This window comes from Erpetoichthys calabaricus, chromosome 13 (assembly GCF_900747795.2).
Source record: "Erpetoichthys calabaricus chromosome 13, fErpCal1.3, whole genome shotgun sequence".
NCBI lineage: Eukaryota > Metazoa > Chordata > Cladistia > Polypteriformes > Polypteridae > Erpetoichthys > Erpetoichthys calabaricus.
Genome location: NC_041406.2, coordinates 76,811,282 through 76,883,370, shown reverse-complemented (window position 1 = coordinate 76,883,370; position 72,089 = coordinate 76,811,282).

Sequence of the window (72,089 nt, the reverse complement as noted above, 5' to 3'; positions counted from 1 at the left end):
ATTGTACTCTTTTTGTAATATAATATTGTTAGTCAGCTCCCATGGAGAATTAGGTTTGTTTACTGTAGTCAACATATAAAATTTTCTTCATTATGTCTGTGTAGTTCCATCTGTGCACTATGCACTTTGTCACTGAAGGGTGAAAATGAAAGGATTTTGCATAAAAATTACAACTTCAAAACTGTTATGCTAACATCAAAGGAATACATTTTTGTATATGAGGTTTATGGTCAATCAAAACAATATTTGATGGACATCCCATACCATCATCTTGCAAGTTCAGACTTCAGATAATGAGAGCAATGTACCAGCCAAGATGAACAAATGAAATAGTAGAAAAAGCAGTATGGGCACAGCTATTCACTTAGCAAACATGAATTGTATATAGAAGGTGTCTGTGTGGTTCAAGTTTAAAACCCACTACATTTACCTTTAGCTGTATTTTGTTTTAGTTTGTCATTTATTGATTGCTATTTCACATAATTTGTATTATGCTTTGAAAGATCTTGTCATGAGTCTTTCAAAATGTTTCTGTGCTTAATAAGAAATTCTATTTATTTTAGAGAAATTTTAAATAAATTACATCTCAATATAGTGTATCTGCTTCTCATTAAACTTATATAAACAGTCTAATAGTTTCCTAACACCTCAAGAAAAAGCAAGTTATGCACTGCTGATTTTACTGTTATTACTTGCTGATCAATGACCATTTCTGAACATTTGTATCATCTCAATGGGGTAAAAAAGTTTCCATATACTGTATTAAGCAAATCCATTGCCGTAAATTTATTTTTGTTTAAGACCACCTTTCCACAAAAATTGCACAAATGTACCTATTCTGTTTCATGGTAACAATAAGGTCAATGGCAGCCTTGTACCAGACTACTGGACTAAGAGCTGCAATGCTGTAGTTTCTCAGTTACCTCAAAAAAATGGCTTGGGAACAGAAAGATGGGAAAATGTCTTGAAGAACACCCTGCATTTTATCATGCTGCTTTGGAATGTGTTTTTTGTTCACTTTGTAAAACAATATGAAATGATTTTCTTGATGAACTCCATCTATCCATCCATTTTCCAACCCGCTGAATCCGAACACAGGGGTCTGCTGGAGCCAATCCCAGCCAACACAGGGCACAAACCAATCCTGGGCAGGGTGCCAACCCACCACAGGACACACACAAACGGGCCAATTTAGAATCACCAATCCACCTAACCTGCATGTCTTTGGACTGTGGGAGGAAACCGGAGTGCCCAGAGGAAACCCACACAGACACGTGGAGAACACGCAAACTCCACACAGGGAGGACCCGAGAAGCAAACCCGGGTCCCCAGGTCTCCCAACTGCGAGGCAGCAGCACTAGCCACTGCTCCACCCCTCTTGATGAACTGCACAATATAAAATGATTATTCGTTGATAGGCGGTCCCAAAACTCTCCAGATGTTAACTTTAATCAACACAGATTCACTGCATGTACTGTGTTTTTCTACCACTTGTTATATGTTAAAATCGGTTTCAAGATGATTTCACCTAATAGCACCCTACTCTATAATCCATTGCACAGTATAAAACTTTTTTAGTCTGTAGTGCCAAAAGAAGTTAGTCTGAAAATGACCAGATGACTTAATGTCTAGCAGATAAATTAAACCTGAAATTATTTATTGCTTTCATTAAACAGTATTTTTATACTGTACTAAAAGAACATTTAAAGACTAGCTTAATTACTAATTTTGAATTGTTTTAAAAAAAAGAGGAGATCTGAAGTTGGTCCAAAGTTTTTTAAAGTTAAAGTATCAGAGTTGGTGTTTAATTAGCATTTTCAAACTAACAGGAAAAATGTTGGTGAACAAAGAACAGTTCACTGTTAATAAGACATCGCAGGACTGGATATTGGAGACGTTCCTAAACCAACGTTGTTAGATTACTGTATATCCATAAGGCATTGAAGAGACTTTCTTTATGTTGCTCTTTTTTGAAAACATCAGCACACTGACTGTTGCTTTCTACATGGAACCCAAAATTATCCCGAACTGCATGTAATCTGCTCATGATGCTCAAATAACTGGAAATGCTTCCATCTTACTGTCTGAATCCAGTTTAAATGCCTTTAATATGCCACGTTGAAGAAAGAGATGAATAACTGCTTTATTTGTGCATTATAACTCTTATTATGACCAATGACATTGTTAATGTCTTCTTACATAGCAATAACTGATTAATAGATTCACTTTTTAGCACCTAGTATAAGGTGTTTTGATTATCTTCAGTGTTTTTATTTTTGAACAAAGTATCGGCAGGACACAAAACATTAAAATACAGCTATTAGAGTTCTGACTTGGATCAAATGCAGTTACAACATTGGAGATCAGCTAACTCAAGTACACTGATCTCCCGTCAGAGACAGAATCATCTATGAAACTCTAAACATTCACTTAGAAATCTATCAACATTAACCCTATCTGTAAGCATTACCCACATTGAGGATTTTTATTCTTCTTACGGCTCCAAACTTTTGCTTTAAAATTATTTATTTACTTCAAAATGATTAAATAAATAAAATGAATGATTTTAATTTTCTGGCTCTTCTCATGAGTTTATGCCTGGCTACAGTACATGCAAACAGGAACTGGTACTTAATAATCAGAAAACAGGCAAAGAAGGAATCGTAATCAAACAACACACACCTAAGTCAAAACTGAACATTGCCATAATTGTAGATACCTAAACCCAATATGTATCCCTAATTCGTGGCCAGAAATGGAGTTGCACTTTCTGTAACCAGTAACCCACCCAACACTAGAATACCACTAAATTTTAATAAATAATGTTGGAAAAAACTATCCACAATCTTGGGTACAGACTTCATCCTGTGCTGGTTCATAAAGGATCACACCCATGGAGTAATAAGAGTGACTAGCGAGGACACACCCCTATTAACAAAAAGGAGACACCGACAAAAAACTGACATGAAGTTACAGTAAACACTGTACATAATGATAATCAACATGAATTGTGTTCCAGACATAATGAATATACCAAATAATAATTCCAATTAATTCCTGGATGTACAAAGCCTCCACACCTGTTAAAAAGCCACATCATTACAATAAAGTTCCATGAATTGGAGCATGTAAATTAAAGAACTGCCTTTTTCTTCAGGCCTTACCTCTTTACCACCATTATCACAAACACAGGCACCCCACAGGGATGCGTCCTGAGCCCCATCCTCTACACCCTGTTCACCCATGACTGTGTCGCCTCCCACAAAGATAACATCATCCTGAAGTTCGCAGATGACACCGCAGTGATTGGACGCATCACTGGTGGGGATGAGGCGGCCAACAGGAGGGAGGTGAACAGTCTGGCATCCTGGTGTGAGGACAACAACCTCACCCTCAACACAGACAAGACGAAGGAGATGATAGTGAACATGAGGAAGCAGAGGAAACCTCACCGGCCACTGTTCATCTGAGGGCTTGAAGTGGAGAGGGTGAGCAGCATTAAATACCTGGGCGTCTACATCAGTGAGGACCTCACTTGGACTCTTAACACCACACAACTGGTCAAGAGGGCTCAACAGTGGCTGTACGTTCTGAGGAGGCTGAGGAAGTTTGGCATGTCGATAAGATCCTCACCAACTTTTATAGCTGCATTGTTAAGAGCATCTTGACTAGCTACATCACCGTGTGGTACGGCAACACTACTGCCATGGACCGCAAATGCCTGCAGATAGTGGTAAAGATTGCTGAGAAGATCACCAGGACCCCACTGCCCTCTCTGCAGAGCATCTACAACTGCAGAGTCCACAGGAGAACTGCCTTGATCCTTAGGGACACCACCCAACCCCAACACAAACTTTTCACACTTCTACCCTCAGGCAGGAGGTATAGAACTATAAAATGCAGGAATTCCAGGCTAAAGAACTCTTTCTTTCCCAAGGCCATTAGACTCCTAAATAACTGACTGGAGTTTATAACCATGGGCCACCTCATTCTATCGACCTCACGCAACTGTAACTGTATTTGACTTGTCCATCACACACCTACCTGCACAATTACACTTTATACTTCTATTCTGTTTTTATACTTTATGCTGCCTCTGTTACTTATTATCTATATGCTACTTATTATTTATGTTTATCTTTATATGTTGGTTTTGTCATTTGCTGTGGACAGCAAAAAAAGAATTTCATTGCACAGGGAAACGTGTTTCCTTACTGTGCACATGACAGTAAACTTTGAACTTGAACTTGAACTTTAAAATGGACTCTTCTATATTTTTAATTTATGTTTACATTGGTTGCTGTTTCCAAAGTGTAGGTTTTCTCTATATATAATAACATGCATTTTCAAAGCTCCTCTTAAAGTACGCTAATAGAATTCTTGTTTGACTTGTATTTTCAGTTGAAATTTTTTATTTTTACAGGGTGATGCAAGAAAATGTAAACCTGCATGCAGTAAGGATCCCCACCCTGGCTTTAGCAGCAACAGGCATATGAGATGAAGTGAATTTAAAGAGAAGTCCCCTATAGAGAAGGCATAACTTATTCTCAGGATCAGCATATTGTGATTGTGGAGCTGTATGTTCAAACAGGCTCCTTTAAGTTGGCATATGAGGCATACAGTATGTCAAAGAATATGAGTGCTGCTGTGAAACATACTATTCAATAATTGCCGAAAAAGTGACACACTTCTGGTTCTGTGGGGCAATGCACCGAAACCAGGAAACCTTTCTGTATGTATCCTACCAATATCCAAATAATAAAGATAAAAGTCCTGATAAGCCAAAGTGATGGTTAGCATAACACAGATATGTCACAAAGGTCATGTCAGCATTTTCTCCATGATTTGCTGGCTATAGTTAGGGGTTGGTTTTTCACGTGTCACCTGGTATAACGGTAGAACAGTATACTACAGTGTTGCATTTTCTGTTTAGTGTTTTATTGTGGTGTGTTCAATATTGAAAGAAAAATGGTTGCTGTTACTTTGAATTAACTACAAAGCAGATACCAGTACCAGTAGATTCAGTCTTTTCTGTTACTGAAGATTTTTTTTAGGTTAAAAACAAACTGTCTGTAACAGGCTCTGAAGTTAATATGGTACCTTTGGTGAATAATTTGATTACAGGTAAAGTTTGTGCTTTGCTGAAAGGGAATAACAGAATGTACACTTAGGACCAAGGTTTTTGCTGATGTCATGGTGTTGTGTGGAACCACCCGTCCTATCACACTTACTGTGTAGCGGGGCTACATAGTTAGTGTTGTTAAGTGTCAGTTCTGAGTGTGTCTTGTTTCCATTGTCCCGTTTTCTGTTTGTGTGTGTATCAGGAAATGCCGTTCCCGTAAAGGGGGACGGATGATGGAAGAAGACCACAGCCTCTAACCTGGAAAACACCTTGTTCTTAATTAATCAATTACAGCCGTCACAAGGACTATTTAAGTAATCAACTTATTTGCTGTTTTTCCACATCGCGCCTTTGCATCAGTTTGTTTTTCATTTTCCCGGACTGTCTTTCAACCTTCATCTGCTGAGACCCCGGGGTCGATTCGCCATCCACCATACGCCGAGGAATCACGTTGAGGTTGTTCCATTTGCCGGGAAAATCAAACGACTCATTTACCACTAGTTCAGTCATCTGTATTCAGGACAGTTTTTATAACCAAACTCAAGTTCACAATCATTCAGTATATTATTCATTTTTGTTATTTGTGTTTTGTGTTATATGTTACAGGGGCAAGGGAGGGTTTTGTTGTATTTATATATGGTGTTGTCTCTTTGTTGATGTGGTGGAGGGATATTTATATTTATATATGTTTCTATTTTTGCATTTGTCTTGTGGTTTCATCTAATACATTTAATCAGTTTATTTTTACATCATCTGCTTTTTGCGTACTTATATTTACACCGTCGATTGTGGGGGAAAAGTGTAATTTGTTAGAGGTACGGCTTGATAGTGAGATTCATCTCAGCAAATTATCCAGGCCACAGGTCTTGGAGGTGTAGTTGCTGGCTGGGTACGGGGTCGGCCGTTACAACTGTACAAACAGGCCCTAGCCTAATGTTACTTGAATGTTTACCTCTTTTGTAAGTTGCTTTGGATAAAAGCGTCTGCTAAGCAAATAAATGTAAATGTTGAACAAGAAAAGAGGAAGTGGAGAGGAAATTGGAGAAATGGTGAAAGGCATTGGAAGACAGAGGATTGAAGATAAATAGGAAGAACACAGAATATTTGAGGTTTAATGATCATCAGTATTCAGAAGTTAGCCTGCAGTGAGGGGCTATCGAAAAGAGGGGATAAATTTAAATATCTGGGATAAGTGGTAGCTCAAGATGGAAAATTAGATGCAGAGATAACCCATAGAGGGCAGTGTGGATGGAACAATTGGAAGAAATGTTAGGAGTATTATGTCATTAAAGAATTAAAATGAAAGTTAAAGATGAGGTTTTTAAGACCTGTGGTAAGACGTATGGAGCTGAGACATGGGTAGTAAAGCGAGCACGTGAAAAGAAGTTGAAAGTGGCAGAAATGAGAATGTTAAGATGGGTGTGTGGAGTTACAACAAAGAACAGAATAAGTAATGACACAATCATAAGTACAACAAAAGTATGCTAAGAAAGTACAGGAAATTAGATTGAAGTGGTACAGACATGTGATGAGTAGAGACAATGAATATATGGGCAAAAGAGTGATGGTAATGGAAGTACAGGGGATGAGAAAGCAGAAGTGGATTGATAAAGTAAAAGAAGATTTGAAGAGAAAAGGCCTAACTGGGGAGGAGATGCAAGACCAAGCTGTATAGAAAAGGTTAGTCAAGCACATTGTCTCCACATAGAAGAGAAAGAGAAAGTGGAAGAAGAAGAAGTACTTGTGTACTAATATTGTACTATACTACTGGCAGACATTTACATTTTTTTTGGATCAATTACTTTCAGAGAAAATGAAATGAGATCACTGGCAATATCTGAGCATCTTTGCATACAGAATTTGAGAGCATAATACCCATTTTTATATTTAAACAGGATATATCAAATAAATGTCAAAAAATACGAATGTACCAAGCCAAATCATCTTATAGACAGATCTTTAAATGCAATTAAGATATCAGTAAATCAATTAAAGGTATCTTTCAAAACCTGACTTAAACATATCTTCACATCACCATAAGATAGCTCTTAATGGCAATTGACTTATCAGATTTTACTGAACGGTTTTATTAAAAGATATGGTACTCTTTCCAGCAGATTCGGCCATTTCAGTTAATTACATATATCTATAAATGACTTCTTATGCATTTATAGATAATTCATGCATATACAGAGTTATCTAAAAGTAATCTATTCAATTATTCAAACTGTACTATTCAAGTAATAAAGACTGCATTTAGTTCATCCAAACACTCCTTCACTGTAAATGTGCATCAAACTGCTATAAAATGCATATAAGGTGAAAGGTGGATACTAAAAAAATTACACACAAAAAAAAACTGTCTCCATCCAGTCGTCTATGTAAAGTCTGTTTTACACAAAAATCCCCACCAACACCTAAACTCACATCCAAGTATCTAAAAAACTGTGTGGTGAGCTTTCTTCTGCCACACAGGAACAAATAAGAAATGGCTTGCATTAAGTTGTCAAAAAATGAAACCATTAAAGATAAAAGCCCACATGGCATGTGCATTCTAAAGTAACAAATGAAACTGAAAGCTTCAGACAAACACATCATTTGCTCATTAAAATGAAACCAATATCAATGTTTGGAAACATTCACAGTAATTGATATATACAGTGGGTATTAGAAGTCTGTAAAATTCTGTTATTTAAATTTCACCTTTAGTTGATGTAACAGCTAAGATCAACATAAATTGTGTCAGACCTTTTTCAAGTTTAATAAAAACTTGCAATGGATAATATTTAAGTGAAAATAAATTGATTGGTTTTGCAAAATAATAAACCTTTAAAATAAAGAGCATTAACATGACCTGTGTTCTTTCATGAATGACTTGAAAAAATTGTTTCAAGCAAGCTCTTCTTGTTAGTGACGGTATACCACATATGCTATAAAAAGTATAATTTAATTTTTCATGCTACTATAGCAGTTATTCTTTTTCTTTGGGAAGAGCAATGAAGTGTGCAGAAAGATGTTGCATACTGTCAGTCTTGTAAATGTTGACTACTTCTTTGATGTTTGCTTTCATGAAAAGCTAGGACAATACTAATTGTGGTGCTAAGGACTGTATACAAAGTAAAAACCAGTCCTGAACAGAATATTCTGACACAGACATAGTTTGCCAGATCACTATATGAACTAAGAGAAGAACCTGGAGATATCAGGATAATTTATGTGCAAATGGAAAGAACGTGCAAAAATTGTACAAATCACCCTGACTGGGTGCTAAAACTGGTCACTTATGAGTTATAAATGATCTACCACGTAATCAGTACTGGATAAAGTTATTTTCATGCTGACTGTTAAATAGTGTGTGTGTCAAACTGGTGTGTATGTGACACCAAATCCTAATCCCCGATAAGAAGGATGAAGCAGACCAGAATTAATATAGAAAGACTCGATTAACTGCTGAACGTTGCAAAGGAAGGATTCATTGCAATGGCTTTGTAGAGCTAAATATTTATTTGCAGAAAAATGTGCGTGTGGTTTATCAAACAGATGCACACAAAGTCAACAAACAACTGAACAAATGTGGCAATGTGCAGACTCCTGGAAGTACAGCATTTCTGTGTATCAGATACAGAAATAACACGTGCACATGCTCATGCATAACCTGTGAATTTAATGATGCAACAGACAGCATGTTCAGACTTTTGTACCCTGACAAATAGTAAGAAAGTTAGGGAAGTTTTGGCTATGTAGCATTTATCAGGTAACTCCCTGAAAGGGAAGAAATAGCAAAGACCAACAGAGTGAAAAGGCATAGGGAACAATGCAAAGGGACTGAAACAGTGAAAAGCCAGAATGTGTGCAAGAGAGCGCTCATTAGAGAAGATAACAGAAGACAGAAAAAGTAAGCCATCATTCAATGTTGGAGAAATTTGTCATCAAAGCTTGGCAGTAAATGTAGCTTTTGTTTTTCTTTGCAAGATGTCTTACTAACCTGGTGAAAAGACACAAACAGCAAATCAAGAAAGCTTTGATAAAAATAATTTAAGCTAGTAACACACAAACCTTTGGTAAACGAGAAGTACCTACTGTATCATGAAGTACCTATCACCTACCATCCACACAGCTCTTTTCCTGACAGATATGTCGCATGTTCACAAGTTCTTCTCTGCTGAGGGCACCACAATCTTTTTCATGACAGAATTGATGTTCATAACTGTTGTCTGACTTGCATGTGTGATGAAAACGATTAGTTGGCCTGTGCAATGCGCTTCACCATCACCAACTTTCTTTTCCTGTCAGCTATGTTGCATAGACACACGATGAATCTTTTCCTGCCAGGTAGGGGGCATGTCCATGTTATTTAAGCCCAATGTCGTGGCCAAGGTAGCCTGCAAGACCATTTTTGTGTATCACTGAATAAGGTTGCGACTGAGACCAAGATCAAGCTTCACAGCCCTACGGTTTGTGAGTTTATGTGTGAGAGACAGACAACTTTTTGCATTTTATATAGATGTTCTGAAGAAGGCTTCATGATATCTTTGATACTGATGGCTTAGACAGGTTCCTTGAAGCAATCTGTAGTATGTGTATCTTATTTACCATTCATATTGTTGGACACTTTCTACAAGAAATACAATAAATACTTTTTTGGACAGAAGAACTTGAAATGGTCATGTTGTTGAAACTGATTTTGAAGGAATCCATTCTATAAATCATAAAAGGGGCAATTCTGGAAACCCAGTTTAGTTTGATTTCACCTGTATAAGATCTCCCTTTTTATGACATTTAAACTATCCATGCTCTCCACAGCCATTGCTCTTTCGTCCCCTTCATTATTCCGCCATGCATGTCTTACTTGCCTAATTCTTATCAAGCACACATCTGATGAAAGCTATAGAGCCAAAATATTATGTTTCTATACTTAATTTGGAATTAAATATTTGCTATTTTGTCCATGTTGCAGATGCTCTTTAATACAACCCTTCTCTAAACCACCTATAATTTAGCCTGTTTGATCTAGAAAAAAAGTCTCTGATTCCTTTGTGTTTAATATAATGTTCTGCTTTAAATAGTTCATTCTATATGCAAGATAACCTTAAATAAAAAGGCATACATTTTTGTTAACAGAATATAACATGACATGCTCAAACCTACTCAACCCCCTTCAGGATCAATGTGAGCCTGCAGCTACAGGGGCAGCATTGGGCAAAATGTAAGAGCTTAAGAATGGCCTGTTGCCAGTCCATTGTATTAAGGCTAGAACACTTAATAATTTTAATATGACATAGTCTTTCACCATCAATATTGGGACATCTGACTTTTATGACACTGGGTTGAAGCGCTTAACTAAAGACTAATTAACATGCAGTCTAAAAATTCTGTAATCACATTTTTCACTGTAATTGCCTATTATGTGATTGCAAAAGCAGCAGCTAATAAGCTGTTTTTGACCAAACAAGGAAAGAAAGCTCTGCAGTTTTCTAAGGAAACCAATTTTCAAATACATCAGTTTCTCTTGAATTAATTCAAGCATCAATCACTTTTAACAACATTTTAATTCAAACATCAATCACTTTTAACAACATCTTTAATGCTATCTTTCATGTTAAGCAGCAATAGTAGATTTACAGAGCAAATATACAGTAACTACAATACAAAGTAGCGCAATGCAACAAAGTAATTTTTTATCCTTTAAACAAGAGAGCATTTTCTTTATTAATACTAATATATTGAAAAGTTGTATCTTGGATTTGTCTTGATTGTGCAATTTTGACAGCTGGCTTTATAACAGTATATACAAAAAAATAATCTACTGTAAGCTTTTCTGGATATACAGGAAAATATATACTCTTGTTTGCTTCTCTGATGAAATATTACTGATTATTCAAAAATATTACTTATAAAAGTTAAAAGTTTTCAAGCCAGTTCAACTGAGTCTAATGAGGTTTGAAAAAGAGCAGTAATCAACAAATGTTTAAAATAAAATATAAAATATTAAAATATTTCATAAAATAATGAAACTGACCCTTAAACCTTTATTATGATGTCAGGCCTACTTTATCTGCCAAAATAAATAAATAAATCAAATAGGATATCCACAATGGCTTCATAAGTGAGCCATACCCAACATGAGTTGACCATATCCATAACAGTAATGTGTGGTGTGAGGTTCTAAAAGTCACAAATGATTTGTAATGGTTAATCTTCTGCATGTTTATATTTAGTGGATGTTTACTGCATTTTATAGATATACTAGGGGGTTCATCCCCTGCTCGCTTTGATCGTCAACTACCCTGGCCTGCGCTATGCGCCAGCCACTTTGCATCTCTGCTGCTTGCGTTGTGAAGAGGGGGGTTGAATGCACCCCAAGGAGACATGGTTGCTCCTCCGAAACCCCCCCTTAAATGGTGATACAATGGAAAACAAATACAGTTTTTTTTACTTCCTCTTTGCTCGATCAGCTGCTGGATTGCTACTACTGCCGTGCTGTGTGATCTGCATCTCGTATGGCAATTGGAACATTTAAAAGCCTGAACAGCAGCTGTCCTACTCTTTGTCTTTTATTTCCAGCCCCGGGTGTGGTTAAATCTGTTGGCACAAAGTCTTGTCTCACGGGATGTGAGTGCTTGATATTTTTTAGTTTATAATTTAAAAATGGAATAAGAATCTGAAAATCTAACAACATCACATTAAAGTTCGATAAATTCTGAAAAGAATAATACCAAACATATATATGTAGGTTTTAAAATAAGCCCGATTTAAAGCGTGACAAAAAACGTGACATACAAACATCACATAAAATCGTTGCACAAAATCGTTGCACTTTAAGGCTTTGGATTTTATATAGTATATATAGAATAGATAGAACTTTATTTGTCCCCAAGGTAAATTTTAGTTTTTCTACAGAACCTCAATGACTAAATAAATAAATAATTGCAATAAATAACAACCAATCAAATAACATCCCTCCTCTGAAATACACACCAAAGTAATTAAAAAAAAAATTCTGACTGGTGTAAAGGTAAAAAGAGCTTTTCCGGTGACAGTACAGTGATCCCTCGCTATATCGCGCTTCGCCTTTCACGGCTTCACTCTATCGCGGATTTTATATGTAAGCATATTTAAATATATATCGCAGATTTTTTGCTGGTTCGCGGATTTCTGAGGACAATGGGTCTTTTAATTTCTGGTACATGCTTCCTCAGTTGGTTTGCCCAGTTGATTTCATACAAGGGACGCTATTGGCAGATGGCTGAGAAGGTACCCAACTTACTTTTCTTTCTCTCTCTCTTGTGCTGACTATCTGTGATCCTGACGTAGGGGGTGTGAGCAGGGGGGCTGTTCGCACACCTAGAAGATACGGACGCTCGTCTAAAAATGCTGAAGGATTATCTTCACGTTGCTACCTTCTGTGTGCAGCTTTTAAGTATGCTGCATGGTGCTTAGCATACTTAAAAGCTCAAAGGGCACGTATTGATTTTTGACTTTGTTTCTCTGTCTCTCTCTCTCTCTCTGCTCCTGACGGAGGGGGTGTGAGCTGCCGCCTTCAACAGCTTTGTACCGGCGGTGCTTCGCATACTTAAGCCAAACAGCCCTATTGATTTGTTTGCTTTACTCTCTGTTTCCTTTGAAGAGGAAGATATGTTTGCATTCTTTTAATTGTGAGACAGAACTGTCATCTCTGTCTTGTCATGGAGCACAGTTTAAACTTTTGAAAAAGAGACAAATGTTTGTTTGCAGTGTTTGAATAACGTTCCTGTCTCTCTACAACCTCCTGTGTTTCTGCGCAAATCTGTGACCCAAGCATGACAATATAAAAATAGCCATATAAACATATGGTTTCTACTTCGCGGATTTTCTTATTTCGCGGGTGGCTCTGGAACGCAACCCCCGCGATGGAGGAGGGATTACTGTATTATAAAGTCATATTTTCATTCTTGTTAAGGAGCCCCTGTAGCATTTCTTTATGCATTTCTTTCACTGAATAATTTGTTGGCTGAAATTACTCAATGTTAGTGTGTCAGAGAAAGAGGATGTGCAGCCTTGTCCATAATGGCACTCAGTTTTGTTTTAATTCTCTCCTTTGCTACTACCTCTAGCAGGTCAAGTGTGCATCTTATAACTGAGCCTGCCTTCTTAATCAGCTTGTTGATTTGGCCTCTCTTAAAGTTATCTTACTGGCCCAGCACACTCCAGCACAGAAAATCACACTGGCTATGACAGAGTTGTAGAAGATGTGAAAGATGCCACTTCTGACTTTAAAGGATCAAAGTCTTCTAAAAAAAAAAAAAAGAGTCTGCTTTCCCCTTCCTTAGATCCACAGTGTTAACAAGATCAGTCTAGCCTGTCATTGATGTAGACCCCCAAGTACTTGTAGCAGTGCAGCACCTCCACACCCTCATCCTGAATAATGACCAGATACAGTTCTCTGGTGCTGCAAAAATCAATAATGAGTTCCTTGGTTTTGTTAACGTTAGTCTTTGTCAAGTCAGTTTATTAGAACATTTCACAAGGGTTCATGAGTTTTTTGCATCAAATAAAAATGTAAAATGTTGCAGGAAGAAATAATTTAAAGTAGGACTCATTTGTGAGTGAGTGCACACAGGTTGCTCAGCTGTTGGCAAGTTGCCTTCCCATCCGCTATTTTTCTACATTTGTTTGCCCGTGTGCGCTTTTTTCTGGGTTAAACTACTATGAATATGTCTCCAAAGAAACTGGAAACTAGAAATCTATTTTAAATTAGATTAACTTTATTAATGTTATGGGGCAATTCAAATTCATTACCATTTTCTTGTCAAATTGTATCCAAGTCTAGGGACAGTCCTTCACAATCTACCATTGGAATATCCAGTGTAAAAAAAATGGTATATCTTCTGTATAGATGCTGAATAAAGTTACCATTGATTGACTCATTCAGTGTTTATTAATAGGCACATGGCGCATTAAGTCACGTTTTCCAGTCATGTCTCATGGACAGCAATTTCAACCTTGCTGTGCTGTCACTAACCTGTCTTCTGACTAGAAATAATAAAATTCTTCTATACAGCACTGAAAGGTCATAAATGTTACCATTTGTTATTTATGGAAAGTTAACATATTGATTTAGGGAGCAGGTTGAAGTAAATTGTATTACTATTAATCAAACAGCATCGAGGGGGGTGGTTTTTGTTCTTGTTAATTAAAAAAAACGTGTTCTAGTTTCTTTTTGCTCAGTTACCTTCACCACTATTTTCAAATAAAGATTTGATTTAAAAAAAATATTAAGCCGATGTTGACTTCATTAAAAAATGAATATGTTGTGTATAAGGTTAGGATTTCGTTTCTTTTTCAAGGAAACAATGATTTCTTCTTGTGCATTACACTTATCCTGTTGACAATTAGAGCCACAGAACTCTGTAACAAAAGGTTGAAAACCACTGCTCTAAACATTTGAAAGCTAAAATTACTGCAGCTAATCGAAAAACTTAGTTATTTTATTAAATAAATAAATACTTTGATAATTTTTGCTTCACTAAAGAAAAGCTCTGAATTATCTTTAATTAAAGTTTTGATATTTTTTAGGTTTTTTTACTCTTGATTTGAGTTTTATTTCCATGTTCACTTTCGTAACCCTTTCTTTTTTTATTTCATGCATATGTTGTCTAGCTACTACAATTTGTATCTGGTACCCCATTCAAATAGATCCAAAAGAGAGATATTGATTAACTAAAGATTTAAAAGTAAAATTCAAAAATGATACAATAGCACAATAATAACACTAAACATTCTAGTAAGACTTTTTTGGTTTTCATTTAGGGTAATATTCAGCATATAGGGCTTTTTTTATATTGCTTTCATTCAGGGTCTACACTTAAATTTTGTGTTTTCTAAATGCTTCATGAAGATTAATGTTGTCTCATATTCCACCTCACATCAAAGTAATTTGTTCAACTCACTAGTTACATATGAATTACTAACTGTAGGAAATCTTTCATTAAAAATGTGCTTGCAAATGCAAACATGGATTTTTCTTGGTACAAACCTTGCTAAAATCTACTTATAAATTAGGTTGGGGGGTTGGAGAGCAGTTTGAAAGTCCTTGAGGATTCACCATGGAAGAATATATAAGTAAAGTGTTGTATTATTAATATTATTATTATTGGAAAGCATTGCCTTAGACTTTAGGGGCCTGACTTATAGCAAGTTTCCTTTCTCATCAGCAATGTTAGGAATTAACTGCCATATTTCCGATTCTATTTCTGATTCCATTTATGAGTCCCTTAAAGTGAAGTTTCAAACTAATCCTCAGACAGATTCTAGCATGACAGGAGGGTTTCTCACAGTGTCCTTATTGACTGCTGTGTTGGCACATACCGCTTCAGACTGCAAGGACCAACTTAAAACTAGAATTGCCACTAACAATAATTTTGTAAATGATTATTCTATCAAAAATTTTATAACTTAATTGATTGGTCTAATAAATAATGTGCCCAAATAATTAAAGTAGGCATTAAATGTTTGCTGTATTTGATTTTCTATTGAATAATTATATATATTGAATTTAAAAGCAAAACAAAGTAAATCATCCAAACAGATTTTTTTATTAAGGAAAAGAAAGGAAAAGCATGAGGACATTATATTATGACTTTTACATGAAGTATATTTTCTGACTTTAATTTTCAATTTAAATAAAATATCATATAAATATGTATATATGTAAATTGACTCTATGACTCTTAATACATCAATTTTTTATAAATAATTTTAGATTGAGATTTTCATAGGTTCTTTTTCATAGATATAGTGAATGCAGCTGTAATGGTATTTGTTCCAAATCCAAAAAGGCTGGCTTGCTTACATATATTCACCATAAAGCAGTTTAATAATGTTTGTGGAGTATAAATGATCCCAACTGAAAGAATATTGCAGGTGACTTCAGCTCATATATCTTGAGGAGAAGACTAGAGTAAAACCAATGTATTGTATGTTTTCCGCTACATTTTATTAAATAATTATAAATTAAACATTTCTATTACTGTTAATTTTGGCACTTCTGCCTTTACTTCAGCTTTGTTCCAAAATGGTCAATGTCTGCACAGTAAGTTTTCTCCCTCATTGTTTGTCATTGCTGTCATCATATGTAAATATTTATTTCTTTGTTGGATCAACTTTTTCTGATATTAGACCAAAGCTGTGCTTGGTAATTCTGACATTTTCTGGTTACGTATTAACTGTAACAACAGTGAGGATTAGGGCTGACAACACACATGTTGATTAATTTGTTCATCTTTAAATCCTTGATATTTGTTGGCAATGTTTTACTTTTTGGAAAGTCAAGGTGCTAAATATCTTAAGAAGGAGGTTATCACATTAGTATAACATGCACATTACCAAACCATCAAAAATTACATTATTTGCTATTGAAGCAGACAGAGGTTCTGTACTACACACAACTGAAAAGATGTAGGAGGGGAAGAAATTAAGTTTTTGAAAACCTTTACACCACACAAGAGTTGATAGACAGCATTCAATATAACTCCTGCAAGGTAGTCCTATCTGTCAGGAAAGTGGGGGGGTTGGCGAGACAGTCTTTAGCCCCATTTGTGATGACTTATGAGAAGGCCAAAAGAGCCCAGAACCATTTCATTTCAGAACTGCTTATTTGTAGACTTTAAAATTTGAGTCCAGTATTTTACTGGGCTATGCAGTCAGCACTGTTGAGCCAATTTGAATTGCAGTAGAAAGTGTTTCTTTTCAAAAAGGCCAGCCTTCTAGCAGTGTCTCTCCTGTGGATGAAGCGCATGTGCTGCTATGTTGCAGACTTTCTTTCAAGTCTGAATCAGTTGTGACAACTGCCCTACATTTAAGATTACATCTTCGTTGAATGTGATTTGTTTACAGTTTATTAACTGGAGATACCTATAAAATACCTATAAATAAGTCATTAAAGCTGTTATACTGTATTAACATGACAGTTAAAAAGCAACAATTTGTAAGCCCTGAGATACATATCTGGCAAAATGTGAATATGCATATTAGCCAAAAATAAAGCTAGAAAGTGCATTGCATTGCAAGCCTGCGCAGTGAAATATTATTTTATTTTGGTGCACTCACGCATGATAAAGATGGCAACTGGCAAATGTATTTTGCAAATTAAATGATGATAATTAAATATCCTATACAAAGAAATACCGTAACTCTTAAATTCGTCACAACAGTAGTCACTAGCAAATAGTACTCAAGGTAATCTACTTCACATCACTTAAAGAACAATTGTCGGATAGCTAAGTGGATTACTTATGGTACCAATGTCTTCTCCGGCCCCATAGTTGCTGGGCATTTTCTTTTTAGGTGTTTGTACCTGGAACTAGTGGTGCTGTGAAACATGATCTGTGTTTTACCTTGTGAACAACAAACCATTTTTCTAGTGAAAGTCTCCCACTCAATGGAGACTTTTAGTTGATATTAAAAAGGATTATCCTCTGCAGAAGGTGGTGCAGCTACCACCATGATTAGCCTACTCAAAAACTGTACAGAGCATTGTGGCGTTCCAGTGCATAATTTGGGGAAGGGACAGGGATGATTAGTTGATTAAGAAAATACAATTGCCTGGATTAATCAATTGCAGCAGCCCTACTTAAAATCATTATCCCCATTCATCCAGCATCTGTAAAATAAATAAAAAAATAAACACTTGAATTTGTTTAGTCCTGCTCCTTCTTCCTCTTATTCATTTCCACCTGCAGCACTAAATTTACATCCTATGAAGTAAGGCTCTTGAGATGAATGATTGGGACAATTTTACTATTAGGTAACTAAACCAAATTGATAGATGGAATTGTTGCCTTTTGTTTGTGGATTTACACAAATAGGAAGTTTTTGTCACAGCAGTATTTATTTAACATATCATTCAGTGGTTGTTTCAGTGTATGTGTTGTAATAAATATTTCATTTTCAAACATATTTGCCCATCAGATAATTTTGTAACTCTCCATACTTTTTTATTTCAGAGAATTAATTTCTGATGTTCTTTTATTTTCTATGAGTCTCCATTGAAAAGTTTGGAATATTTTGACATTATTCCATGATGTTTGGATTTGTTTTACACCATCATTTCAGAGCTATAGTATGCCCATTGCCCGTGATTTGCTAGAAATGTTTTCTGTTTTATTGAGACTCAATTCTAGGGTTTGAAGACAGATTGGTTTTTGTCTTGCTGGTTATGACCCATGTTCTTTTCTCCCAGTCGTTTCTAATAAAACCACTCTGTATCTCATCTCTGTATATATATAAAATCCAACATCGGTCTGTCTGTCTGTCTGTCCGCTTTCACGAGAGAACTACTTAAAGGATTTAGATCAGGTTTTATTTCTATAATTTGCTTGAACATTCCAGTTGATTTTGCAACATCTATCATCACGCTAAGCATCATAGTTCACTTGCTCTACCGATTTATTTGCGCAAATCTGATAGAAACACAGCGGGCCAAGGGGAGGGGGTGTGGGGCCCACCTCACTCACGCGCCAGCCGTGGGGGGTATCTTACATCCACTTAGCTAGTGAACAAAAGAACTACTTAACAGATTTAGATCTGGCTTTTTTCTAGAACTTGCTTGAAAATTCCAGTTGATTTTGCGACTTCTCTCATCGTGCTAAGAATCAAAGTTCACTTGGAGGAGTGATATATTCACGCTAATCCGAGACAGAGGCTGCGGGCTGAGGGGAGGGGGAAGAGTGATGTCAGGAGTAGGGAGCCAGGCAGGGCACTCTTCACTGTCCTGTTTCACTTCTACGCGGGCGGAGCAGCCAGGGGACGGCTAGTTCAAGATATAACACAGTGACTAATATTCGCAAACAACTGACAAGGAGATGCCTTTGTTAGAGTATGCCTCTGGCATCCATACTAGCAGTTAAGTGCTTACTCTGAATCATGTTTACAGGGTTTTAACTACGAAGAAAAAAATATATAAAATGCTAATAGAGAAGAACTTGTCCATTTCTGCATGAATGACTGGGTTTAAACTCCAAAACCCACCATGATGCATATTCTACATCTGAGGTGCATGTTATTTTGAAGTCACTGCAGGAGCAGTGATAACTCTATAGAGCTTGTTCCTTATTAGGGTTCAAAAATATGCTGGACTAAGTTTTCAGTAGTTTTTGGAACCAATACTGAAAGGGGTTGTTATGAATTACCTGCTTTGTCAATATTAACAATGACGATATATTCTCTCCTTCTATTCAAAAACATCTTATGGATGATCTTTCTGAAGAAGTCTTCTAGAAGCAGCAGCAGGTGTGTCACTTTCTTTATCTGCAACTCAGCATCTTGGGGCATGTAGTATCAGGCAGAGGAGTCGAGGTGAACATGAAGAAAGCCAATGCTATCTAGGACAACCTCGCACCCATTGGCTAAAAGGAACTACAATGGTTCCTTGAGTTGGTATGTTGGTATAAAGATTCACCAGCTGTTTAGATCCCCCTCTTCTTCAGATGTTTGACAGATGTCCCATGAGAAGGGATTTTCAAATGCCAGTACGTTGAGCAACTGAAGGTGGCATTAACATCATTGCATGTTCTGCTAAAAAGAAATCCACTTGTTACATTATAGATGCAAACACTACCAAACTGGAAGTCTTGGTGCATGCTTACCCAGAAGAAGGAAAATGAAGAATTTGTAATCGAGTTTGCATTCCAAGCTTTGCACTGAGTTCAGTTACCTAACTTTTGAGAAAAAGTGTCAGTCAGTTGTTTGGCCAATGGAGAATTGGCCTGTTTCCTGTACAAAGAAAACACTCTCCATAATACCTTGACCTTTGTGGTTAGTCACCCTAAGACATCTTCCTGACTAACCAGGTGGGCACAGGACCTTCAGAATTTTTCTTTTAAGGTCTCATGACAGAAGGCTGTGGTGTCATTATCACTGGTGCCTGTCCTTAAAGAATGACACCTACAAGGCTTGTCTGCATGACCTTGTCCCAGGGTCTGTCTTCTAAACTTCCTATTATCACATATCATGTGCAACAGTCCCGTGTGCCAGGGATTTAGAGAAGAGATAGCTATCCAGATGCCAAGAGGCTAACTCAAATTTATTACATCAGGCTTCCAGGGGGTTCTTCACTGATCAATTCCAACTTCACTTAGAATGTCCAAACTTAAACTGTTTGTCCCAGAGGAATTGGGTATAGAGGTTTTTGGCTCATTATCCTTTTAGTGCACACCTGGAATGATTTTGGAAGTGGCTTGATGGACCACCCTCTGTAAGAATTTGTGGCAATATGGGAACATTTTGCTTTTTGTTAGCAGTTCAATACCCACTTGTTAAGACTGTAGGAATGTCAACCATCACAGAAGTAGGCTTGGATTTGTTGGGGCTGTTTCCAGTCATGTCATTACAAAGCAGTACGGATGGTCACTATTGATTACTTTTGTTCAATGTAAAGACACCGTGAAAAATGAAGTGTTCACCTACTTGAGGTCTCAAAGTTCATTGTCCAATGCATCCCAGTTTACAAGTTTGTCTTGGAGGAGATCTACACCATCAATGGTGTAGTCTCTACCCTAGACTAATCTGATGAAATGAGTGAAATTACTTTGAAGACCATGGCACCCTCCTACAATGGTGAATGCCATGAAAACTGGGATAAATTCCTCCTGGAGCTCTGGTTTGTCTTAGACTCTGCTATGCCTGAAACAACTGTTGAAACCCCTGGTTGGCGTTCCAGTTTGCCTTGAACACCACTGCACCTGCAGCTATTGGTGAAACATTTGCTTTTATTGCATTCAGCAGGTAGTTTAAAGGCCCACTAGACATTACCATACCTCCATGTGATGGTGCAGGTCAGCTCCAGTTCCCCTTCCTTTCTGGAAACCTCTCGAACCCGATACTGTCAGTACCATAACTGAGATGAGCTGGGCAAATGAGGACACACTAAGCAAGGAGATGGTGAAAAAGTGCAAACATGCTTTTGATAAAAACCAAGTCGACAACACTGTTCAAAGTGCAGTACTTCCATGTCCATAATAAATAATCCAATAAAATGAAGGTGTCAGTGGAGATTAAAAACTTATGATAAACAAATCCATTAAAAGCAGATGTTAAAAACACACAGTCATTGGATGCTTAGTGTTCTTTTTAGTACAGGATGATCCCAACCTACCTCCTTCTCCTCCCCAACTCACCCATAACTAGTGCAGCCTGGCGGAGACTCAGCAGCCATAACCTTCATCACCCGAGCCCATCTTATTTGCCTCCAAATAGCTCCAGTGAGGTCGATACTCCTTCCATCATTCTTCACATACCTGCAGTTGTACCTCAGATCCCTGAGGAGGTCATCCGCCTTCCTGGCCCCACTCCACAAAAATGATCAGTGTGGTAGAGCGCCAAAACCTATGCTCCTTGCAGAGCCTCTGATCATGCTGCCTTTCCTCCCTAGGTGGCCAGATCATCCTGCCCAAGACTGCTCTTCAGACTCTTTTTAACTTCCGTAGCCATTTCTCTTCTAACACATTTCTTCCCCATTCCATGCATGCTCTTTTTAAAACTGTTAGCCAATTGGGCGCAGGTGTGAAGTGCCACTAATTCTATGGCAGCTTGGAGGCTTCTGATTGATCCGTGCTTCTTTGCACATGAATGCAGCGCGGTGAAACGGTGCCTTCGCTAACCGCAGAGTGAAACACATTTATACACCCTCACTCCCTCTTAGAGCCTGCACCTACACAGGGTGCGATTATTTATATAAATCTCAACACTGTGCCATACCCCAGATTGAAAATTGTGTGCCTCTATTCAACAACTGGCATAGCTATAGAGGAGAATCAATAAGAGGTTCGGGATTTGACATCCAGATGGCCCAAGTATTACAATACCAATCATAAAGAAGCACACAGTCTGGACTGGAGCCCACCACGTCTTTGATGCTGCTCAGAAATTATCCACCATGCTGGTGCCTAAATGGGAAGGACAAGATATAATTATTAATCATAGAAGACCATTGAATTACTAGATACAAAGGGAAAAGGATTAAATACCAAAACAAACATAATTCATGTGGTAAAAGTTCAACAATACTACAATCATCTCTTGACCAAGTATCAGGTGGGGTATGAGACATCACACTAACCAGTCTTGTAATCTTAAACTAATCTGTAACCATCCCCACCAACTCTGCCATATACTGTATATATATATATACACACACACACACATATATCTCTCTATTATAAAAAAAAAATCCTAGGAGAGAATGACTAGGGAGATGTGACGTGATCATCATGGAAGACACTTAAAAGGCCTGCGAGACGAAAGACATTGGCCACGGAGCGTCTCACGGGGACCTTAAACATGAGACTTTGTGCCAAGAGATTGACTCAGGTCCGTTGAACATCAGGGACGTAGAACATTACATTCTTGCAAGACACACCCTACTTACAAGCAATATCAAATAAGACCATAGGCAGCAAAACACAGTCATGTCAAGGCTTTGAGCACTCACAGATCCAGGGCTCTCAGCGCATATAAAGCGTATAAGGACAATATGTTATAGTTAAAACGTTGACGACTAAGCAAAGAAGAAAGAGCAGCGCGGAGAAAAGAGACTCAAAAGCGTTGAAGAGAAACAAATGCAAAAAAGAAAAAGAATAATCGAGGTGCAAATTCAGAAAATAAGGAAAGTAATAATCAGCCCGGAACAAATGAAACTGAAAAAAAGCACGTCCAATCGGGATCAGAATTAAAAGACAAAGAGTAAAAGACAAAGTAGAACATCATAAAGGCGTTCAAAAACGTTGCTGCTTTACACATGCAGAGAAAGTTAAAGAATATGAAAGCAGTAAAATTCGAAAGTATTGCAGCATCCCAGGCAGGTTGAAGCCTTTCTTTTTTGAGTGACTGTTAGGTTCGATTGAGGGAGGGCGGAGTATAGCACGGAAGACTGACAGCGTGGTATTGATTGATGCGGTAAGGGGGGGGGGGGGTCCCGGGGCGGGAGGAGGGGTTGGAGAGTGTGCTAGAAAGTTGTGTTTGGGGTTACGAAGTCACCGTTTTACTTCTTCTCTTTTCGAGCCCGACGCGGAGGTCACTACAGTATCAAAAAAAGATAGTAAAGATCGCATTAGCACAAACAAAAGGAAATTATTACTCAAAAAAATGGAAAATAATCATCACGGACCAGGTGTAATTGAAAAAATAGCAGGACAAGGCAAGGTCAGAAATAAAAGACAAAGTGTATAAAACAAAGTAAAACGTCATAAAGAGGTTAAAAAACAAGGGAGCCAAACTCATGAAGAGCAGGTTAAAGATAATGAAAACAGTGGAATTCAAAAGACATGCAGAGCAAAATACAGAATATGAAAGCAGAAAAAAACGAAAGTGTCAAAACAAAGAAAGTAAACATTGAATTAGCTCAAACAAAGAGAAATTATTACTCGGAAAAATAACGAAAAAGTGAATAGAGATCGAATATATGGACATAGGCGATATGTTTGAAGTATGTAAATATTGTAAGGCTTTGAAGTTTAAGTCAGAGAATTTCAAAAACGGGGTTTACCGTTTATGTTTGCAGACACGTTTATTATACACCCTGACTTTCCACAGTCTGGCTAATATCTTTAATGAATGTGTGGGACATATCTAGTCTTGCTTGATCGGCCAAAAAACCGCAGTGAAAAGGCACAAGGTGAGTCAGACAGTACTGTGCCGCACTGAAGGGGGCGGACGTGAGCCTAACAGGTGCTTGTTGCTGTTGTTCTTCTACGCAAAAGCTGTAGGCGCTAATAAGTTAGCGATATCAGAAAGTCAAGTGCACTGCAGCGGTCCGTTTATTTTTATTATTTGTTCCGACTGACTGCCAAAATGGAAGATTAAGACTTTTAAAACTAAAGGAAAATAAGGAGGACTTTAACAAGAAAGTGACGGAGATTGTTGTGAATGATAGGCACATGGACTTCATTTACAAATAAAGGTAAGACCATAAATGGTTTTCAATTTTATAAAAAGTGGGATCAGACTAATAAAAAAAAATCCAATATTTAAAAACTAAATTTTGACTTTAAATAAAATATTCTTTTGTTTTTCTTGTTATCCTTTTGTTGAACAGAAGACTGTTAAAATTGATTAAAGCATCAGAATTAAAAGCTTTTAAAAACAACTAAATATTTCAATTAAGGTTAAAATTGAAATCCGTGTTTTTTGTACACCACTCTATACTTTCATTTGTACTGAATGAGTTTGAATTGAGGAATTGCAACGGCAAATTTAGAACACATGGAGGGTGCGGAACAAATGCGCTCTCTCCGCGCTCTCTCACCGCTCTAAATGTAACGTTCTTTCTTAGCCAAATATGTACCTTACCTATCTATGTGTGTGTAAAGAATACTGATGAAATCTGAAACATAAACAGTAGTCAATGTGTATGCTGCCAGTTGAATAGTGAATAAGCTACTGTTTTGCGTTCATATATTTGTAAAACTGATTCTGAAGGAGTCCATGCCTCACCAGCTTTAGTACTGGCAGCAGAAATCGTCAACATACAGTCTGCTGGTGCCAGTGGCCGATGACCTTGTCTGTGCACCTGCAGTTCGTTGAGCGAATATTTTCACTGTGTGACTATCTGTGCAACGGATGTCGTTGCAACATTAAGAAATCTCTCAAAATGCCTGCTTGTTTAAAGGTTAACAGTAACATGCTTGCACAGACTGGTTTCTTGGGTTGAAACATCTGATCTTGCTGACTGTACTCATTAGTCCACTTAACCTGTTTGATCATTGATAGTCAAGCTGTGTTTAACGGCATTATGAACTGTGAGTTTATTTTGTTGACTGAAACATAACTGGCATTGAAATATGTGTAGGCCACCATTTGTAGTCTTGCAACAGAAAAAAAAGTAAAATTGTACTAATATTATGTAAAAAGACCAGAACTAAACAAAATAAAAACTAAAATTTTAAACACAGAATGAAATAAAAATAAAAATTAACTTTATAAAATAAAATAAAAACTAAAACTACAATGAATATCAGAACTGAAATATCACTGCAACAGTCCCGAAGAAGGGTTGGGCACCAATCGAACCACTACATTTAATGTACAGAACAAAAATAAATTTAAACAAATAAAATCGGATTGAAGGTGTAACAACTGAAATAGAGTCAATCACTTTGAAAACACAGCCTGGAAATGTCTCTCTTTAAAGGTAAGGTCAGGCTTTTGGGGAATTCCACTTTGGTTGTTGTATTGGTCTAGAAAGTGACACTGCCTTTTGGGGATGTCAGGTTTTTATAGTGTGCAGGCCTGAAAGGGCAGGGCTTCTCTGTCTTAAATACCCTCATTGGGCATCTGTGAGGAAAGCAAAAGGAGACAAGACCGTTAACCTCACACCCCCCCAGTCCCACCTCCAATTCTGGTAAGGTAATCCTTTAATATGCATGCATGACAATAGAGTATAAAGGATCATAAGCTCTGCGTACAAAACAAATTTGATACTCTCTGCTAAAGTGGTAAGTTTTTCTGAAATGTTAACTTATATTACTTTATGACTAAAAAAGTGAGAAACATTTGGGATAGGGCACCTGGTTAACTTGGGTAAACTCAAAAAATGGCTGTTACACTGGTGACCTTGCTGTGATTGCTGGCCAGGCTTGTCTGTTATCGCTCATACTTTTACATATAATAGTGTGAGTTTTTAAAACTGATACTGTTATCTGCTCAAAGTTTTTCACTAAACATTTGTTTTAATGACCCCTTTTAAGAGCTGAGGCTGTCTTAGATTCACATGATTATGATTGATTATGATGACAGACACTTTGTCATTAGACCTTAAAAGCTAGGATTTTCTTTTCTCCTGACATTTATGTAAAACTCAAATGCTACACACTGCTTGAGACAAGTGTAACCTGTTATTTGCATCTGTTTCTAAATTTTTATTGTGAGGAACGAACTGGGGGAGGTAATGCACAGTGAACCTTCTAGCAGTTTTACCATATTTTTGATTTTAATCCCCACTTTGCTTCTGATCTTGCAAAACAAATTGGCTCTTTTCTTTCATTTCTATTCTCATATCTAGATGGAAAACAAATCATACAATGTCGCTAACATTTTTATTATTAGAAAATACATTTGATTCCACTGTGGGTATGAGCTACTTGAAGCAATTACAACACAAGTTGTTTCAGGAACATTTGAGAGTAAGACAACATTTCTGTGGAAAAACAGTTGCGGATAAATTCCAAACTTTATGAAAGTTATATGCACTTATATTTTACATTATCAGATATTAAAATTAATTACAGAAATGTATATGAAGTACCACTTTGATTCTTTTAGCACAGGACATATTGGTCAAATGAGAGACCTAAAAAAATAAATGTTGTCCTGATATATATTATCCATCCATCCATCCATTTTCCAACCCGCTGAATCCGAACACAGGGTCACGGGGGTCTGCTGGAGCCAATCCCAGCTAACACAGGGCACAAGGCAGGAACCAATCCCGGGCAGGGTGCCAACCCACCGCAGGACACACACAAACACACCCACACACTAGGGCCAATTTAGAATCGCCAATCCACCTAACCTGCATGTCTTTGGACTGTGGGAGGAAACCGGAGCGCCCGGAGGAAACCCACGCAGACATGGGGAGAACACGCAAACTCCACGCAGGGAGGACCCGGGAAGCGAACCCAGGTCCCCAGGTCTCCCAACTGCGAGGCAGCAGCGCTACCCACTGCGCCACCGTGCCGCCCGAAATATATTATATTTTGTTAAATAATAAAACCTACTCTGAACAGTGCCTTACAGATTACACTCATAATGCTATTGTCTTTTAATCAACAATGATATATTCACTTGCTCATGGAAAGGCCATTAAGATTTAACAAGTACATAACTATGTTTATAATAAAACATAAGGATACACATTGAATGTAAAATCCACAAAGAAGAAACGAAGCCCTTTAGAAACGTTATGCTAAGTAGTAGGTAAAAAAATTCAAGTTGTATGATTTTTTATTAAGAAAACATTTTCCTTTTAGTTCAGTGCTGTTAGATTATATTGTATTTAATTTAATTTTACATTCTGCGTACAAGTGAAATGCTTTTAGAAATGTGTAACTCTTAAATGCTTATGTTAGTTAATGTTGGTTGTGTTTTTAATACTTATTATTGATCACAATTAAAACGGCATTGATTTAACTGTTCCTTTTAAATACATTATTGAAAATTTGATAGTAAAAGCTGCTGAGAAAAGATTGACTAAACTGCTCAATAGGTTTTTTTAATGTAAAGCCTTAAAGCATTTTCATAATGAAAAACTGCAATACAGTACAACTTATAAATACATAAATAGATTTAAAACAAAACTGACTTTGACTCCATGTGCATATGATAAAGTATAAAGATAAAGAGAACTACCAGTACAATATATATGTTATTTTTCATAAATGTGAAATATATTAGATATAATGATTGAAATAAATTAATATCTATATATTGTAGCTATGTTGTGAAATATTGATCAAAATGGAACACCTCTTAAGGATTGGGATATATTCTTTTAAATGTATGTGCATCTTTATATGATGGCCAATTATGTCAACCAAACTATATACCAGGTTATGATTTTATTTGTTTTACTGTATGAGAAAATCATACCATAATGTAAAGTTACCTGTGAGCACTAAGCCATTAAGTGTTTGTGGCTGAGACAATGTATACTTTGGCTCCCGGGAATGAACATACACCTCAAACTGGCTGACAGTTTGCCTTTCACATTTCTCTCTTGAAATTAGCTTTAGGTTCTCCACTAACCTGAATGGGTGTAAATCAGCTTTAAAAGTAATTAATGGATGTTTAGCAAAAGTCTTTCTCTGTACAGGTGTTAGTATTTGCTCCTGGGAGTCTCCCCTTTATGTATTTGAATGGATAAACTGGTAAGTGTTCATTATGTGATAACAATGAGCAGCTTGCACTGTATTTATTAAAGAACATTCAAAAGGAACAGTCTGTTTTTGTTATAACCAATGTCATCTAAGAAATACAAGGTAAGATTGAAAGTATGGCAGCTACTGAAAGTGGCAAAAGAGCAAAAATGATTCATGTCAACGTTGCATATTTCATAAATTAATGCATTTCAATGTAGAAATATCTCCAGGTTTGTGCACATTGTGATGGAGTAATTTATGTAACTGTAACATCAGTAATATTTTATAGTTCTTTATAGAGAAAAGCCAAGCAAATTGACACCTTTTATTGGCTAACTAAAAAGATTACAATATGCAAGCTTTCGAGGCTACTTAGGCCCCTTCTTCAGGCAAGATGTAATACAGAGACTGGAGTTCCCTATGTTTATATATACACTGTAGGACAAGAAATAACATTGGTAAATCTTTAAATGAGAAATTTTAAATGTAAAAAATTAATAGATTCATTCAGGCAAGGGTTAATTTAACAAGAGAGGGAAGAACAATGTATGGTCAAGATGTCTGGATAAGATAACTGTCCAACAAAGTCTTTTGAAGTTTGTAATGAGTTTTTTCAAAACAATGTGGATCTGTAGACAGGTTGTCTGTCATTCTGAGAGATGTAAACAATCCTCATATCTGACCATAAAACTCTTGTCTCTATTCAATCCATGTTGTAATGTATTAAATTTTAGCATGACTTTAACTTCCCATTCTTTTCTCTCTTGCTGTGTTTTGAAGTGGCCCATAAGCACTGTGACTTTAAAGTCCCTCTCACAGTGTCCATGGCTGTTGAAGTGGGCCATGGACACTGATGCAAAACATGTGCCCACATTTATGATACAGACCATATACTGTAGTTATACCACACTGCCGACTTGAACATCACATAAAGGGATCATTTTCCTGCAGATCATCTAATGTAGTCTACCGAATTTTCTGCATGAAATGTCCTGACACTGCACTCTATGTGGGAGAACCTGGACAAACACTCCGCCAGAGAATGAATTTACACAGGTGCCACATTAAACATGGCAACACAGATGTTCCTGTAGCGGCCCACTTCAACAGCCATGGACACTGTGAGAGGGACTTTAAAGTCACAGTTTGTTGGACAGTTATCTTATCCAGAGATCTTGACCATACACTGTTCTTCTCTCTCTTGTTAAATTAACCCTAGCCTGAATGAATCTATTAATTTTTTACATTTAAAATTTCTCATTTAAAGATTTACCAATGTTGTTTCTTGTCCTAGAGTGTGTATATAAACATAGGGAACTCCAGTCTCTGTATTACATCTTGCCTGAAGAAAGGGCCTGAGTTGCCTCGAAAGCTTGCATATTGTAATCTTTTTAGTTAGCCAATAAAAGGTGTCATTTTGCTTGGCTTTTCTCTACATTCATAATGGCTAACACGGTACAACACCCTAGTACTATACTTCTTTATATAAACTGAAAGGTACATTTTTTGGATTTAAAAGTAGAAAATGTTAATTTGAAATGCCACAAAAAGCTTATTTTCTGATGAGTAAACTCCTAGACCTTTTCATGCTCTAGTCATATTAAAATACGTATCTCAGTAATCAAGATTTTAGGTGTAAAATTCTGCTATTAGTACATTATTAATTTAAGATTAATACTATGGATGTTCTGGAGAGATGTATATTAAAAACTATTTTCCTTTACTGGAATAAATTGACTACACCTATCAAATTCTGTTTGCTTAAATGTACCAGTATATCAAGACAGCACAAAAAAGTGATTTTGAAGGAGAAGTTAACACATTAGCTGGACTTTAAACCATCACACAATGTTTAGATCTTGGTTCGAGTGTTCATTTCTGAGCATTAGTTGATTAGAAAATATTCCTAACTCCTAAATTTATTGAACTACTGAAGCCAAGAGGGGGCGTGCGATATCATTATTTTTTAAAATTATTTCCTCGAGATAACGGATTAATTTTATCGAGATCTCGATAAAACAAAAGATCTTGTTTTCTCGAAATTATGAAATAATTGTATCTAATGTTTAATGTTTAGCTTATTGAAGCCACGTCCTGTTTGAAATGGCAGAAGAGCATAACTGTATTGATCAGTGCGTCACATTTTTGTTCAATCAAAGGCTGACGCAGGCTGAAATATGTTTATACCTTAGTTTAGAAAATAATAATGTTAGTGTCCGTTATTTAAGAAGACAGTTAGCAATCTAAGTTTCATTTTCTTGAGATCGTGATAAAATTATTCGGTTATCTCAAGAAAACTCATTTTCGTTTTCTCGACATCTCGATAAAATGATTCCGTTATCTCGGGAAAACAAAGTTCGTTTCCTTGAGATCGCGATAAAATTAATATGTTATCTCGAGGAGACAATTTAAATAAAATAGCGATATTGCACATCCTCTCTTGGCTTCCATATTGAACAACTCCACATTCCTTAAAATAAAGGTGCCAGAGTGGTTCTTCAGAGTGATGCCATAGGGAAGCCATTTTTGATTCCCAAAAGATCCATTCACATGAAAATACAAGAAAGAACCTTTATTTATTTGGATCTGTAACATGTTCCATACAATAAATAACCATGAATCAATGGTAAGAGATTTGTGAAATACCAGTAAGTCATGATTTGAAAAGGAATCTTGCTGCATACAATAACACAGGGTATGTCCAGGTTTTCTTAATTTATTTGTGTCCCTCTAGGTAGCCTACCATACATTCAAGTTTAGTTTTTTTCTACATATTAGTTTTTCAAAGCCTAAACCGACTTCATATGCAGAGAACCCATCCTAGAATGAAATGATGCTTTGTTAAGCATAGGTTCTTTAAGGAAGGACAAGAGTTCTTATAATGGGAACTACTGGCCTGGTAAAATTAAAAAGTGAATGCAGACATTCCTGCTTTTCAGTTTTACCTCCCTGTACACTCATGCTACATGCTACCTGGATCTGGAGTTGCTGGCTGGCCTGACAGCATGTGTTTAGACTGCTGAACTTCAGGTTCAGTCAGGGATGACTCTTGCCACTGTATGTTATTGTTAAAACCAATGCGCTGTTTTTTTCAGGATTCTTATCCTAATTAAGCCAGTTGGTATTTCCCAGTTTCTACCTTGTTTATGTCAATCCAGATATTAAACACTTTTTTTGCTGAATTTTATAGGAATGTAGTAATAGTAATGGTATACAGTAAGTAATATTACATGAATGGTTATTGATGGTTATTTAAGCCATTGCTTACGTATTTAAGCCAATGCTTACGAGCATAAAAGTAGATATAAACACAAGCTCCCCTTTAGCCACAAAATCATGTCTTGCTTTGTCAATTCTACCATACTAATTTTAAGTTATTAGGCACAATTAAGGGTTGAAACACCACAAAATATTTAATTAAAAAGTAAACAATGACAAACTATTAATTATTCAAAGGTTGGGAGCATTTGCTGATAGCCACCACACGACGAACCACGTAGATTGGGACCCAAATGCAGCCAGTGACTCCTCATCACCTCACTGGAACAGTGTGAAGTTTTTTTTTTGCAGTGGCTGGAGTACCAATCCTGCCACCAACCCCCAAGGTTTCCCTGTAAGTTAGAGGACCTGCTTGCAGGACTAGATGCAGATTAACGTCATACCCAGGACGAAGCAATTGCAGGTTAAGGGCCTTGCTCAAGGGACCCATGAAGTAGAGTCAATTATGACAAATATATAATTCTGTCAAGATACCCTGTAAAAGTATCACGTATGTTGCCATGCCTTAAAGAATGTAAGGCCATGAAAAAGGCAAGCTAAGTGAACAGTTAAACTGATTAAATTTAACACTGACTCAATGATTATAAAACTGTTTGGAACCAAATCCTGGACCCACCAGGTTCAGGTTCATGTTTGTTATAATAAAAAAAATTATATTAAATTCTTAACCTGCAGCTTTCCAGTAACTGGGGAGATGAGCTGCTCATCTTTGCATGTTTTTGCTTTCATTTTTTCACAATGTACATTTTTAGGAAATTAAGAAAATGTTTCAAGATTATATAATCAATACTATGATTTGCTACACATTAAATGAATCAGGATTGGTCCTATCGATCCTTTTCTTTTTATTACAGATAATTTTCTCTGAGGTAATTTTTAGCCTTATGTAGTACAAGTGGATCAAAATTTAGAGGCCTCCGTCTTTTAGTCATTCAGTAATTGCTTTTCTTGCCTGTTTCAAACACTTGATTTTACTGCATGCAATTATTAATTTGCACAACCATTACAGCAGAGTGTTTCTCGGTACATTATAAAGTGAATTTCTCTTTAGTGCTCTATTACAGTGTCCAGTGTGCAAGACACTATATTAAATAAATACTGATATTTCAGTAATATGACACCAAATGCAACATATATAATGTATTTTAGAGATAATTTATGCAGTGTATAACATTAAATAGTAATATATTTAAAATAACAAAGTGTAACTTTTTTGAAAAGTGTTTTAAATTACAGCATATGATACAAAACATTAATAAAACTTTAGAATTATTGAATATATACAGTAAGAATGGTAAATTAGTGTTAGAAAATATCAAATAGCAGCTATTTCTTTTTTCTTGTGTTTTTCTTAGCTAATCTGCACCACAGATTAATTCAAATATTGAATACCCTCTGGCTTTTACTGATTTGCAAATTTGACTTAATTTGTTTTACCTGTACCTAATCTTAATAAGACTGTATAAAATGTACATGTAATTACAAAGAGATGAGGGGTCTGGTAGTGAGATTTTTCTTTTTGAAAGGACTTAACCTCCCTTTATGCATTGTCATGTTGAATATTTTCATTTAGCTTCAGCTCAAAAAATAAATATAATAGGGAATAAGAACTGTGCATGAATTCATTTGTGAAATGGTAAAACAATTGGTGATTCTCCTGTGGCAGTTAATAATTAACATGCCACTATAATCTGTGAGCGTAACTGTTATCATATACATATACCATAAATACATAAACTTTCATTATTGCACATCATCATCAACTGAACCATGGAACCAAAAATTGCTTGGACTGGGTGGCTTTCCTTTTTTTATGATCAATTTATTATTGATAGAATTAAAAGGAAATCAACATGCCAGCCAGATGCTCTGACAGCACACTACTTAAATTGTCTTTTACAACAAGCAAGGAGGATTGTGACATTACTCTAACTACAAGTCATACTGAATGTTGAGTAAAATACAATTCTAAGGAGGGTATGGTCAAACTTTGTAACACACTGATGAAGCCTCATCTGGAGTACTGCATAATGTTGTAGTCTCCAGGCTACAAAAAGGACAGAGCAGTGTTGGAAGAAGTCCAGAGAAGAGCAACTAGGCTGATTGCAGGACTGCAGAGACTGAGTTATGAGGAAAGAGTAAAAGAGCTCAGCCTTTTCAGTTTAAGCAAAAGAAGATTAAGAGGAGACATGACTGAAATGTTTAAAATTATGCAGGGAATTAGTACAGTAGATTGAGACTGTTATTATCAAACAAGTTCATCAAGAACACGGGGACACAGTTGAACACTTGTACATTTCATACAAGCATTAGGAAGTTTTTTTTTTTACACAGAGAACCATAGACACATGAAATAAGTTACCGAGTAGTGTGTTAGACAGTAGGATTTTTGGGACTTTTTGGGACAAAACTCGACTTGATGCTATTTTAGAAGAATTAAGTGGATAGGACTGGCAATCTTTGTTGCACTGAATGGCCTGTTCTCATCTAGATGGTCCTAATGTTCTAATGGTAATGGTGATAGTTAAATGCAAAGGGGCAGGGGACATCGAAGAGGTGGATATAGAGATGTGTCTGTTCATAGTTTGTCAAAAGTATTAAGTGCAGATTGAGGTATTGGCACTGCAATGATAGCAACGGTGAGAGGTACACAATTTTAACATCTACAGTACACGGAGTCTCTCCAGCACTGAAGGGTAAAGTTTATGAAAGCTTTGTGATTATGTATTATGCTCTATGGGAGTGAGATATGGATGATGAAAGTGGAACATGAGGAAATGATGCCAAGATCAGAGGTGAAGAGAGAAGAGAGATAAGAATGATCAGTTGGACATTTGGGCTGTCACTGAATGAGAGGAACATGAATGCTAACTTAAGAAAAACACTTGGCAGGAGGCAATAGATGTTATCCTGAGTAGTTTGGGCATGTGGCATTAAAGTCAGAGCATGATTGGGTGAAGAGGTGCCCCATGATGGAAGTGAAGGCAAACTAGTAAGGCAAAGAAGATGTGGTTGTAGGCAGTATCAAATTATATAAAAAGAATGTGTCTCTCTAACTAAAGGATGACTATAACTGTGCAGAATGGAGAAAAAGGATCTACTTACCTGGGTAAATGTAGAAACGTGGAAAATGGTCATTAAATCAGTAGTAATAATGATATGTTTATTTAAACTATAAAATTCTCTTTGTGTAGCAGAATAAATAAATGCTTCATTGAAAAAAGGCATCCTGTCAGTCGTCTACGTTTAGTGTTCGTCAACAGGTTCTGTTAGTTAGCACCTGTTTTTATCCTTCATGGTGCATGTGTAAATGAGTTTCTTGTGTTGCCAGGCAAAAGCTGGTGAATATTTTCTTGTCTTCCTTTGCTGTAATCTTCTCCATATACTCTATGGAACACACAGGTCCTGATGATTTTTTTTTACTTTCTTGTATACAAAGTGTAGGGAAAGTATTGGAATCCTCCAAAAATTCCATTTCGAGATTTTAATGAATCTTGACGTTTTAGACCTTCCTGAGTCCGAAAATACCATTTTTGGAATTATGTCTGTGCGTGTGTGTGCGTGTGTGTGCGTGCGTGTGTGTGTGTGTAAACACGGTAACCTGAGTATGCTTTCACTTAGGTCAACCAAATTTTGCATACAAGTATTAGATACAAAATGTAGACTTCTATCAACGTTTGGGATATTTCCTTTAACTGGAAGTGGTATTTTACCTTTTATTCATGCAACTGCAGAGTCTAAATTTATTCAAATTTACTTTTATAATAATTGTTCAATATATTAGTAATTTGATTTGATTTATTGTTGATGGTTCTTTAATGTACATAATATAAAAATACAATCATTGTCTTGCGGTTTACTCCTCAAATATCCTTCCTATATATCTGAATATACAAGAAAGTCTAAGGGAGACCACTCCTAATTTTTTAGCAGGTGATGTTTCGATAAAAAGGATAATTTTAACAAAATGAGCTGTGAATATTTATGGAATTGTGGATGAACCATGTACTGTATTTGCTTATGACTCTTTACCAGGAGACTGGTTTTGTAGATTGTCATTGTGGCTTTCACAGCTGACCTAATTTAAGTGTTCATATATTTTGATGATGGTGTGTCTATATTCTTTAGCTTGCATAAGATAGGTATTTTAAGTGAGGCAAGCGTGTGTGTTAGAACATGTTCTTTTTTTAACAGATTAATGTACTACTAATTGTAATGGTTTTGCACAACCTATGTTAATTCAGGAGGTGTGTACATGAATGCATATGCTGGTTTAATTGTTTAATTGACAATTACTGCGATACAGTATGGTAACCAGCAGTTACGGGCTGCTGTTCAACTTGAATAAAAGGAAGCAAATTAATACAGGGAAGGTAAAGTAGTCTTTGTAACAAAAACAAATCTTTGTTTGAAAGAAGAGAACAATCGCTTGTAAGGCAGTTGTCTGGAAAGAGGACTGCAAGAACTGCATTGGCCACGTTAATGGCAAAAAAGAGCAGGACCCAGGGCTATATAGAGGTTCCAGGTTGAAGCGGTGATCACATATGCTGAAAAGTGGAGCAGACAGGATAGAGAGAGATGGAGAGACTATGGGAACTGGCAGAATGTGGATGAGGATGGAGCAAGATATGGCAGCATCCATGAAAGGGCAAGGTGCCCTGGGAGCTGCAGCTACTTAAACTGGTGGCAGTTTGGGTGGAGGACCAGGATGCAATGAGCTACATCATTGCATACTCCCAATATCCTGACTAGAACTGACAGAGGAAAGAAAAAAAAACACATCGTTTTACTTTTCGGCTTTGGGATATTAACTTAATTATTCAGATATTGTACATTTATTTAACGCCCAATGACAGTGGTTTGTTATAAGGCACATTTTTATTAGATTTAATTATGGAGCTATTTATTAATTTTTGTACATATAATGTTTTGCACACTTTTGCTCTTTTAATTCTCCTTGTTTTAATAAAATCTGCCATTTTTTGATTGGAAAGTCTCTCTTGTTTCTTCACTTGGACTTGTCCATTCTCAGTCCATAACTATCACTGACCCAGATAAAGGAAGATGTTTATGATTGTGGCACCATGGCATCACAGCTCATGTAAGATTATCTGGATGCACTGGACCATGTTTGTATTTGTTTGTAATAATAATAATAATGCACTTCATTTATTTGCTCGTGGCACTTCACACAGTCACAAAAAGGAACAGCAGACTATATCTAACATTGTATACAAATATTTTCTGCATAGAACACTAAAAAAGATAAATACAGAATATGGAAAGCAATAAATATATAGAATAAAAACAAGAAAAAAAATAAACCAGAGTAAAATACTAAATTCAATACTAAAAGAAAGCCTGAACAAATAATATTATTTGTGATATAACACACACACACATTATTCTGAGCATCTGAATGGAGAGGTATACTGAAAGAAGGGGCAGAATGTTATGTTAGTTAAACACCTTCCCAAACTGATGAGTTTTCAGTTTGTTTTTTTTAAAGAATGAATTGAGTCAGCTGATCTAATTAATTTAGGAAGGTCATTCCAAAGTCTGGGCACTATAAGGCTGATGGCCCTGTCACCCATAGAGTGCAGGTTAGCGTGAGGCACAACAAGATTGCCAGAATCAGAGGACCTTAGTTGGCAAACAGGAGCATAGTGATGGAGAAGGTCTTTGATGTAGTCTGGTGTAAGGGCATTTAAAGCTTTGTAGGTTGTTAATAAAATTTTATATTCAAGACACAGGAAGCCAGTGAAGGCAAAGCAACATAGGTGTTATGTGCTCGCTGTTGCTAGTCCATGTAAGGACTCTTGCAACAGAGTTTTGAATCAACTGGAGCTGTGATAGAAGATTTGAAGGGCCACCTGCCAGTAGTGAGTTACAATAATCGATACAGAATTTGATAAAAACATGGACAAGTTTCTCAGCATTAATAAAGCAAAGGAATGAGTGAAAACAAGATATGTTATGGAGGTGAAAGTAAGAAAATTTCTTAATATGGTTTATGTGGGTAGAATAAGAAAGAGAGGAATCAAAATGACACCAAGATTCCTTGCATTAGATGAAGGTCTGATGAGATCTTTGTCAAGAGGGATTGAAAAGGAGCTCAATTTCTTAAGTTGTGCTTTAGTGCCAATTTGCAGACATATTCAGTTTTGTTGCAATTTAATTTTAAAGAGTTCTACTCCATTCCGGTTTTAATTTCACTGAGGCAAGTTGTGAGCCAAGAAAGCTCTGATTAAGTTTCGCTTTTAACATTTATCTGGATGCCATGAGTCATGTTTGTATTTGTTTGTACGAGCAGACAGTGACAAGCCAGGGGTGTGGCACCAGTTTTTCTTTAGTATCTCTTCATTAAATGTTTTTGTCTTGCTAATCTCAAAATGATCCTACTGCATTTTGTATGGTACAGTCTTTCCAAGGTTGTAGAGGTATGACACATGAATCGAACCTAAAATGTGAGTGGTTTTATACGTTATGTGAAAAGACAAAAAAATATGAAAACAACAATATGCAATTTTAGATTAGTACTTTTTTATTTGCTTGTATGGTTGATTTTCAGAGAAAGAGCATATTATAATGGAAAGTATACATTGTGGACACAACCTGAGTGAACAAGAAGCAAGCCTACAGATAAAGAAACAGCCTACTCTTTGTCTCGCTGAAGAAAACATTTATGATAAACATCATGAAACACAAGTTTCTTTTAATTGTACTTACTGAAGGGTATAAACCATAACAAAAAAGCAAATTGCACTTTTTTTTTTAGCATTTTGCATTCTTTCTTGGTAAATCTGCCAAGAAAAAATAAAACTTGATGGTTTACATGTTCCGTAATCAGACTAATTTAGAAAATGCATGGATGGATGGGAGGACATGGAGTAAGATAGAGATAGATAGATAGATAGATAGATAGATAGATAGATAGATAGATAGATAGATAGATAGATAGATAGATAGATAGATAGATAGATAGATAGATAGATAGATAGATAGATAGATACTGTACTTTATTAATCCCAAGGGGAAATTCACATACTCCAGCAGCAGCATACTGATAAAGAACAATATTAAATTAAAGAGTGATAGCAGTGATAACAGTGCCGATAACAATGCAGGTATACAGACAGACAATAACTTTGTATAATTTTAACGTTTACCCCCCCGGGTGGAATTGAAGAGGGAAGTATGGACTGAACACATAGTATCCGTGTGCAGTAGGAACACTTTTAAATCAAGTATTAGAGCATTACATCAATTACTTTAAACTGTCTGACAACTCTATAAAAATCTACACATATATTTTATGACTTTGTGTGCTTCCTAGATAATAAAAATGCTTACTTCTCAGTGAACTACAGAGTAAAATGAGAGATAATGATAATTATCCTGTTTATGTAATGCACTTTTCTTGACAAGAAATCCTAGATGCTAAGCATTTTATAAGAAAGGAAATTTGTTTGGTCTGTTTCAAAATGCACTAGGAAGATGTACGATAATATCATGCATTACAGTAATGCTTAAATTCTAAAATCTTTTGTTTGTAAGAAAACATCTTCTGCAGCTTACTTATAAAGCTTTGATTTTTTTTACCATATATTTAAATTAGTTTTCATCTTTAGATTAACACATTTTATTTTTCATGACATTGTAAACAGTCCCTCTACATTATTTCAGTTAAAATAAAAATCCATTCATTCATTTACTTAGCACACTTAATCCAATTTTTTTGTCACTAGTGAAACATGTGGATCCATGTAAATAAAAACCAAGTTAAAGAAAAGGAGCTGCTGATACTTCTTATGTTTTCTAGTTACTTTTGTCATTTCCTCCACAACTGGTAATTCATTTTATTACTTCTGTTGGCTCAACTATAGCAAACAAACTTTTCTGTTTTAGCATTACATTGTTTTGTTTTCAACATGAAAAAATACAGCTTTAAATTGTTCAGACTGCAGATGTAACTTTTCTAAGCAGTGGTCTTAAAAGAAAAATTGATGTAAGGATGTAAAAGCAGCGCTTTCATATGGTCTACAGTTTTGTCAATTGTCACAGTGCATTTCTGTGTCTTTCTCATTCTTACATTTTGTATCCTGGACTTTGTTTTGCATGCCAATGTGCCATCGTGTTGTCTCCAGTTCAGCCGGTATGTATTGAGGATTACTTCTTGCTTATCATTGTGGTTCAGCCTCTTGTCTTCTTATAGGAGGGGATTGTGGGACCCAAGAGAAGGCTAAAGATAACCAACAGTTAACTCTCTGTGTGGTTGTTGTCATACAGTTCTCCATCTTTGTCATTCTTGCATTCTGTATATCGTACTTGATGCTTAGCTCACAATACTCATATTTTTCTTCCTATCATGGCGATCATCATCATAAAATCTGTCTCTGCGATTTGTTTGATGATCAGCAGATGTTTCTTGCTGTCATGTCAGTTGGTTTTGTGCTGACTTTGTTGTTATAAACCAATGACCATGGGTCACTTTGCAGAGGTTGTCACTACATGCATTTTTTTGAATTTACAGAACATATCCTCTCATCAGCTTTTGATTAAGACAAAGATCAAATTTCAAGCCCTGCGTGACATATGTACAGACCTTAACATGTTCTTATATATATGGTGATATCTTCAAAGTTTTAGGTGTGAGTCAAGAACTAAACCTGAAAAGGTCGACCCTCTGTTATAGGTTATTCTTACATATGCAGTCACACTCATTGCTACCAGGCCACCTTTTCAGACCAACACTCCTTTGGGATGTGACATGAATAGACATGAATAGAATATACACAATTCTGCACAGGCAGTGACAGGGTTGGGGTCAAATAAAATGTCAAAAATCTAGGATGTGTCATTGCTAACTGTAATGCCACTGGAAACAACAACTCAATAAATGTAGTTTAGTCTAATCAATGTGTTTGAGCAGCCGACCCATCAAAACTACATACAATGCACAAGATACCAGGTAAGATAAACAAAGAATATATATAACTAATATAAATAAGTAAAGATGTCTACAGAATCATTTAAATCATCATGTTAAAATGGCAAAACATTTATAATTGGAAACAGAAAAGTTCCTCAACAACTACAGGTTTATATAGCAGCTAATCTGATAATTGGTAGTTAATTATGTTTGTAATTCCATGCTTAATTGAACTTAATCTATCAAGTAATTAATTGTTTTTCTTTTCTTGTACAAAGAATTAGGTTTTGTGAATTTCAGTGCTATATAAAACCTTAGCACACATTTTTCTTAACATGATAGGATTACCTGTTTCTAGACAAGGTTGTGTCTGATCTCTTTTTTCCCATAAACAGCAGAAATTGCTTTAATGATAATGACTTCATTGGCAGCTACTATTCACTTCTGTGTCTTCTCACTGGGAATTCTCTAATTTAAGTATTTATTTACTTATATGAATATAAAGTGGGTAAGTACAGCCCTATACTTAAAAAAAGAAAAAAAAAACAGTTAATAAGATGTAAAACATCCTGCAGAATAGACATACCAATCCATCCATTTTCTAAAGCTGATTATTCTTTTGGGGGAGTCATAGCTTATTCCATCAGCACCAGGCACAGTAACTTTTTGTCCTTTCCGTTCCTTTCCTTTCCTTTTTATTTTTTCATCATGTGAACTAGAATCAGAGGATAAGTAAAAACTCGGAATCTGCTTTTAAAGTAGCAATTAACAAATTCTGGCTTAATGCCGGGCCAATAGCAAACTTCCATAAAATATATATCCATCCATCCATCCATTTTCCAACCCGCTGAATCCGAACACAGGGTCACAGGGGTCTGCTGGAGCCAATCCCAGCCAACACAGGGCACAAGACAGGAACCAATCCTGGGCAGGGTGCCAACCCACCGCAATAAAACATATAGCATCTGTATATTTAGTTCTGAAGCATATGAAGCATTACGTTTTTCTGTCCTAAAGTTTTGCTTTCTGTAACATTTTTTCATTAAAATGATTTTTGCTATGCAGTATTATGCAATGGCTTCTTTTGCTTTAATTTGTTATTTCTGGTTCCACAGTGCAGTCACTATTCTTAATATCATGTCCTTTCCAAACTCTTCTTACAGTCTATCAATTCTACATTTTTTTACTTTTTATAATGCAATTGTTCATTTTTTTACCATATTGATTTCATAAGAATTACTTTTTTTTAATTTTGTCTAATGCCTCCCATCTTACCAGTATGAGAAAACCCCATATACTGTATGATATACTAACGGACTTGACTTGATGTCTAGTTATGCTAGATGTTGAGTTTTTTGACACCCCTCCATTTCTGGGTGTGTAGACACAAAAAAACTCAATGTTTGTACAGGATATTACACCCTTATGATAAAGAATAAACCAGCAGGTGTCTTCAGTAAGAATGATCAGAAGGACTTGAAGTTTTGCATACCATATCAACTGACCCCAGGGGTTCACTCTCTAATGGGATAGAAGGGGTCAAAGTTACTCCTTTTCAGAAAACTTCAAAAAAATGGGGATCAATAATGTAGGCACGTGTTGTGTCATCTTATGCTATTTCAAGGTTGATGATTATGAATTTGATAATGGTTTTATATATTTGAGTCTTTACCAGTGGTCCTAGCCCTCTAAGAACCACTCCCAGAAGCTAAAACATGACAAATTTCAACCACACTCTGTGGGGTATCATTTTGGACTATTTCAAGGTCAGTGATTTTGAATATGATATTATTTTTGATCCTTTCATTTGGATCTAGTCGTGTATGGACGTCTGTCAGTGGTGAAAACTACCAATTTATAATTACAACTGAGAATATTTAAACTTTAAAAATTTAAAATGAAGTACACATTTTAATATTTCAAATATCTGACACAACTTTTCTTGTCCATTATGTAGTAAAATGTACTAGGGTGGCTTATGGTAATTCAGACTTTCTGTATTTATATTTTAAAGCTTCTTGTGATACTGTGCTATATCACACGAAGACTGATGGAACATTGAACATTGAATTTTTTAACACCACATTGCTTTCTTCAAACTTTTTTGATGTTTTTTGTTTTATAAAACATACTGAAATACACACATTTAAAATGCAGCAATGTTGTCAGTAATTTCATTTTTCTAAATACTCAACAGTTTATTATACATAAGCTATGGATGAGTGCTACGCACACATGCATTGGTTAATAAGCTATAAAGGAGTCTTATCAAAGCCACTAACTGTAAAGGTTTTATCCTATAGAATCAAATAATAACATGAGACTCTCAAACCTCCTTAACCTAATTTAATGTCACGGGAGGCAAAAAAATGAAATAATTTCAATGATTTATTGTTCAAAATTCCCGAAGAGAGTGATTTTCTGTTGATTGCAAAATAACCAATAATTTGTCAGAGTTATGATATATTTGAAACATGTGATACTCTGTTGCTTTCAGATTAGTCAGTTAAAAATGCTATTTAATGTCAAGCACATGAGATTAGGTTGTGTCTAACTGGGACAGCTTCTTCGAATAATATGAGTAATAATTTTAAGATGGTGTCACTGACCCGATTTCCATTTTCCCTAGAATGGAGGAGGAATATCGGGAGGACTGCTGACATCACTTTCAGCAAAGCCATGGTATGACCTCACCTGCCACTTCTGCTCTGCCTACATAAAGCCACCAACTTCCAGAAGATCTCGTCATTCTTGAACTAACCTTAGCTCTGACTACCAGGATATCAAATGGAAATACCTGGTGGTTCCCCAACACTTCATCTTGTTTGTTTTTGCTTTATTTACATTATGCAGACAGAAATAAAAATGTACAAAATTTATACAGTATAGAATCCCATGTTTCTACCTGATGAAAAAGAAGCTCTTGAAAATTAAAATATAAAAACGTTTGGTTTAGATACTGTTTATGTAAATTGCAACTCTCAGGTTATTAGGAAACCAAAAAATGGTATATTGAGAACATCTGCATGGTGGATGTATGCGTATGTTGCATGCATATTTTGAAGCCACATGCCATTCCTTGGTATTGGTGTTCATGTCCTGATATCTATCCTGAATATGCAATATTAATAAAAAATAATTCCTCAGGCAGATGCAGCTTTATAAACATGAACAGCAGCTACATACTGGCTTCATATTCTTTACAGTCCCGGACATCTGAGGATTTGGTCAGCACACAATGGCCAGTGCTCAAAGATGCCTTCAATGGAATCATCTCACAGAAAATTACATATTTGAGGTGTGACATTTCATAAAACATATAGAAACTGTTTTTTGTATTAGTATTTCTGTAATAAGCACTGAGTTTGTGTGACAAGTGAAAAAAATTTACATCAAACTGACATGTTAATACACATCCAAATGATTTGGACAGCTCAGTATTTAACCCGTCAGAGTGCAAGGTGGCTTACAATAATAATGACAGCACAATTTTTTATTGTAAATTATATTTAAGCTCTTGAATTAAACTAGCCTAATATCATCAAAATGTTAATGAAATCAAAGTATAATGATTAAATTTTTTATTTACCCATGGTTCCTCTTTACTCTATTGTTTCTAATGCATGCAGATGACACAATGTTTTTATCCAATGAACGAACAACGTCAGTTTTTCTAGCTATGGAGACCTTTTTTAGCATGGCAGGAGCAGGAGCGAATGTGAAGAGTACAATCAAGTCATTGATGGTGCTGAACAACAGAGGATGGGATTTGTGGAGTCTTAACTCAAGTTTTAATGTATGCTAATTTGAGAGAGGTCTTTAGTTTGAATTAAATCTGTCTTTAGCAGTAAATTTAAAGTCTACATGTGTAGTCCTGTTTAATTTGACTTTGCCATGTCCTTGTCTCCTATTCAATGCCAGTTTGAGGGTTATGATTTTGATTTTGATTATTGCTGCTTGTTTACTGTCTGCATATTATAGCCTATAATTATTGCACTCTGTCCCCCAATGTTTACTGCCTATTGCCTTGTATATATTCTGATTAGGCAATTTTATATAAGTTTGTTAATTTCTGGAATCTGTTTGGGACGTCACTCACAACTGATGTTTGTTAAAAGTCTAATAAGTTTGCGCCACTCCTTTTAGCTTACAGGAGTTTGAAATGAACAAAAGTGATTAGACAGGAGTGCGAGACGAATTTCACACTAAACTTTTCAATTGTTTTTAATGCATATTTTGTGTTTTATTGTTTTAAAGCTAATTGTCTTTTATTGTTTTCTATTTTTTCCAAGAGTAAAATATTTATTTATTATTATTATTATTTGTCATTTGTTCAGAGAATGTACTGTATTGTGAAACCTGTATAGCAATATGTATACGGTATATTTGAATTAAGATTATCATCTTTTCTTGTCTAGTAAGGATAAATCTCAGATGCAGGGGTTGGCAGTTAAATGGCGACAAAAATGCACTTTTCCTCATGCACCATTATTCACGGGCTGGCCCAGTTTCACAACATCACTGTATCATCCCACATATTAATGCGAGATGAACCAGTATGTGCCATATTGTCAGCTAGTTATAAACATAAATCATAATAAATAACAATTTCAGCATAGTTTAGCTAATTAGATTTATTGCTTAGACTCATGCTCCTATGGGTGTAAAATGTAGTATATTGTATAAATTGTATGATTGCTTGGGTTAGGTTAGCAATTTTTCTTTTGTGTTTACTTTATAGTAGACTTGCATTCCATCTACTGCATGGCCTATTAGTTCTTTATTGTGGCAGAATCTGAATTGCTGTTATGCCACAAGGTCTTTTTTGAACAACAGGCCTTGGTAAATTCAGAAATATCATGTTAGCATCAGCTGATTATCTGCAACAAGTAATTGCTAACTTTTAGCTTGGCTATGTCTTGAAGGAATTATGTTTGAAAATGCACAGTTCATGTTACTCTAGTAACAGGGGTCTCCAACACCCAACATCCAAGTAGCTTACCAATGGGTTAATGAATCCTACATAAATTTGAAAACTTGATTAGTCAAATTATGGGTGGGCGATCATTCCAAAAAATCATATCACGATCCTTTTAACACAAAATCATGATCCACAATCTGAATTGCAATCTATCTTTTCAATGTGGCATACACTTAAGAGAATATCCGGACTCAAACTCATCAAGACCTAAGTAACACTTTATTTTAAATATTAAACAAAGTTGAATTCAATTGTTTTCTCGTTCACTAGCAAAGCGAAGTTAAAGAACATTCCCCGAAGCTGGTGAGTGAGTGAGGAAGACCTCTCCCTTCAGGCTGGTGCGTGTTTCTCGGATTCGCACAAATAAATGGGTACTGCAAGTGAAATATGATACATAGCGAAATGAGAGAAGTCACAAAATCAGAATGTTCAAGCAAATTATAGAAAAAAACCCGATCTAAATCTGTTAAGTAGTTCTCTCATGAAAAGTGGACAGACATACATACAGACAGACAGACAGACATTGGATTTTATATATGATATATTAGTAAACCTTCAAAATAATGTTCAGTTAAAGTCTCAACAGCATTCTCAGCATTTCTGGAGCTTAGTAGAGCCAGATAACTATAAGAATCTTCACCAAGCAGCTCTGAAAATGTCTGCTTTGTTTGGGTCTACATACCTCCGTGAGTCTGCCTTTTCTGACATGAAGTCATGAAATCAAAGTTATAGAATAGAATAGAATAGAATGCCTTTTATTGTCACTATACACATGTGCAATGAGATTAAAAGCAGCTCCTTCATTGCAGACATATATGTAGAACACAGCAAGTAAATAAACAAATAAACAAATGGTGCAAAGAAGTTGCAAAAAAGTTCTGCGACACTATATACATATGGAAAAAATAATAACTATTACACTATTGGGTTATTGCACATAATTTAAATATTGCACAATAATGATGATCATGTGCAGTGAGTAGTGGATGTTGGACCCTGAGAGTAATGATATTTTACAGTATACAGATATTGCACAGTTATTATCAGTACCATTTAGATATTGGATATTGCAAGTTGATGGATAGAAGGAAGTCCAGGGGTTGGGGGGTTAGACTGTGTAGTCAGTGCACGTGTGAGTTTAGAATGTTTATGGCTTTTGGGAAAAAACTGTTCTTGTGTCTGACAGATGAACATTTAAATGACTCCATAAGAGTGAACCTAAGTGGCTACACTTCACCATTCACCTTTCTTGTTGACTCCAAGCAGTGCCAGCCATCTGACTAACTAAAAAACACATCACACATGCAACTGGACATGTGAATAAAATGAAACAGTGACATGTAATAAAATGACAAATGAATAAATAATATCTGTGTATTTGTAATTGCATTGCTTTGTTATGGCAGCATTCATGTTTTAATTCAGTAGTGTGAGATACACTAGAAAATGCATACAGGACATACAAAATGCACTTGCAGGTGAACTAAATATGTTTTGTGATATTTTAATGCAAAATGTGAGTTGTGGACACCAGCATTTTGTAAATGTTCAGGCAAAACAAGCTTATTCAGTTTGTTTGGGTTGAAATAAGCTATGTGAATAAACATTAGAAAACATGAGTAGCTCTCATTTTCATTTTGTAAAAGTAGCTCTCAGGGGAAAAAAGGTTGGAGACCCCTGCTCTAGTATTATTAGACAAAGTTATATAGTAACTACCAAAATTCCAAGTGTGGCCACTAGGGGTACCCACAACTCAGTCGCACATCAGTACAGGATAAAATAAAAGTTTTATTTATTGGGTAACAGAACCTTATCACAATAAAAAAAACTCAGTCCAGCACCATGCCAATAGCCAATGGAAGCAGCTCCTTCTTCCTTTGTGTCTCCTTTCTGAACATCATCCAGCTTCCTCCTGACTCTGACTCGCAGTATGAGGTGAGGCGCACCCTTTTATGTCGGACTGGGTAGCACATCAGATGTCATGGCTTTGCATGCCAGAGGCATTTCCGGGTCATACAGAAGCTCCTTGAAATGGGGAGGCCCATTCTTCACATTGCCCCCTGCTGCACCCAAATACAGGGTCACCCTTCTGTACAACAATTCTCGGGTAGCCCTGCAGGGAGCACTGCCACCTCTCATACTGGTGGACTTACTGTTCAAAATATCTATTTGTCCCTCATCCATCCATTATCTGGATATCCGAAATGGGACAGAAGCACAGGACCATCCCGGCTGAGTTATGCCTCCACTCGACTTGCACTCTATCCATTACGGTCTCCTGTCTGATTAGGGAGTTATCTTCAACCCTTGTCAGAATGCCCATTCATCTAGTATGGCACTTACACAAAGAATGAATGGGTTGGTAATTCTGGCATTGCCCCCTTAGAGTCTGGTGAGTATCTGTTTAATTCATTTTCACTGAATGCCACGCCTAAACTCAAAACGTTTAGACTTTACATTCTCAACCAATACAGATGTATTATTTTTCATGACCTCACTTCTTCCAATTTTGATTTAGTCAAATTGTGCTCAGTTTTAACAGACTGATTTAAATAATGAATCAGAAAAATCAAAAAATAAATTGATGTTGACTGATTTTAGGTACAAAACTGAAAAATATACTGTAGCATTTCTTGAAATCTGTAAACTATGAGCTTTTTGACATACTTAGTTGTTCTGACAAGGAACCTTACTCTCCACCACTTTATTGATTCTTCTAATGAAATAATGTCTATTGACTGCATTTCCATAATTGTCTTGCATTTTCTTTTCACTAACTGTCAGAAAGCAATTGTGTTTTGAATGGCCTCTACATGCTCTTTGAAAAGTGTTTCTTTTCTGCTTGAGCGACACTGGAGCACCACAAGGAACAATTCTGTCTCCTTTGTCACTCTGTACACCTAGACTATAAATAATATACCAGGTCATGTCGCTTGCAAAAAATCTTAAATATTTCCAAATTTATGGGGTGTATTGATAAAGGGGTTAAGACAGAGGAGAGGAGTCAGGTGGAAAAGTTTGTTTCTTGGTGCAAAGAGAATTGTCTGCAACTTATCATCAACAAAACCAAGGAACTGGTTATTGACTTCTGCCGCACCAAAGAGCATCTACTGTATGTCCTGTCAATATTCAAGCAGTGGATGTAGAGGTGGTCTGGTCTCAGAACACTGAGGAACTATATAAGAAAGGACAAAGCAGGCTCTTTTTCCTTTGGAGACTGAATTCCTTTAACATTGGAAGTGACATCCTTCACATCTTCTACAACTCTGTGATGATCAGTGTGATTTTCTACGCTGTGGTGTGCTGGGCTGGTAACACCACTTCAAGAGAGGCCCACCGAATCCACAAGTTAATTAAAGGGGCAACCTCAGTTATAGGACACACTCTGGACCCCCTGGAGGTCATAGCGAAGGAGTGAATTAAAACAAAACGTAAGTGCCACTATGAACAATACTGCATATCCACTCTCTGACACATTAACTCTGTGTACTTTCAGCCAACAAATTATTCAGCAGAAGAGTTTCAAGAAAAGTTACTGGGGCTCCTTTTTACCAACAGCAATACGTCTGCATAATGCCTCACTGTGACTGTGATGGCCAAGTCAGACCTTTTCTTTCCTTTAAATTTTCTTGCTTTATAACCTTTCCAGTGTGTGTTCAGACCAGAGTATAGCTGGGACTTTTTCAGTTTCCCAAAAACAAGCAGCTACTTACTTGGCAAAGTAAAGCCCAGCATGAGTTAAATGCATAATAAAAGAAATTTCTCAGTTCAATAAAATTAGTTTTAAAAAGGTATAGTGAAAATTCAAAGCAATTCAGCTCACACAAAAATAGAGAAAAAAGTTACTAGACACTTAGGATAAAAGGCAAAAAAAAGGAAAAAAAACGTTTCTTCTACAAACTTAGCCTTTTCTTGTTAAACTTCAGTTACTTTCTGTACTTAAATGTTGTGTTATTTTTTTATAGTAAACTTATATATGTTTTACTTAATATGTTCATTCAGTACATTCTATATGCACAGCACATTCAATATGGACAGTATGTTCAATATGATACAGTTTGAAAAGTAGTTGCACCTCATGCCTTACCAACTGCAAGGCAGATCACAAACTGGGACTAATCTGTAGTCAGAGGGACAAGAAATAATTTGAATATTCCATTTTAGTTTAGCTTGTGGAGGATATAATAGAACCTCCCGTAGACTATGCACTAATATATAGACATATATTTTAACATAACCAAGAAAATATTTCTATCAATGTAACATTGTCTTACTAAATAAAAAATGGCTCTTACACAGAGTATATGTTTATTTATTTATTTTGCCTCTGTAAAAAGCCAGATTTCCCCCTGGGGACAAATAACGTTCTATCTATCTATCTATCTATCTATCTATCTATCTATCTATCTATCTATCTATCTATCTATCTATCTATCTATCTATCTATCTATCTATCTATCTATCTATCTATCTATCTATCTATCTATCTATCTATCTATCTGTTTCCTTGGATTGATTTCTTGTCTTCTTTGTTAATCACTTTATATTAGGTGTTTGTGTGAAAAGATGTTATTCAAAATCAGATTTAATTGAGAACTGAAAATACTTTATGAGGCTAGTAGGCTTTGTATCAGTGGCCATATTATATGATGACTTCTATGCATGTTGACACTTGCCCTGCTTTCATGGCCGGAAATGTCACTGGTAATTGACAAACAAAAGGGCAGAATTGTTTTTGCCCACATTCAAAATCTGAATTCCACTTTTCACAGAAAGAGAGAAAGACAGAGAAATGTACAAACCCCTTTCTGAGTCATGAAATACTTCCTGTTAATTGACCTACTTACCTCTTTGTAAGATGGCTGACCTGAATCTGTTTGTTTCCTGGGTGACAGAGAATTACAGAGCCTATAAAACCCATAAACCCCATTGAACGTTTTCATGTTTTACTGTTATATGACACTGAATTACAGTGGATTTAATTTGGCTTTTTTGACACAGATCAACAGAAAATGATTCTTTAATAAAACTGGTCTCTTCAAATTGGTATAAATTAATTACTAACTTGAAATACAAAAAAAAAAATTGATTGCATAAATATTCATCAAGTCAGTATCAAGTAGATACACTTTTGGCAGAGATGAGTCTATGTGGCTGCAGTGGACTGGTGCCCTGCCCGGGGATTTGTTCCTGCCTTGCGCCCTGTGTTGGCTGGAATTGGCTCCAGCAGACCCCTGTGACCCTGTGTTAGGATATAGCAGGTTGGAAAATGACTGACTGACTGACTGAGTCTATGTGGACAGGTCTCTATCAGCTTTACCTTTCTGGACACTTTTAATTTTTCCACATTCCCTTTTTCAAAACTTTTCAAGCTTTGTCAGATTGCATGGATATTGCAAGCAAACAGCCCTTTTTAAATTCTGCTACAGCTTCTAAATTGGATTGTGATCTGGACTCTGACTCGGCCACTCCGGCCATTAATAATGTTGTTTTTAAGCTATTCCTGTGTAGCTTTGGCTTTATGCTTGGAGTCCTTGTCTTGCTGGAGAATAAATCTTTTTCTAGGCACAGGTGTCTTGCAGACTGCATCAGGTTTTCCTTCTGGATTCCCCAGTATTTTGCTGCATTCATTTTACCCTCTACCTTCACAAATCTTCTAGGGCCTGCTTTAGTGATTCATTCCCACAGCATGATGTTACTACTACCATGCTTCACAGTGGAGTTGTTTTTTTGATAATGTGTTTGCCTTATGCTGCTTTTGGTCTGATGGCCAAAAAAACCTCAATTTTGCCTTTATCAAACCTCAGAACCACCAGAGTCTCCCATGTGACTTTTAGGAAACTCTAGCTGAAATGTAATATAATTATTATTATATTTTTTTTAATATGTGGCTTTTTTTTGCCTAGGTATTGTGGAAGAGAGGTGACAAAGAGAGTGCAAGTAGGGTGGAATGGGAGGAGAAGAGTGTCAAGAGTGATTTGTGACAGACGGGTATCAGCAAGAGTGAAAGGGAAGGTCTACAGGACGGCAGTGAGATCAGCTATGTTATATGGGTTGGAGACGGTGGCACTGACCAGAAAGCAGGAGACAGAGCTGGAGGGGGCAGAGTTAAAATGTTAAGAATTGCTTTGGGTGTGACGAGGATGGATAGGATTAGAAATGAGTACATTAGAGGGTCAGCTCAAGTTGGACGGTTGGGAGACAAAGTCAGAGAGGTGAGATTGCGTTGGTTTGGACATGTGCAGAGGAGAGATGCTGGGTATATTGGGAGAAGGATGTTAACGATAGAGCTGCCAAGCAAGAGGAAAAGAGGAAGGCCTAAGAGAAGTTTTATGGATGTGGTGAGAGAGGACATGCAGGTGATGGGTGTAACATAACAAGATGCAGAGGACAGAAAGATATAGAAGAAGATGATCCGCTGTGGCAACCCCTAATGGGAGCAGCCTAAAAAAGAAGAAGGAGGCTTTTTCTTTGCCTGTATCCCATAAAGCTGCAACTGGCGAAGCACCTGGTCAATAGTTTGCTGTATGTACAATCCCTCCAGCCAGCCTCAGCTACAGCATCTTGTTGAAAAAAAAATATTAAAAATACATATTTGTAATGAACAAAAAAACCTAACAGATTAGATCCTGAAAAAACACTGTTGTTTGAATAGTCAAATAAATGATGAATTACTTGAGTGAGTCAAATTTTACAGATATTTGGAAATGTACCTTGACGATAATTACAATATTTATGATGCATCCCAAACCACAGCTCTAAGAAACCTGTAACAATGTTTTTTTTTTTACATTAACTGAACAGATTCAAAGATTGTTTTGTCTTTTAGTTTGATCTGATTTTGATACAAACATTGTCAAGATACAAAGTACAGCAATGCACAGTTGAAGCAGTGAGCAAAGTGATTAGGATTGAGCATGCTCTTCACCATTTGTTTAGCTGTTTGGCAGGCTTGGAATTGTGCAGCTTATGTTAAGAGTGAAGTTAGTGTGTGTTTCTTCAACAATTGTTCTGTTTAATGGTAAAGTGTAGCTCGAACAAGACTGCAATGTAATGCCTATATTAACCTGTCATGTTTATTGGATATTTGTGAGAGAATTTTGTATACCTTATTTTTTCTCTTTTTCATTATCAAATGCTTTTCCTCATTTTCTTGTAACACACGACTTTAAAAATTTCCTATTATAATCAGAGGTGGGTAGTAACGAGTTACATTTACTACGTTACATTTACTTGAGTAACTTTTTAAAAAAATTGTACTTCTAAGAATAGTTTTACTGCACTATACCTTTTACTTTTACTTGAGTACATTTGTGAAAAACAAACGCTACTTTTACTCTGCTACATTGGGCAACACTCAACTTGTTACTTTTTTCCATTTACACATTAGATACGCTATATTTTTGCCAGAGAGAAGCCGCCAGTGGATCTACTGCATGACTGTTTCACCAATGAGACATAACAACAATAATCACATAAATCTGTTTCGCCAATCAAACGTAACAATGATCACATGACTCCGTTTCACCAATCAGACTTAGCCATGCAGTCACATGACCACACACACAAACTTCCTGCGTCTGTAGCCTGTGAGAGACTTTTTAGTCATTCAGGGCTACTGTTCACTGCTAAACGGTCACAGCTTCACTGCAAGAACCCTGAGTGCCAACTCCTGCTGAAGCTTAACCATCACTACACTGAGTGAAGAACAAGCACGTTTTAACCAAACATGCACAGATACAGACAGTCAAGGTAAAGTGAGACTTCTTGCACGTGCACAAGCTGCCTTGTTCTAATGTTATTTTCTATCAGCTGTGCTATTTGGAGGGCAAGTGAATATGCAGTATTATACTGTCAGTGTACAGTATATCTTGTCACTGTAAGTAGTTTGCACTGTTCAAACATACGTTACCTACTGTAGGTATTGGCTTCAAAAGCTTTGTTGGTGAAAAACTGAGATTTGGAACTTTGTGTTATTTGTGCATCTTTATTTCATAATGTTATTTATTGTACTCATTTTTTATTTTATTATTTGGAAATAGTAGAATTTGCACATTATTTTATATTTTTGTCTGTCTTATTACAACAATTCTAAAAAAATAAATCATTCATTATAATCAAATAGTTACTCAGTACTTGAGTAGTCTTTTCACCAAATACTTTTTTACTCTTACTTGAGTAATTTTTTGGATGACTACTTTTTACTTCTACTTGAGTAATATTATTTTGAAATAACGTTACTCTTACTTGAGTACAATTTTTGGCTACTGTACCCACCTGTGATTATAATATAATAACATTTACCTTGGCATTTTAATAGTGTCTTATATTTACAGTAAGTACAATCATTTATACTAAGTCTGTCTTAGTGAGGCTTACTGTCCCTGAGCATAATGGGAGTGTTTAGTGAAATATTAATTTTTTTTTCAAATGTGCAGGTAATGCAAATTATTTGTTAATTTGAACTTTACTTTCTGTGTATTATTATGATAGTTTTATGTGATTTTCAGTCCACCTTAAAATGACGCACTATAACCTGTCAATAATAAGTAACTGAATAGTTTCAATCACAGGCACATGTTAATAGAGTGAGTATTAAAACAAGTTTCCATATTTAAAATTTGGATTTTTTTTCTTTAATGCACATTCACAAAAGTTACCTGATTTTATTTTTATGTCAAGCAGTGACAGACATGTTGAAATGTTCTATCTTTAAAACAAAGGACATCTTGAGAGATGATGGAAGACATCTCATGGCTGGTGACTCTAGAAAAAGGGATTGGAAGGAGATACTGTACACTTTAGCACATTATAATTTTGGTGACATGTGGATGAAGTGCCGTATTCTGTTCTTTTTACAGAGAACATAAAAAGGCCACTGAACTATGAAAGCGTATATTGAAACTTCAGTTGCAAGCTGACAGACCTAAAGTATTCTTCTTTTCTAGAAACAAAATTACTGAGAAATAAAATAATGCTGTGCAAGTGAAGCAGGCATTATTATTTATTTATTGATTTATTTAGCAGACACCTTTATCCAAGGTGACTTACGAACAACTCATAATACATACAAGAATGAAAGAGCAAGCATCAAAAATAACAGAGAACAACATACAAAAGTGAGCACAAGGGAGTAGAACTATGACGTAATTATACCTTCAACTAGACTAAGACAAAAAACAGTATCTTAAAGTCTTAGTGCAACAGCGACTATTCTGTAGAAGAGAAACTAAGCAGTTCCAAAATATTTAATGAAAAGATCATTTTCAAAAAATGTCTAAGCACAAGTAAATTGGATGTAGTACTAATAGATAAAGGGAGATCAGTTCATAGCTTTGGAGCAAGAATGGAGAAGCATTGTCCAGTCTTGACACATCTAGCAAGAGGAGGGATGGTCAGCAGGCAGGCAGAGGCAGAACTGAGACTTCTTAAAGGGACATAAGAAAAGACCAAGGATTGGAGATATCAAAGAGCACAGCCATTCAAAGAACTGTAGGTCAAGACAAGAGTTTTGAACTGGACCCTTGCATCAATAGGAAGCTGATGGAGAAACAGAAGCAGAGGAGTAGCAGGAGTGAAACAATGAACAGAGAACACCAATCGAGTAACTGCATTCTGGAGGAGCTGAAAAGGTCTGATAGCAGCTGAAAGAAGTCCAGCCTGGAGAAAGTTGCAATACTCCAGCCAAGAAAAAAATACTGCTGGGGAGTTAGGTGGCATAATTAGTAAGGAAGAGTTGAATCTTCTTAATATTATGAAGAAAGAAATGACAGAACTGGTTGATTGACTGAATGTTTGATTGATGAAAGCCAGAGGTCCAGAGTCACACCAAGATTCCTGACCATGACTGATGGTGAAAGGATGACATCTTTAAGATCAATTCTTATAAACAAATCTTAGGAAAGAGACTCAGAGGGCAAGAACAGATATCTAATTTTGAAAGGTTTAGGTTTAAGGTGATGATCATTCATCCATGATGACATGGCAGACAGACAGTTGAAGATCTGGGCAGAAACCTGTTGGTTTTAAGAGGGAGCCTCTGTGCTAATGGGAGGAAAGCCTGTCTGAGCTATACTTTATACAGTCATATGAAAAAGTTTGGAAACCCCTCTCAGCCTGCATAATAATTGACTCTACTTTCAACAAAAAAGATAACAGTGGTATGTCTTTCATTTCCTAAGAACATCTGAATACTGGGGTGTTTTCCGAAAAAAAGATTTTTAGTGAAGCAGTATTTAATTGTATGAAATTAAATCAAATGTGAAAAACTGGCTGTGCAAAAATGTGGGTCCCTTGTAACTTTGCTGATTTGAATGCATGTAACTGCTCAATACTGATTACTTGCAACACCACATTGGTTGGATTAGCTCGTTAAGCCTTGACCTTCATAGACAGGTGTGTCCAATCATGAGAAAAGGTATTTAAGGTGGTCAATTGCAAGTTGTGCTTCCCTTTGACTCTCCTCTGAAGAGTGACAGCATGGGATCCTCAAAGCAACTCTCAAAAGATCTGAAAACAAAGATTGTTCAGTATCATGGTTTAGAGGAAGGCTACAAAAGGCCATCTCAGAGGTTTAAACTGTCAGTTTCAACTGTAAGGAATGTAATCAGGAAATGGAAGGCCACAGGCACAGTTGCTGTTAAACTCAGGTCTGGCAGGCCAAGAAAAATACAGGAGCACCATATGTGCAGGATTGTGAGAATGGTTACAGACAACCCACAGATCACCTCCAAAGACCTGCAAGAACATTTTGCTGCAGATGGTGTATCTGTACATTGTTCTACAATTCAGTGCAATTTGCACAACGAACATCTGTACGGCAGGGTGATGAGAAAGAAGCCCTTTCTACACTCACACCACAAACAGATTTGCTTGTTGTATACAAATGCTCATTTAGACAAGCCAGATTCATTTTGGAACAAAGTGCTTTGGACTGATGAGACAAAAATTGAGTTATGTGGTCATAACAAAAAGTGCTTTGCATGGCGGAAGAACAACACAGCATTCCAAGAAAAACACCTGCTACCTACTGTCAAATTTGGTGGAGGTTCCATTATGCTGTGGGGCTGTGTGGCTAGTTCAGGGACTGGGGCCCTTGTTAAAGTTGAGGGTCGGATGAATTCAACCCAATATCAACAAATTCTTCAGGATAATATTCAAGCATTCAGTCACAAAGTTGAAGTTACACAGGGGTTGGATATTCCAACAAGACAATGACCCAAAACACAGTTCGAAATCTACAAAGGCATTCATGAAGAGGGAGAAGTACAATGTTCTGGAATGGCCGTCACAGTCCCCTGACTTGAATATCATTGAAAGTCTATGGGATGATTTGAAGCAGGCTGTCCATACTCGGCTGCCATCAAATTTAACTGAACTGGAGAGATTTTGTATGGAAGAATGGTCAAAAATATCTCCATCCAAATTCCAGGCACTCATCAAAGGCTATAGGAGGTGTCTACAGGCTGTTATATTTGCAAAAGGAGTATTGATGTCATATCTCTGTTGGGGTGCCCAAATTTATGCACCTGTCTAATTGTGTTATGATGCATATTGCATATTTTCTGTTAATCCAATAAACTTAATGTCACTGCTGAAATACTACTGTTTCCATAAGGCATGTCATATATTAAAAGGAAGTTGCTGCTTTGAAAGCTCAGCCAATGATAAACAAAAATCCAAAGAATTAAGAGAGGTTCCCAAACCTTTTCATATGATTGTATATGCTGGTCAAGTCATAGAAGTGCAGGGGCACCTGAAAGTGTTAAAGGTAGCTTTATGCAGTAGGCATAGCCAGGCAGGGGGATTTCATATTTGAACACCTGAAATATATTTTATGATATTTCCAGCTGATTGATCATTGATGGAAACAGAGTGTACAGTACGTAAAGTGCAGACACATATGCATCACCTCTATGTAGGGTAACAATGGTTTGTCCGGTACAGGCTCTAAAATGATGTTCTAAGGAATCCAAAATGTTTAGCACTTTCCTTTGTTGATAGACAGCAAATGAACCGGTCACATTCATCAAATCCTGTTAAAACACTTTTTATTGGCTAAGAGATAATTGTTAAGAAGCCCACCAAGCCAAGTTGTTTGGATAATTTAAAAAATAATGGTGACTTTTTCTGTGCAATTCTGGCAAAACTTCAAAAACATGATATAGGTGGGGTGGAAGTTTTGCATCAGTAAAGCAAAATGAAAGATGAAGATGAAAGAGAGACAGGGAAGGGACTCCTTCAAGACAAGAACTTCATGATAATAATTATAGCAGTTGCTAATTTTGGATTATTTTATACTAAAATAATGTAAAGAACTTTCAGACCAAGACTGACTTTATATTTATACTTACAACTGTACACCTTAACCTGGACATTCTTCTCAATGATAGAAAATAAGCTAGGTTTTCAATAACAATAGTTATGCCACTATATTTGGCAAATTTATTTCTGCAGGGATGATGATTGTTCCTGCATAAACCACATTTCATTTTTAGACAAAGTTTGGGCAAAGATGGTAATAACACACCTGGAATGTTGGTCAGTCTGCTGTTCAAGAACTGGAAACTTGCATTGGAAACATTTAGAGACCATGCAAAGGCAAAATTGTATCACAAGGCCAGTAGGCCAAATTGAACTTGAACATTTTGCACAAAATGATAAAAATTTCAGAGCTAGAGATAAAACACTATTTTAAAATCTCATACTCAGTGCAATCCAATGCAGCTTATGACAGTGCTATACAACAGAATAAGATTTTCTAAATTATTGGTGACATCATTACTAAAAAGATAATAAGTTAATAAGTTAAACAAAGTTGATTGTTTCAGTGTACTTGTAGATGAAATGAATTATTGCTGTGGAACTGAGCAATCATCTATCTGTATCTGATATACAGAAAATGATGACAATAGTCAGTATGGGATTCAAGAAGACTTCTTGTAATTTAGAATATTGAAACACTGACTGGTGAGGGAACTGCTAATTCTATCGCAGGATAGATCAAGAGAGCTGGTATTAATGTACGATTCCTTTGTGGACAGAAGTATGATGGCACTTTTTTCATGAGTGGACAGATTATCAGTGCAATAGAAAAAAAATCAAGGAAAATATATAACATGCAAAATATTTACTGGCCAAATCAGGTTTTGAACAAATGTTATATGGATCAGTTGGTGGGAAAGTGCTAGTTTAGAAAGTTTGCTGTTTTTTTTTCACAATTCTGCCTTTTCATCCTTGCGGTTTGTACATGAAACAGATTGACTTTGCTCCCTCTGTGATAAAGGTAGGTAGAACTACATGAAGCTATTTACTTTTAATATGTTACATGAACCTGTAAGATCCAGCCTGACAAAAATCTCTGAAATATTCTTTGGCAAATTGTCCATTAAAGTGTATCAGCTTTTTACTGTGATGGACACATTTGTATTCTGTGAAAAGCTTCTTTCTAAAACATTCCAACTGTGATGGTTTCTCCAGAAAGAAAACTGTGATCCAGTGAGCTGAATCTCTAAGGCAAAGGAAGTCGTCTAACAGACAGAAGAAATGCAGTGTAATGCCAAAGTGAAATAAGCCCACATTTTTCAGGAGGCCTGCACCATAGCAGCCAAGTACAAGATGCATTTCCGATCAACGAAGAAAATTGATACTAGTGACCCATGAAAGTCCCCTTAAATTTAGCATGGCCAAAATCTTTTAATTTTACTACTGGACTTCTACATACAGTATGTCAAATTAAGGAATGTTTCAAAAAACAGAGATTAATAGTCTCAAGTTTTTACTGCTTATGTCCATTGTAAAAATAAAGAGAATACAGCACAGAAAGGTTTGGGGTTTTCCGGCCCCGTATACTGTACAGTTTGCAAATTCGTTACAACAGTCCAGAGTATTACAACAGAGTATCACTGAACAACATGCTGGTGTGATGGGGGAACCTTTATAGGGCGGGCTGGAATAAACAGAGGGAGTGTGGGTAATGAGTTGGAGGTGCATCCTGTAATCATGATGTCATCAGAGAGGAGGAGGATGAGGAAGTGGATGAACGGGAGCTTGCTCAGGGTGTCGGCGTTTCCTTCTTTCTGGGGAAAATAAGGGGAGAATGGTTAGTTGCCCGCCAATCCCTTATGGCTTTTGGGTTTCCGCTACTCCCTGAGTCGTTCTGCGGCTCCCCAAGCGCGCGTGCGTGACATGGCCCCCCCCCCCTCAGCCCAGCCCAGACTGGGGCGGGCATACCGGACCGAGAGGTCGTGAACCCGGGAGAGGGCGTCGGCATTGGCCTGAAGGTTACCCCGGTGATAAGTGACGGTAAACTTGTACGGCTGAAGGTCCAAAAACCACCTGGTGACCCGAGGGTTCGACTCCCTGTGCAACGCCATCCACTGCAGGGCGGCATGGTCCGTCACCAGGGTGAACTCCCGGCCCAGCAGGTAGTACCTCAGGTGTGTCACTGCCCACTTGATGGCCAAGGCTTCCCTCTCCACTGCCGCATACCTGGTCTCCCGATCCAGCAGTTTCCGGCTCAGGTAAAAGACAGGGTGTTTGACACCGTCTACGCTTTGGCTCAGCACTGCCCCTAGGCCTGTGTCCGAAGCGTCGGTCTGGAGAATAAACGGGAGAGAAAAGTCAGGTGTTTTTAATATTGGTGCCGAGGTTAGGGCCGCCTTTAGGTCACCGAATGCCTGTTCTGCAGTAGGATCCCAAACCACGCACAACGGAGCGCCTTTCCTTGTCAAGTTTGTCAAGGGTGCTGCCCTTTCGGAGAAGCGAGGTACGAACCGGCGGTAGTACCCTGCCAACCCCAAGAAAGCCTGCACCTGTCTCTTGGTACTCGGATGGGGCCATTCCAGGATGTCTTTAATCTTAGAGCATTGTGGCTTCACCTGCCCCCGCCCCACCAAGTAGCCCAAATATTTGGCCTCTTTCAACCCGAAAAAACATTTACGGGGGTTTATACGGAGGCCGGCCTTTGCCAGGGTGGCCAGGACAGCATACACCTGCACAATATGTTCCTCCCAGGTGCCGGAATGGATGACTACGTCATCCAGGTAGGCGGCACAATAGGACTGGTGGGGCCGTAGCACTCTATCTACCAGACGTTGGAAGGTTGCTGGTGCCCCGTGCAGCCCAAATGGGAGGACCTTATAGTGCCAATGGCCACTAGGGGTACTGAAGGCAGTTTTCTCTTTTGCGGATTCCGTTAAGGGAATTTGCCAGTACCCTTTGGTCATGTCAAGAGTAGTCAAATAGTGGGCCTTCCCTAGCCGTTCAATGAGGTCGTCTATCCTGGGCATAGGGTAGGCATCAAACTTAGTGACCTGATTCAGACGTCGGAAGTCATTGCAGAATCTCCACGAGCCATCAGGCTTAGAAACGAGGATGATAGGACTGGACCACGGGCTGTGACTTTCCTCGATAACGTCCAAGTCCAAAATCTGTTGGATCTCAAGTTCAACCTCCGCGCGTTTTGCCTCCGGGAGGCGGTAGGCTCTTTCCCTGACTACCACCCCGGGGTCCGTGCTGATGTCATGCTCAATCAGCGAGGTGCGGCCAGGTGTCTCGCTCACCACCTCGGGGACGGCTAGGACGGTTTGTTCCAGTTCCTGCCGTTGGGAAGATGACAAGTCCGGACCGAGGTTAAGATGTATTTTGTTTGAGAAAAGGGAGAGGGATGCACCGGAGATCGGGGCTTCATCCCGAACTCTCCACGGCTTTAGCAAGTTCACGTGGTACACCCTTTCGCGTGGACGGCGATTCGGCTGTCGGACCAAATAGTCGACCAGCCCCTTTCTCTCAATAACCTCGTAGGGCCCCAGCCAATGGGCCAGTAATTTGGAGTGAGAGGAGGGCACCAACACCATCACTCGGTCCCCAGGCTGGAATTCCCTGAGGGTGGTGTTTTTATTGTAACACCGCGCCTGCGCTGCTTGAGCACGCATCAGGTGGTCTTTGAGAAGTGGCCTGATGTGTGTCAGTCTATCCCGCAGTTGCGCAATATACTCTACGACATTGGTAGAGGGGAGGGCTTCCTCCTCCCATCCTTCTTTGACTATATCCAAAAGCCCCCGGGGCTGGCGCCCATATAACAATTCAAAAGGGGAAAAGCCAGTGGAAGCTTGGGGTACCTCCCGGTATGCAAAAAGCACGAGGGGCAGTAGTTGATCCCAATTCCTACCGTCCGCGCTGACTACTTTGCGCAGCATCTGTTTAAGCGTCTGGTTAAATGGCTCAACTAGCCCGTCCGTTTGAGGATGATAGACAGACGTCTTCAGATGCTTTATGCGGAGTAACTTGGCCACCTCCCTGAACGTATCCGATGTAAAGGGAGTACCCTGGTCTGTGAGGACTTCTTTGGGTATTCCCACTCTTGAAAAAAGGTTTACAAGTTCCCGTGCGATGGTTTTGGTGTTAGCGGAGCGCAGCGGAACCGCCTCTGGGTACCGAGTCGCATAATCTACCGTGACCATTATATATTTGTGGCCTCGGCTCGAAGGCTCTAGGGGCCCCACAATGTCGACTCCGAGTCGTTCGAAGGGAATATCGACTAGTGGGATTGGCACGAGAGGAGCTCGTGCCCTCCTAGGGATCTGGCGAATCTGACAGTCTGGACAAGACTGGCAAAAACGCCGGACCTCCTCGTTAATACCGGGCCAATAGAACCGGAGCTTTATCCTCTCCAACGTTTTCTTGGCCCCGAGATGGGCGCCTAGGAGATGGGCATGCGCTAGCTCGCAGACCTCCCGCCGGTAGGTCCGCGGGACTAACAACAACTTCCGTATCTCGCCTTCGTGAGTCGCGACTCAGTACAACAGATCGTTGTCAAGTACAAAGTAGGGCTCTGCTGGTCTGGGATCGTTTGAGATATGGCCATTTACTGCAACAACAACATTCCTAGCAAACTTCAGGGAATCGTCATTCCACTGTTCTCGCTTAACCCTTTAACCGCCAACTCCCTAAATATTCCCCACGCCAGGGGAAATCTGAACAATTTTCGTTTTTTTTACTTTTTTACATTTATTCAAGCAGTATTGACCACTAAATGTTGTGCAAGTTCTAGAAATGGGCAAAACACATACAACTGGAGTACCAGTTATCCATCCAAATGGTGTACCCATTGTCCAATAGTGGTAGGGCAAGGTACACAACAATTTTCTCTGAAAGTCCAAAGTCCTTACATTCATCTGGCAACACTGCTGAAATACTACTCATAGGATCCTCTTTGCCAGTGTATACACGAAATCTATAATGTAACCTGAATTCTCAGCTAAGCAAAACATCTTGATACCAAACCGTGCCCTTTTCAATGGTAGATACTGTCGAAACTGTAAGCGGCCCTTCCACAACAATAAACTTTCATCAACTGCAACCGACGTCCCTGGCATGTAGGGCAACTGAAATGTTTCAAATAAATGGTCAATCAAAGGACGTAGCTTGAACAAGCGGTCGCGGTTTGGATCTTTCTTATCTGGCTCATTTCTGTTGTCATTCAAATGAAAGAATTTCAGCAGCAAAGAGAATCGGTTACGTTTCATGATAGCTACAAAAATAGGTGTTGCATACATAGGATCTGTAGACCAGTACATCTCAATATCTGGTTTTCTGATTATTCCCATCAACATCAAAATCCCAATGAATTTTTTCATTTCGTTTTCATCAGTGTCTACCCAAGCACGAGCACGGGAATGTGGAGGTAAATTGGGATTTTTCTCAATAAACTGTGCTGCATACAGATTTGTCTGATGAACAAAATGTCTGATCAAATCAGGTGACACAAACAGCTCATAAAACTGCTCAGCAGTGTAATTGTTTACATCAACAGTAAAGCCACACGTTGCCTCAAATGGATGCAGAAAAGGTAGTTCACCACGGGCAGCAGTCCAGTTGAGATGCTGGGGATACACCCACTCATCGCCGTCATCCAATGCATCTTCATTCACAGTATCATGCAGCGCACGTTGCTGCTCATCATTGTCGCTAAAATCTTCTTCAGAACTGCTACAATCATGATCAGAATTGTCCAAAATCGCCTGCAAAGCCTCACTTGAAGTCAGTTTACGTTTCGCCATATTCACAGCTGTCACTTCCGAATCACGTCACATAATCGGCCAAAACAACCACAGAGTTGTCGAAATACAATGTAGTAATAATACCCACGCCAAACCGTCAGTTATACTACGCGCCAGGCATTCATATAACCATAGGCAAATGTGCCGGATAATTCCGGCAGTATGGTGTTAGCAATAAAACAACGATGCCGGATATATCCGGCAGAGGGCGGTTAAGGGGTTAAAGGAGGCCGGGGTAGCCCTGTATTGGCATTCCACCTGGCCTAAGGGATCGTCCGTCACCGTATAGTGGTCGACGCCCTGGCTCGGGCCCTCACCAGGTGGTTCCGGGACAGGGTCCGGCGCCTGGGAATCTTCCCCCTGGCGACTTACGTCATCATTGCTTGCCGCATGGCACGGCGTGGGAGCCGCTGCGAGTGCCTCCTGTTTACTCACGGCTGGACCCAGGTTAAGGTAAGGAGTGGTTTTTGTTTTATCGCTTTTTATGTTTGACCAGTCATGCCCTAATATCACTGGGAAGGGAGGCTCAGGAAGAACAGCGACCGAGAGTTGTATCACGTCTCCCTTCCATTTAATAAAGCAATTGGCAGCTCTATACGCCCTGGTCTCTCCATGCACACATGTAACTCTTTTGCGCTGACTTGTCCACTGTCGCGGTAAAACAAAACGGTGAGCAACAATGGATATGTTACTCCCGGAGTCGAATAATGCCATCACCGAGTGCCCATTCACCAACACCACTCCCACATTTGGAACAGCCAAGGGATTTGGCAAAGCACCATACCTCTCAGCTAGTGATACGGTACAATCCATGGCCTCTACGTGCAGCGGACAGGCTGGTAGGATGTGGCCGAGCTCACCGCACTTGAAACAGCGTGGCTGGGCTGGCCTTTCTCGGGGCTTTGCTGGTGCTTCTGCCGTGCGACGGGTGGGCTCAGGGTGGCTAGCGTGTCCCTGTCGGGCTCCACGAGCCGGCCGTTCTGATCCCCCGGATCGGTGAACTGCGAGCTGACGCTCCAAGACCTCCAGGAGGCCCTTCATATCCTTGTATGGGTGTCGCCGGACCTGCTGGGCGAGGTACTCTGGCATGGCGTTTATGAGGCCTTCACAGGCCACCTGCTCCACGACTTTCCGTGCATGGGGGCCTTCTGGCCGTAGCCATCGGCCCATTTTGCCCCAAAACTCGAACGCTTGCGCTCGGGCCGGGGCTTCTGGATCAAAGCGCCACAGCCGCCACTCACTCACCTGCTGGTCCGGCGTAACGCCGTAGCGACTAAGGATCTCCATTTTCAAATTGTCATAGCTCGCAGCCTCCTCCTCGGGGAGGTCGTAATAAGCCCTCTGCGCGGCTCCCTTCAGATACGGCACCAGGATGGGCGCCCACTCCGCTCGCGGCCACTGGTTTCGAGAGGCAGTTCTCTCGAATATGCCCAAATATGACTCAATGTCATCCGCCTCCGACAACGGCACAAGAGGCGGAGGTGGAGGCTGTGCAGGCTCCGGTCTTACCACGTCAGGGGAGTCTAGCCGGGCCGTGGTCTCCTCCAGCTTCCGCTGCGTCGCGGCATGCTCTACCTGGAGCTTCTGGAGTTGGGTAGCCAGAGTCGTCAATACGGCATTCAGGTCCTGTCCTTCGCTCATCATCGGACATTGCTTTCTCGATCCTGCCGACTACGCCACTGTAAAAATAAAGAGAATACAGCACAGAAAGGTTTGGGGTTTTCCGGCCCCGTATACTGTACAGTTTGCAAATTCGTTACAACAGTCCAGAGTATTACAACAGAGTATCACTGAACAACATGCTGGTGTGATGGGGGAACCTTTATAGGGCGGGCCGGAATAAACAGAGGGAGTGTGGGTAATGAGTTGCAGGTGCATCCTGTAATCATGATGTCATCAGAGAGGAGGAGGATGAGGAAGTGGATGAACGGGAGCTTGCTCAGGGTGTCGGCGTTTCCTTCTTTCTGGGGAAAATAAGGAGAGAATGGTTAGTTGCCCGCCAATCCCTTATGGCTTTCGGGTTTCCGCTACTCCCTGAGTCGTTCTGCGGCTCCCCAAGCGCGCGTGCGTGACACCATATATTATGAAATCACTAAATGAAACAATAGCTGAGAAACTTTAGCAGCTATAGTATGTCACACACGAGCGCATGGGGAGCGGCATAAAGACCCGACGTGCACCGCGACAAGTCATGCCAGGGGACAACGGCGGGGTACTAACCTCTCTTTTTATGTTCCTACAGAAAGGACGAAGCACCACCGCCATAACTATTCCCAGAAGACTGCTGATTCCACCCATTTCTGAGTTCCTTTCTTACCTCTGGTCCCCTCCTGATGACGTCATCTACCCATCTATCACCACGGCTTCCTCAACATCATTTTCATCACTTTCGGTCCCCCCTTATAAATTGTCCACCCAGCCATTTTGTTTCTGTCTGTTGTACATGGTTTTTGAAAACACTGACAAACTTTGCTTTACAGTATATGGGGCATAAAAAACCCAAACCTTTTACGATTGTGGTCTGCTTTTTTATTACAAGTATATTTTAATTAAATGATAGGTCATCTGTCTATAGTGCAAACTGAAACTGGATCATGGAAGACTAAGTGGACCAGTCAAACTCCTGCACCGCTAAATGCACTTGACAGATTAAAGATTTGTAAAATAAATTTTTACTCAAGCATCTGCAAACGTCTTTGAATTTTTGCAACATTTAAGATGTTCACTGCTTATGATGAGAAACATTTATTCTGACTTGCAACAATTAAGGTTATACAACACATCACCATGACAGAAAGCAAACTGAGCACGTTAACCATGCTGTCAGAGCATAGGGACAATGTTGTTACAGCTGATGAAGTTCTGGATGTCTGCTGAAGGAGGAGGCAAGATAAGATAGATAAGGTTTTATACATCCATCCATCCATTTTCCAACCCGCTATATCCTAAGTACAGGGTCACGGGGGTCAATCCCAGCCAACACAGGGCACAAAGCAGGAAATAAACCCCGGGCAGGGTGCCAACCCACCTCAGGGCACACACACCCACACCACACACTAGGGACAATTTTGGATTGCCAATGCACCTAACCTGAATGTCTTTGGACTGTGGGAGGAAACTGGAGCACCCAGAGGAAACCCACACAGACACGGGGAGAACATGCAAACTCCACGAAGGGGGGACCTGGGAAGCGAACTCAGGTCTCCTAACTGCAAGGCAGCAGCGCTACCACTGCGCCACCATGCCACCCCAGGTTTTTTTTTTGCAGCCGTTGTGCTCCACCCCCTTTCCTCTACGGTACTGGTAATACTCACCTGTACCACTGCATCAGACTGGCTGGAGAATCCTACCTCGCGCTGGCTCAACCACCCCAATACAGCTCTCAGGGGTGCGTCCGCAGTCTCCTCCAGTGTCTTGATTACGCCCTTCAAGTCTCACATTATCTGTAAAACAGGCTGTACAGGACGGAAGACTTTCTCCAACTCCTGTACAGCCAACAACAAGTCACTTATACCAGCCTGCGGTGGATTCATGCTGTTCTCACACCTACCTGCTGGCTGTGTCTCACAGAGCCGCTGCGTTGCTTGTGCAGACTCAGTCGGGTCTTCCTCAGGATTGGGATTGACGTATATCGGTCCCGCCTTCGACCTATCAGCAGTGGGCAACTGACACACGCCCTCCCCCCCTTCATCTGTTTCAGGAAGGAGCTCCTGCTCCTTGAGCGGCGATCCCATGTCAGAAAACTTGTCCGGGCTGTCCTCCTTCAGCTGTTCACTCGGGCCGAAGGGGAGACACAGCCCAGCCTCGCTCTTTCCCGAGCTCTCTCCACCGTCACGCCACAGACAGACTCCATCTGGCCAGCAACGGTTGGTTGGCCCCTCGGCGTCTAGGTGGTAGGCTGACGCGAACGCGGAAAACCCTTCCCGCAGCCCTTCCCCTTTGGGCCCGTCACCTACCTCCGGCTGCAACCCATGGTGTTGGTTGGCATGGCAGTGTCTGGCGGCTGGCTTCTGCGTCTGCCTGGCTTTCTTCTTTCCCATTGTGTGGTGTCTGTAGGAGTCCCTTGGTGGCCTCAGTTGCGCTGTGTTGCACGGGCCCGTTTGCCACTGCGAGCGCGCTCTCCCAGCGTTGTGCTGCGCGTGTCTGCCGGCAAGTCCTGCAGGCACGTACCTCGCACTGCGGCCTTGGTGGTGCGCTTTCCTTGGGAGCATGCCGCGCTCTACAGTCCAAAGGGCACTTTCAGCACTGTACTCTAATGGAGCACACTCTCTGCCTCGGGAGTGCGCTCGGCGCTGCAGTGCAGTGTGCGCTCTCCGCGCTGTGGTATATGTGTACTCTGGGTGCTGTGCCAGGCTGTTACACAAATTTTATCCAGGTTCCGGTCCAAATGGACGGACCGGGATCCTGCCGACTACGCTAGTGTAGAAAAGATGCTATACAGACGCCCGACCCGGCACAGAAAAACACAGAGGCACGTATAAAACAAGGACTTTTTATTTTCTTCTTCACCCGTGGGCGCACGTCTTCCCCATGACCCACAGGCAATACACAGTCCCAAAAGCACTCTTTCCACACAACAACAATCCTTTCTCTTCTCCCACCTTGGCACCACCACTCCTCCCAGGCAACCTCGTCCTCTTCCTCCCGATTCTAGCTCCCTGAGTGGTGGTGGCTGGCCCTTATTATAACCCACCCGGAAGCATTCCAGCTGCTTGACCACCTGGTTCTAATTGCACTTCCGGGTGGGGCTGAAGATTCGACCAGCCGGGCTGCAGACTCCATGCAGCTCCCCCTAGCGGCCACCCGAGCCCCCAACCAGGCTGTGGAGGACTCCATCTCCCATGGAGCCATGCACTAGGTTGGGGAATCATCGTCCGCCAGGGATGCTGCCGCCAAGCTTCCCGGGGGAGGTATGGAACTGTCCATGGCTGCTCTCCTGGAACAGATGCAGCAGGGGCGTCCCTGCCGGGCATGGGACCCGGCTGTCCATTACATTATATACAATCCTATGGGGGAAATTGCTTCGGTTCACGACCAAATCGGTTTACGACCAGAGTTACGACTGAGGTTCCACTGTAGTTGGTAAAATCCTCTTCTTGCTTTACGGAAGAGGAGTATGGAGTTGTGAAGTGAGTTATTAGCAAACTGACGAAAGAAGAAAAGTCAGAGTGTGGAAAAGGAGAATTGTTTAGAGCTAAAGGAAGATAAACAGGGAGCATTTTGGGGGTTTATGTGGACAAGTGGACCAACCACCCATAAAAGTGGTAGTCAAAGCAAGCCTTTGAACATTAGATTTTAATATTCTTCTTCTATATGTCTGTATTTTCCCTATATGCTCTGTTATGTCTTCCCTAATAATACACCACCCTCTTACCTTATACTTTCAACCTTTTTAGTTATAATGCGTGTTTGAGGAATGGCTTTAAGAAACCAATGAGCAAGACCTGGTCACAGTTCATCAGAGGTCAGCAAGTATTGTTCTGGAGCTTACATTTCTAGAGACTGCTTTTGGTTTAAATAAAGTATGCAAGATTTAGTATTTGTAATGCAAAAAAAGTTAACTTTAAATTAGAAACTGAAGACCCTACACTAATTCTGTTACCCACTACTGAAGGCATTGTTAACTACTTCATACCATTTCCTAAAGCATCATATAAGTGAATTTTTCCCAATTTACCTTTGCTAGCATTACTGATTGCCAAGTTAATGTAATTGTTGGTCGAGTAATCATTAGTTTCTACCTAATAATGGTTTCTGCTCTCCTGTCATCTCTTTTAGCACTTAGATTACATTAAAGGAACACCACTGATTTCAATTTACTGAAAATGTTTCCAAAAGATGAATTGTGCCATTCCCAAAGTACAGGCCAGTCTGTAAATGACATCAGACAGAGCTAAGCCAGCTGGCCAGGAAGCCCATCCTTGGACATGGTAAGATTACACTGACAAAACTGTCCAGGCAAGAGTCCAAAATTGTGGCAATAATATTGTCAATTGGTGGCGCATTTTCACGGTTGGTTTATAATGATGTTTCTTTGGACACCTACTGCAAGGCCACATCATATAATTGGAAGTTCCATTGCCAGAGAATGAAGTGTTGCCCAAGAGACAGAATGAATATAAATATAGTTCAAGATAGGTAGAAAGGCATTGCAATAACAGGTAGAAATGAAATTAGAACTAACAATAATAGAGTAATTCCACTGCATCTGCATTCTGGGAGGAGTGGCCATCCTAAAATATTGAACCATCAATCTTGGTTGATATGCCGCAGAGCATCTTTTGCACATACAGGAAGAACATCCATCCATTTTCCAACCCGCTGAATCCAAACACAGGGGTCTGCTGGAGCCAATCCCAGCCAACATAGGGCACAAGGCAGGAACCAATCCCGTGCAGGGTGCCAACCCACCGCAGGACACACACAAACAGCACACACTAGGGCCAATTTAGAATCGCCAATCCACCTAACCTGCATGTCTTTCGACTGTGGGAGGAAACCAGAGCGCCCGGAGGAAGCCCATGCAGACACAGGGAGAACATGCAAACTCCACGCAGGGAAGACCCAGGAAGTGAACCCAGGTCCCCAGGTCTCCCAACTGCAAGGCAGCAGCGCTACCCACTGCGCCACCGTGCCGCCCACAGGAAAAACATTTACGTGTTATAAAAATAACCAAACCTAACAGTGGACAAAACTACACAGTAAACTTCATATCATATTATTATTAAAAATTGTTAGTGACCCCTGCAAGACACCGATAACACACCATATCACTCTTAGACCCTCTAAATCCAGTAAAGAGTTGTTGAGGATTTGTGTCATGTCTTGGCAGCACTGAATAGAGAAGAAAAGGATGAAGTAACTGAAGGTCATGCAAGAGAATGCGAGCAGTGGCAGAGGATGATAGCCACAAGAAATTAACAGATGGAGTCAGGTCCAAGACAGAGTTCAGTTCCTCTGCTCATAAAGAAAGTGTGGAGAGCAGCATGACCAGGCAAATGCGAATATAATCAGAATTTCTTTGCAGCCTTTGTTGATTTTCATAAAATGTTTTACTCAGTTGATCGAGCTGCCCTGTGGAACATCCTGAGACTTTATGGGATCCCCTCAAGGTTTCTGGATATTATGGCCGGCCTGTACACTGGTACTGTGAGTGGTGTGCAGAGTGGAAGTAGAACCTCTGCATTTTTCGCAGTTGATTCTGGGGTTTGTCGGGGTGTATTCCTGCTCTTACTCTGTTCAGTGCTTGCATGGACTGGGTGTTGGGCAAGGTTGTGGGGTTCAGTGGCTGTGGAACATCTGTTGGCAAAGAAAGATTCACTGATCTTGGCTTTTCTGATGATACTATGATCTTTGTAGATTCAATGGATTCTGATCGGGGCTCTAGAGAGACTGAGTGAGGAGTCTGAGTATCTGGGCTTGTGTGTGTCCTGGATAAAAACCAATATTCATGCCTTTAATGACCTCTTAGGCAGAGCCATCAACAGTGTCTGCAGAGAGAGTGTTGACCTTGTCCTGAGGTTTACTTACCTTGGCAGTGACATCATGTCTCTGGTGACTCTTCCTATGAAGTAGACGGAATGAGAGAGCTTGGGTAGTCACGTGGTCACCGGAAAGGGGTATGTGTCGCTTCCAATATATAGATAAAAGGATGAAGATCCAAGTCTTTAGAGTCCTGGTGCTTCCTGTCTTGCTATATGGTTGTGAGACGTGGATGCTATCTAGTGGCCTGAGGCGAAGACTGGACTCCTTTGGTACTGTGTCTCTTCGGAGAATCTTAGGTACTACTGGTTTGATTTTTAGTCGAATTAGCTGTTGCTCATGGTATCCTGAATAAGGCATGTTACCTGCATTTGGAGGGAGTGTCAATTACAGCACTACTGCCATGTGGTGCAATTCCCCAAGGGTGATCTGGCTCCCAGGATTCTCTTAGTTGAGGACCGTAATGGCTGGACCAGGCCAAGGGGACGCCTACAAAATATTTAGCTGCCGCAGATAGAGGGTCATTTGTGGAGGGTGGGACTGGACCGCAAGTCTGCCTGGGTGGTTGCCAACCAGGATCACAAGCTTTTTTATCATGTGGTGGGTGTGGCAACGTGCTGTGCTAGTCCATGCTCCCAAACCTGACCTGACCTGACCTATTCACAATTAAGAGCAACTGATTCTAACTTCAATAGGAAAATGTAGGGTTGTGAATGTGTGCTCATACTGCCTGCAGTGTACTTGGAACCATCACTGAAAGCAAGCTAGTTTCTCTTCATGGAACATCAAAGAAGAATACTGTGTATTATGCTGATGAAAACTAGATTTACAAAAAACAAAGCAAAGCTCCTTAGATCCAAGAATGCTCACTGCATCTGAATCTATAAAGAAACATTAGCAGCACTATCTAACGCAGTGCAGTTTAACCAATAGTTGGCATAGTAGCAGTGTGCAAAATAGTTTATTTGGGGAAAATTAGCTATAATTCATCATATTCAGACAACTACAATGGATTCAGAAAGAAACCAGACCCCTTCACTTTCTGCACATTTTATTGCTTGATAGATTTAATTTTTAATGGATAAATTTTCAATTTTTACACATCAGTCTGTACTCAATAATGACAAAGTGAAAACATGTTTTCAGAAAGGTTTGCAAACTTATTAAAAATCAAAAACTGAAATCTGTCATTTGTTTAAGTATTCAGACCTTCAATTCTGTATTTTGTAGAAGCCCCTTTGGCAGCTTTGAATCTTCTTGGGTAAGCCTCTAAAAGCTTTACACACCTGGATTTTGGCATTTTATCCCATTCTTCCTGGCAGATCCTCTCAAGCTCTGTTAA